At 42.2% G+C, this 59,917-nt stretch overlaps 2 protein-coding genes and 1 long non-coding RNA gene across 3 annotated transcripts; 1 reads left to right on the top strand and 2 right to left on the bottom strand.

Annotated features, from left to right (window-relative positions):
• Positions 1-38,355: 38,355 nt before the first annotated feature.
• On the top strand, positions 38,356-45,376 carry LOC124658016 (probable calcium-transporting ATPase 9, plasma membrane-type). The gene is made up of 7 exons (XM_047196468.1): positions 38,356-38,869; positions 41,378-41,432; positions 41,524-43,463; positions 43,537-43,695; positions 43,951-44,122; positions 44,214-44,512; positions 44,643-45,376. The coding sequence occupies exons 1-7, from the start codon at positions 38,693-38,695 to the stop codon at positions 44,946-44,948; spliced, it is 3,108 nt and encodes a 1,035-aa protein (XP_047052424.1). The 5' UTR covers positions 38,356-38,692; the 3' UTR covers positions 44,949-45,376.
• Positions 45,377-45,711: 335 nt separating this feature from the next.
• Positions 45,712-49,169, bottom strand: LOC124658015 (calcium-binding protein CBP-like). The gene is made up of 5 exons (XM_047196467.1): positions 48,429-49,169; positions 46,778-46,824; positions 46,501-46,676; positions 46,059-46,077; positions 45,712-45,980 (listed from the first exon to the last, which is right to left on the bottom strand). Exons 1-5 carry the CDS (start codon positions 49,075-49,077, stop codon positions 45,876-45,878), a joined length of 996 nt encoding a protein of 331 aa, XP_047052423.1. The 5' UTR covers positions 49,078-49,169; the 3' UTR covers positions 45,712-45,875.
• Positions 49,170-57,147: 7,978 nt separating this feature from the next.
• LOC124654217 lies at positions 57,148-57,656 on the bottom strand. The gene is made up of 3 exons (XR_006988259.1): positions 57,586-57,656; positions 57,352-57,395; positions 57,148-57,257 (listed from the first exon to the last, which is right to left on the bottom strand). It is a non-coding gene; the product is annotated as an uncharacterized LOC124654217 (long non-coding RNA).
• Between the last annotated feature and the right edge of the window lie 2,261 nt (positions 57,657-59,917).

Raw genomic sequence — 59,917 nt, 5'->3', positions numbered from 1 at the left:
ATGATCTTGATCATGTTAGGCAGCTCACAAGATCCAACAATGAAGCACAATGAGGAGAAGACCACCATCTAGATACCGCTATGGACCCATAGTCCAGGGGTGAACTACTCACTCATCACTCCGGAGGCGACCATGGCGGTGTAGAGTCCTCCGGAGATGAATCCCCTCTCCGCAGCAGGTGCCGGAGGAGATCTCCGTAATCCCCGAGATGGGATCGGCGGCGGCGGCGTCTCGCAAGGTTTTCCGTATCGTGGTTTTTCGCATCGTGGGTTTCGCGACGGAGGCTTTAAGTAGGCGGAAGGGCGCAGTCGGGGGGCTGACGAGGGCCCACACCACGTGGCGGCGCGGCCCCCTCGCCGCGCCGCCTTGTGGTTTGGCCACCTCGTGGCCCCGCTTCGTATGCTCTTCGGTCTTCTCGGAAGGTTCGTGGCGAAATAGGCCCCCGGGTCTTTGTTTCGTCCAATTCCGAGAATATTTCGTTACTAGGATTTCTGAAACCAAAAATAGCAGAAAACGTGAACCGGCACTTCGGCATCTTGTTAATAGGTTAGTTCCAGAAAATGCACGAATATGACATAAAGTGTGCATAAAACATGTAGGTATCATCAATAATATGGCATAGAACATAAGAAATTATCGATACGTCGGAGACGTATCACCCACCTAGCAGCGACCCTGGCTCGATGCGTCTTCTCTGGCGTGACAGCGACTGGCTCTGCTGCGTGGCCTCGGCAGTCCGCGCTAAGTTAATGGCGATGCCTCGCATGCCGAGCGGCCGTCGCCCACCTCCGCCAACGCAGTAATGGCGATGCCACGCGTCCCGTGCCCGTCGATGTCGCGGGCCTGGGCGCCCCCAGGGCCGTCGCCTGCGCCGTCCTCGTCTTCGCGGGAGAAGCGCTGCTTTGAGTTCCTTCTCCGCATCGATGACGACCCCCTCGGCATCAAGCGGCTCCCGAATAAGTTCACCGAGTTCGTCAATGGCGTCGAGCCGGCCCAGTTGCAGCCACGGGAGACCAGCTGCAACTTCTACCGGTGGCCTAAATTTGAAGCGGGGAGATCCCGTGGTAGCGAGCTTACTTGCCTCTAGATCTGAGGGGCGCCACTGTCACCCGCATACGGACGACGGCCTGTTTTGTGTCCGCGGGCTGCCACATCCAAACAAAATGGATCGCACCGTTGGAGATTGCCTTAGCGCATAAGAAGTGGAGAAGGGGGCGCATAACGACCCAAGGAGAAGGGGATGCGGCGCTACCAGCCGAGGGAGAGCAATACTCACGATTTGCTGGCTCGACTTGAATCGGAGATGGGAGCTCGATGCAACTATGAGAGCTTCAATGGCAGAGGCGAGTGACAGAGGCGGACCCAAGATTTTCATCAAGCCTGGACGTACTGTAAGCCCGGCTAATTTTTCATCAAAATATTTATCAATGGTAAGGAAATCGGTAATCGTTAACTGCTCGGTCGGCTTGGGAGTAGCAATTAATAGGAATTCAGACAATTAACTGATTTAATCGGTCGGCTATTAATCGGTGTAACCTACACAAATCAGCACGTAAAAAACAATTTATATAAGAAAAATAATAGTATATGAGCCCCTATATGTCTGGCTCTACTTCTCTAGAGCCTAAAATCCCAGAAAACATGTATGTTTCTCCTCCGTGACCTAATCTTCAAGGTCACGAGCGAAACAGGATCCACTAGTCGAAGCCGTGTTTCTTCCTTCCACTTCTTATCCTCTCACCTCTGAAGTTTATCTTCTCCCACCATCTACTTAGCTAGGGTACGACCCATCTTACACCTCAACCACCTAACCTATCGAAGGCACCCTTGAGCTCCTGCACGAGCTACTCAAGGTGGTCGAGCTGCTGTATCTAGACAACTAAGAGTAACTGGTCTGGGAGGGCAATGAACTAGTTGGCGATGGCAGAATTCAAGCAGTTGGAGGCTACAATCAAGCGGGAGTTTTGCAAAACCTACTTTATTGTTGAGGGGTAGCGTCTGTACTAGCTATATGCATTGAAAAGTTTATAACTTTTTTGACCAAGTGCAGTAGTTAATCGGGAACATACCTAGTAATCGGATTTTCGGTACGATTAATCGGCCTAAAGGATTAACACAAGAGATTAATGGTAATCGACACGACCAGGCCCGTAGTAGCGATTAATCGGCCTAGTAATTGCTGAATCGGCCTAGTTTTTTAACAGTGATATTTATCAAATTTTGTCAAAATAGGGTGCGCCGCTGGCTGAAAGCCTGGACGCGTGTCCGGGCTTAGGGATGGTTAGGTCCGCCTATGACGAGTGCCACCTATTACTTCTTACAAAAATATATCAAATCTTGTGTAGTACTTCAGCAGGATTGTTGCAGATTACTTGTTACTGATTTGTAGATCGGCAAGGAATTGATCTTTAAGAAGATGGGGAAGCAACTTGTTTTGTACGAGGATGAGGATGCGTGAAAGGAAGATAGTGGGCAAGGGTTTGGGTTTGATTTGGGCTGGGCCAGGGAGTTTTGGGCACACGTAAGTAATTATGTTGCGTTAGCTTAAAAAAAGTTCTAAAGGAAGTATCGTACAAGAGTCGTACGCAAAATGTCGTGTGTGTGGCAATTCCGTTTATTTTTCTAGTTCTTTAAAAGCAAAATAAATAAATACAGAAACCAACAAAAAAATCAAAAACAAACATTGCCTTCGATTTGAATTAATTGAGTTAACTTTATCTACATACGGATATATCTAGATATGTCTGTTGACTAGATACATCTATATATACACAAAATTGAATCAATTAATATAAATTAGAGAGATTATTGTTAAAAATAGATAAGGATCAACTATGATGTAGATAGAGAGCCTCGCGGAAGTTCGCTAACAAGAGAATCATCCAATAATGCAAATAATCCTAGGCATTAAAGCAAACACACAAAACTTTTTTTTCTAATTCTAGCATTACTTGATTTACCAACGAATAGAGGAAAGCATTGGCGTAGCTACGTGTAGGTGGGGGGGGGGGCACCGCCCACAGGTTTGAAAGATTCACTACTAGGAAAAGGCCTAGCCGTAAGATGGGTATTAGTGGTGCACCAGAAGGGCAGTGCGCCACTAGTACTTAGCAGTGGCGCACCGAAAAGTGGTGGGCCACTATTAAAAATGTAGTAGTGGCGCACCTCTCCTGCTGTGCGCCACCACTAAGTTTGACCATGGGTTTGACCCAGCCTTATACATAGCGATGGCGCACCGTGCAAAGGTGCGCCACATCTATTTTTTGTAGCAGTGGCACACCTCTAAATGGTGCGCCATTACTATGTAAAGGGGAGGATTCACTTAGTAGTGACATTTCCACCCCCCTCTGGATCGCCTTTTCGAGTTTGGAAAAAATAAAAGAAATAGATAGATTCAAAAAATTAAATCCTTTGAAATGTCCATGTAATATGTCATCTAGGTTTAGTGAAAATTGAAAAAAATGAATTTTGATATATTATGCAAAATGGCGTCATCTTTCGGTAAAACGGGATTTCTGGTTGCATACGACCTCGGATGAAAAACTTTTTTATATCAAAATCGATCTACGCGAAATTTCCTATTTGAATTCAACGGCCTACGGCCGTTTGGAGAAAAAATGGATTCGTCAAATTCAAAACAGAAACAGGACTTTTTTCAGGTTTTAGATTTTGGCCAAAAAATAGGAAAAAAATAGCGGTGGCGCACCCATGCCTTGGTGCGCCACTGCTAAGCTTCCCGCCCACGAATTTCAAAATGGGAGGAGCCGGCCACTTACCCCCCTCCTCCCTAGCTCCTCCCTCCTCCTCCACACATTCTCGCTCGCTCTCATTCTCCTCTCCTCCTCCTCGCTCTCCTCCTCTCCTCTCCTCCTTTCACTCCGGTGACCTCCTCCTCTACTCTCCTCCTTTCACTCCGACGACCTCATCCTCTCCTCTCCTCCTTTCACTCCGGCGACCTCCTCCTCTCCTCTCCCTCCTTTCACTCCGGCGACCTCCTCCACTATGTCGAGCTCCGGTGACCTTACTTTCCGGCGAGCTCCTCCACTATGGTGACCTCCGACGACCCTCCGACGAGCTCCTCCACTATGGTGACCTCCGGCGACCCTCCGGCGACCCTCTAGCCTCCATTACCTCTGGCCTTCGTCCTCTTGTTCATCCTCTCCTACATCTCCTCACCTCTCTTCACCTCTCCTACGTCCCTCATCCATCATCACCGGCGGCTAGCCTAAGAAAAATGAGAATGAACATTGCACAAATAATTCTAGCAACAAGAACGAGAAAAAATAACGAGCCAAAAAAATTCGAAACAAAATGTGCCAGATCTAGATCCAGATCTAGAAATTTCAAATTTTAGTACTGGCGCACTTTTTTTCTATCCAGTGGCGCACCTCAGACGTTTAGGAGTGGCGCACCATGAAGCTAGTAGTGGCGCACTATGATACATCTCCGACGTATCGATAATTTCTTATGTTCCATGCCACATTATTGATGATATCTACATGTTATATGCACACTTTATGTCATATTCGTGCATTTTCTGGAACTAACCTATTAACAAGATGCCGAAGAGCCGCTTGTCGTTTTCTGCTGTTTTTGGTTTCAGAAATCCTAGTAACGAAATATTCTCGGAATTGGACGAAATCAACGCCTAGGGTCCTATTTTGCCACGAAGCTTCCAGAAGACCGAAGGAGAGTCGAAGTGGGGCCACGAGGTGGCGTAACACCGTGGCGGCGCGGCCCGGGCCCCGGCCGCGCCGACCTATGGTGTGGGCCCCTCGTGCCGCCTCTTTACCTGCCCTTCCGTCTACAAATAGCCTCCGTCGCGAAACCCCCGCACCGAGAGCCACGATACGGAAAACCTTACCGAGACGCCGCCACCGCCAATCCCATCTCGGGGATTCGGAGATCTCCTCCGGCACCCTGCCGGAGAGGGGATTCATCTCCCGGAGGACTCTTCACCGCCATGGTCGCCTCCGGAGTGATGAGTGAGTAGTTTACCCCTGGACTATGGGTCCATAGCAGTAGCTAGATGGTTGTCTTCTCCTCATTGTGCTTCATTGTTGGATCTTGTGAGCTGCCTAACATGATCAAGATCATCTATCTGTAATGCTATATGTTGTGTTTGTCGGGATCCGATGGATAGAGAATACTATGTCATGTTAATTATCAAGTTATTACATATGTCTTGTTTATGATCTTGCATGCTCTCCGTTATTAGTAGAGGCTCTGGCCAAGTTTTCGCTTTTAACTCCAAGAGGGAGTATTTATGCTCGATAGTGGGTTCATGTCTCCGTGAATCTGGGGGAGTGACAGAAACCCCTAAGGTTATGGATGTACTGTTGCCACTAGGGATAAAACATTGATGCTATGTCTAAGGATGTAGTTATTGATTACATTACGCACAATACTTAATGCAATTGTCTGTTGTTTTGCAACTTAATACTGGAAGGGGTTCGGATGATAACCTGAAGGTGGACTTTTTAGGCATAGATGCATGCTGGATAGCGGTCTATGTACTTTGTCATAATGCCCAATTAAATCTCACTATATTTATCATGTCATGTATGTGCATTGTTATGCTCTCTCTATTTGTCAATTGCCCGACTGTAATTTGTTCACCCAACATGCTTTTATCTTATGGGAGAGACACCTCTAGTGAACTGTGGACCCCGGTCCTATTCTTTACATCTGAAATACAAATCTGCTGCAATACTTGTTTTACTGTTTTCTTGCAAACAATCATCTTCCACACAATACGGTTAATCCTTTGTTACAGCAAGCCGGTGAGATTGACAACCTCACTGTTTCGTTGGGGCAAAGTACTTTGGTTGTGTTGTGCGGGTTCCACGTTGGCACCGGAATCTCCGGTGTTGCGCCGCACTACATCCCGCCGCCATCAACCTTCAACGTGCTTCTTGACTCCTACTCGGTTCGATTAAACCTTGGTTTCTTACCGAGGGAAACTTGCCGCTGTGCGCATCACACCTTCCACTTGGGGTTCCCAACGGACGTGTCAACTACACGCATCAAGCAAATTTCCGGCGCCGTTGCCGGGAGATCAAGACACGCTGCAGGGGAGTCTCCACTTCCCAATCTCTTTACTTTGTTTTTGTCTTGCTTTATTTTATTTACTACTTTGTTTGCTGCATTATATCAAAACACAAAAAAAATAGTTGCTAGCTTTACTTTATTTACTATCTTGTTTGCTATATCAAAACACAAAAAATTAGTTACTTGCATTTATTTTATCTAGTTTGCTTTATTTACTACTGCTAAAATGGCCACCCCTGAAAATACTAAGTTGTGTGACTTCACAACCACAAACAATAATGATTTCTTATGCACACCTATTGCTCCACTCTGCTACTACAGCAGAATTCTTTGAAATTAAATCTGCTTTACTCGAATCTTGTTATGCGAGAGCAATTTTCCGGTGTTAGTTCCGATGATGTCTGCTGCCCATCTCAATAATTTTGTTGAATTATGTGAAATGCAAAAGTATAAAGATGTAGATGGTGACATTATAAAATTGAAATTGTTTCCTTTCTCATTAAGAGGAAGAGCTAAAGATTGGTTGCTATCTCTCGCCTAAGAATAGTATTGATTCCTGGACTAAATGCAAGGATGCTTTTATTGGTAGATATTATCCCCTCGCTAAAATTATATCTTTGAGGAGTAGCATAATGAATTTTAAACAATTGGATAATGAAAATGTTGCTCAAGCTTGTGAAAGAATGAAATCTTTGGTTAAAAATTGCCCAACCCATGGACTGACTACTTGGATGATCATCCAAACCTTTTATGCAGGACTAAATTTTTCTTCACGGAATTTATTGGATTCAGCTGCTGGAGGTACCTTTATGTTCATCACTTTTGGTGAAGCAACAAAGCTCCTTGATAATATGATGATTAATTACTCTGAATGGCACATGGAAAGAGCTCCACAAGGTAAGAAGGTAAATTCTGTTGAAGAATCCTCTTCCTTGAATGATAAGATTGATGCTATTATGTCTATGCTTGTGAATGATAGGACTAATGAGGATCCTAATAATGTTCCGTTAGCTTCATTGGTTGCCCAAGAAGAACATGTTGATGTAAACTTCATTAAAAATAATAATTTCAACAACAATGCTTATCGGAACAATTCTAGTAATAACTATAAGCCATATCCTTATAATAATGGTAACGGTTATGCTAATTCTTATGGGAATTCCTACAACAACAATAGGAACACACCCCCTGGACTTGAAGCTATGCTTAAAGAATTTATTAGTACACAAACTGCCTTTAACAAATCTGTTGAGGAAAAGCTCAATAAAATTGATATTCTTGCTTCTAGAGTTGATAGTCTTGCCTCCGATGTTGATCTTTTGAAATCGAAAGTTATGCCTAATAGGGATATTGAAAATAAAATTGTTACTACAGCAAATGCCATCCAAGTTAGAATTAATGAGAATATAAGATTAATGGCTGAACTGCGTGCTAGGTGGGATAGAGAAGAAAATGAAAAACTAGCTAAAGAGAAGAATGTAGCTAAAGTTTGGACTATTACCACCACTAGAAATGCTAATGATTCACATGTTGCTGCACCTCCTACTATTAATGGTAAAATAATTGGTGTTGGCAATGTTACTACTCCTAGTGCAAAGCGCGCAAAATTACCTGAAACTGCTAAAACTGCTGAAACTGCCTGTGATAAAACTGCTGAAATTTTTTCCAACATTGGGGATGATGATCCCATTGCTTTAGATTGCAATGATTTAGATTTTGATGATTGCCACATCTCTGAAGTTATAAAGTTCTTACAAAAACTTGCTAAGAGTCCCAATGCTAGCGCTGTAAACTTGGCTTTCACAAAACATATTACAAATGCTCTCATAAAAGCTAGAGAAGAGAAACTAAAATTTGAAACTTATATTCCTAGAAAGCTAGAGGATGGTTGGGAGCCCATCATTAAGATGATGGTCAATGATTTTGATTGTAATGCTTTATGTGATCTTGGTGCAAGTATTTCTGTTATGCCTAAGAAAGTCTATGATATGCTTGACTTGCCACCATTGAAAAACTGTTATTTGGATGTTAATCTCGCTGATAATGCTAAAAAGAAACCTTTGGGGAGAGTTGATAATTTTCATATTATGGTTAACAATAACCTTGTCCCCGTTGATTTTGTTGTCTTGGATATTGAATGCAATGCATCTTGCCCCATTATATTGGGAAGACCTTTTCTTTGAACCGTTGGTGCTACTATTGATATGAAGGAAGGTAATATTAAATATCAATTTCCTCTCAAGAAAGGTATGGAACACTTCCCTAGAAAGAGAATGAAGTTACCTTATGATTCTATTATTAGAACAAATTATGATGTTGATACTTCGTCTCTTGACAACACTTGATATACACTTTCTGCGCCTAGCTGAAAGGCGTTAAAGAAAAGCACTTATGGGAGACAACCCATGTTTTTACTACAGTATTTTTATTTTATATTTGAGTCTTGGAAGTTTTTTACTACTGTAGCAACCTCTCCTTATCTTAGTTTTGAGTTTTGTTGTGCCAAGTAAAGTCTTTGATAGTAAAGTTCATACTAGATTTGGATTACTCGCGTAGAAACAGATTTCTTTGTCTGTCACGAATCTGGGCCTAATTCTCTGTAGGTAACTCAGAAAATTATGCCAATTTACGTGAGTGATCCTCAGATATGTACGCAACTTTCATTCAATTTGGGCATTTTGATTTGAGCAAGTCTGGTGCCTCAATAAAATTCATCTTTACGGACTGTTCTGTTTTGACAGATTCTGTCTTTTATTTCGCATTGCCTCTTTTGCTATGTTGGATGAATTTATTTGATCCATTAATGTCCAGTAGCTTTATGCAATGTCCAGAAGTATTAAGAATGATTGTGTCACCTCTGAACATGTTAATTTTTATTGTGCACTAACCCTCTAATGAGTTGTTTCGAGTTTGGTGTGGAGGAAGTTTTCAAGGATCAAGAGAGGAGTATGATGCAATATGATCAAGGAGAGTGAAAGCTCTAAGCTTGGGGATGCCCCGGTGGTTCACCCCTGCATATTCTAAGAAGACTCAAGCGTCTAAGCTTGGGGATGCCCAAGGCATCCCCTTCTTCATCGACAACATTATCAGGTTCCTCCCCTGAAACTATATTTTTATTCCATCACATCTTATGTGCTTTGCTTGAAGCGTCGGTTTGTTTTTGTTTTTGTTTTGTTTGAATAAAATGGATACTAGCATTCGCTGTATGGGAGAGAGACACGCTCCGCTGTTGCATATGGACAAGTATGTCCTTAGGCTTTACTCATAATATTCATGGCGAAGTTTCTTCTTCGTTAAATTGTTATATGGTTGGAATTGGAAAATGCTACATGTAGTAATTCTAAAATGTCTTGGATAATTTGATACTTGGAAATTGTTGTGCTCATGTTTAAGCTCTTGCATCATATACTTTGCACCCATTAATGAAGAAACACCTAGAGCTTGCTAATTTGGTTTGCATATTTGGTTTCTCTAAAGTCTAGATAATATCTAGTATTGAGTTTTGAACAACAAGGAAGACGGTGTAGAGTCTTATAATGTTTACAATATGTCTTTTATGTGAGTTTTGCTGCACCGTTCATCCTTGTGTTTGTTTCAAATAACCTTGCTAGCCTAAACCTTGTATCGAGAGGGAATACTTCTCATGCATCAAAAATCCTTGAGCCAACCACTATGCCATTTGTGTCCACCATACCTACCTACTACATGGTATTTCTCCGCCATTCCAAAGTAAATTGCTTGAGTGCTACCTTTAAAATTCCATCATTCGCCTTTACAATACATAGCTCATGGGACAAATAGCTTAAAAAATATTGTGGTATTCAATATGTACTTATGCACTTTATCTCTTATTAAGTTGCTTGTTGTGCGATAACCATGTTTCTGGGGACGCCATCAACTATTCTTTGTTGAATATCATGTGAGTTGCTATGCATGTCCGTCTTGTCTGAAGTAAGAGAGATCTACCACCTTAATGGTTGGAGCATGCATATTGTTAGAGAAAAACATTGGGCCGCTAACTAAAGCCATGATTCATGGTGGAAGTTTCAGTTTTGGACATATATCCTCAATCTCATATGAGAATAATAATTGTTGCCACATGCTTATGCATTAAATAGGAGTCCATTATCTGTTGTCCATGTTGTCCCGGTATGGATGTCTAAGTTGAGAATAATCAAAAGCGAGAAATCCAAAATGCGAGCTTTCTCCTTAGACCTTTGTACAAGCGGCATGGAGGTACCCCATTGTGACACTTGGTTAAAACATGTGTATTGCGATGATCCGGTAGTCCAAGCTAATTAGGACAAGGTGCGGGCACTATTAGTATACTATGCATGAGGCTTGCAACTTGTAAGATATAATTTACATAACTCATATGCTTTATTACTACCGTTGACAAAATTGTTTCATGTTTTCAAAATAAAAGCTCTAGCACAAATATAGCAATCGATGCTTTCCTCTTCGAAGGACCATTCTTTTTACTTTTATGTTGAGTCAGTTCACCTATTTCTCTCCACCTCAAGAAGCAAACACTTGTGTGAACTGTGTATTGATTCCTACATACTTGCATATTGCACTTGTTATATTACTCTATGTTGACAATTATCCATGAGATATACATGTTATAAGTTGAAAGCAACTGCTGAAACTTAATCCTCCTTTGTGTTGCTTCAATACCCTTACTTTGATTTATTGCTTTATGAGTTAACTCTTATGCAAGACTTATTGATGCTTGTCTTTAAGTACAATTCATGAAAAGTCTTTGCTTTATGATTCAGTTGTTTACTCATGTCATTACCATTGTTTTGATCGCTGCATTCATTACATATGTTTACAAATAGTATGATCAAGGTTATGATGGCATGTCACTTCAAAAATTATCTTTGTTATCGTTTTACCTGCTCGGGACGAGCGTAACTAAGCTTGGGGATGCTGATACGTCTCCGATGTATCGATAATTTCTTATGTTCCATGCCACATTATTGATGATATCTACATGTTATATGCACACTTTATGTCATATTCGTGCATTTTCTGGAACTAACCTATTAACAAGATGCCGAAGAGCCAGTTTCTGTTTTCTGCTGTTTTTGGTTTCAGAAATCCTAGTAACGAAATATTCTCGGAATTGGACGAAATCAACGCCCGTGGTCCTATTTTGCCACGAAGCTTCCGGAAGACCGAAGGAGAGTCGAAGTGGGGCCACGAGGTGGCGTAACACCAGGGCGGCGCGGCCCGTGCCCCGGCCGCGCCGACCTATGGTGTGGGCCCCTCGTGCCGCCTCTTTACCTGCCCTTCCGCCTACAAATAGCCTCCGTCGCGAAACCCCCAGCACCGAGAGCCACGATACGGAAAACCTTACCGAGACGCCGCCGCCGCCAATCCCATCTCGGGGGATTCTGGAGATCTCCTCCGGCACCCTACCGGAGAGGGGATTCATCTCCCGGAGGACTCTTCACCGCCGTGGTCGCCTCCGGAGTGATGAGTGAGTAGTTTACCCCTGGACTATGGGTCCATAGCAGTAGCTAGATGGTTGTCTTCTCCTCATTGTGCTTCATTGTTAGATCTTGTGAGCTGCCTAACATGATCAAGATCATCTATCTGTAATGCTATATGTTGTGTTTGTTGGGATCCGATGGATAGAGAATACTATGTCATGTTAATTATCAAGTTATTACCTATGTGTTGTTTATGATCTTGCATGCTCTCCGTTATTAGTAGAGGCTCTGGCCAAGTTTTCGCTTTTAACTCCAAGAGGGAGTATTTATGCTCGATAGTGGGTTCATGTCTCCGTGAATGCGGGGAGTGACAGAAACCCCTAAGGTTATGGATGTACTGTTGCCACTAGGGATAAAACATTGATGCTATGTCTAAGGATGTAGTTATTGATTACATTACGCACAATACTTAATGCAATTGTCTGTTGTTTTGCAACTTAATACTGGAAGGGGTTCGGATGATAACCTGAAGGTGGACTTTTTAGGCATAGATGCATGCTGGATAGCGGTCTATGTACTTTGTCGTAATGCCCAATTAAATCTCACTATATTTATCATGTCATGTATGTGCATTGTTATGCTCTCTCTATTTGTCATTGCCCGACTGTAATTTGTTCATCCAACATGCTTTTATCTTATGGGAGAGACACCTCTAGTGAACTGTGGACCCCGGTCCTATTCTTTACATCTGAAATACAAATCTGCTGCAATACTTGTTTTACTGTTTTCTTGCAAACAATCATCTTCCACACAATACGGTTAATCCTTTGTTACATCAAGCCGGTGAGATTGACAACCTCACTGTTTCGTTGGGGCAAAGTACTTTGGTTGTGTTGTGCAGGTTCCACGTTGGCGCCGGAATCTCCGGTGTTGCGCCGCACTACATCCCGCCGCCATCAACCTTCAACGTGCTTCTTGACTCCTACTGGTTCGATTAAACCTTGGTTTCTTACTGAGGGAAACTTGCCGCTGTGCGCATCACACCTTCCACTTGGGGTTCCCAATGAACGTGTCAACTACACGCATCACACTACCTGGTGCGCCACTGCTAAGCCAAATAGCAATGGCGCACCACTAGTGCGCCACTACTAAAAGTTAGCAGTGGCGTGATAACAGTGGCGCACCACTAGTGCGCCACTGATGGGTATAAGTGGTGCGCCACTGATTGCCCTTTTCCTAGTAGTGATTCTCTGAAGAAAAAATTACTTTAGGGACTAAGATGAAAAAAACTTGTGTCTTTTGCCCTCCCCCCACCCCACCCAAACATTCTTCAATTGACGCTTCTTCGATTACACGTAGGAAATACATGGTCCCCAATTTTGGCACTAGCCGTTTGAGAATTTGCCTTAACAAGCCCATGTGATGGGCCATTGATTGGACCATATACATCAACCCTAAAACCAAAAATCCATATTAATTGGAAGCGGAAATTCCGTTTCCATGTATGTTTCATCGAAAGAACATTGTTCTGTTTTCGTGTCCATTTTTGATAAAAAAACATTTTCGTTTCTGTTTTGCACAGAAAAGTTGGAAACTTTCCCTATTGTAACATGGATGTCATTGACACTTTTTTTTGCGGCCCCTCACAAATCGGGTAATATGTCCACTGTCTGATTTGCATCAGAAGACGCACACGAAAAAATGGTGGCCTTGCGGGAGCATGATCGCCTCCTTGCCGCCACGCGATTGGACACCCTCGTGAGCAGCGGTTGGCGCAACGCACGACACGGGCGGCTCCTCCCAAAGCATGTCGCCCACTCTTCACAACAATGCTGATGCAGAGAAATTTCGGTATGTATACCATACGGGAGAGAAGGAAAATATTTTATCCTTTGGTCTGGAAGCAACGGATTTACTCCATGAGATGGTAATAATTCATCCGTTCCATCCAGTTCCATATTTTCCAACTTTAAGGCTTTTTTTTTAAAATTCAAAGACTTAAAGTTTGATCAAGTTTTTAGAAAAAAATATTAATATGTACAATCCAAAATCAACAATGTTAGATACATCATGAAATATGTTTTATATGATATCTAACGTTGTAGTTATTGATAGTTTTTTAAAAAATATAGTTAAATTTTACTTGGTTTGACTTTTCCGATAAAAATAAGCTTTTTTTTTACATAAACATGCCTATATAATAGAAGTTACATCACTGATTAAGAGAGGCAAAATAGAACTTGGAGGCTCATCTAACCATACTTGTTGATCAGATTCGTGAGCTAGCCTAGCTAATTCATGAGCTACCGAGTTTGCCTCACGAAAATAATGATTAAATCTAACCTTCGGAAATTCAGAAGCCAGGTGATAGCAGTTATTAGCTGAAGCTCCATTAAAATAAGCTTTATTTATTAGAACGGAGGAGGGAGCAGAAGTTTTCATTCACTCAAAGTTCTAACAAACATTACGGACCTTCATATTCCTATGGAACAGTCATTCTCATTCCTATGCGAAAACCGGAGTAAGTCACAAATGGGGCGTGGGCCTTGCGCCGGATGCATAGCCGAAATGCTCGTTAGCTGCTTTGCCGAACGATCGGAAAAACAATCTCACTCTTCATCACACACTTTATTTTTCCCGCTGCCCACGACTACGAGCCGTATCTGACTTCTCGAGACTGTATTTTACAAATCTTTCAGAACAAGAAAAACAATTAGGCCGGTGATACGCGTCGTGGCACGGGTGGTCAGATCCTGATTGCGATGCTCTACTTACTGGCCGTGCCATACGGCAAGTAATTTGGCGTTCGTGCCACTGTTTCAGCCGTACGCTATGACAGCTAGCTAGGCGGAGGTCCCAACATCACAAATTTGGTCGCAGGGCAAGCACGGGCGAACAAAGGCACTCGCTCGCACGTACGCCATCGTGCAAAGCAAAGTCCATATCCGGCTACACGAGAGATTTTTTTTTTTGGGGTGTTTGGTTAACCCTATTAAATCACCTGTTCTTTCCACCTGGGCTTAAATCGTAGAATTGGCGTAGGGAGTATATAAAACAACGCCAGCCAAGGTCTAATGCTGGCTAGTATTTTTTTATTATTATAAACTAAAATTCAAAAGCCATTAATAAGCAAAGCAAGCACACCCAATGTATCCTACAACTATATCAATTGAGAAATACTCCCTCCATCCCAAAATGTAAGGTGTCTAAGGACTGGTCAAAAGTCAAACTTTACTAACTTTGACTAAATATTTAGAAAAATATATTTACATCTACAATATCTAATGGACATATTAAGACAATATATTTTATGGTGAATCTATTCATGTTGATTCAGTACTGTAAATATTTATATTGTTATGTATAAACTTGGTCAAACTTAAATAAACATTGACTTTTGACTAATCCTTAGACGCTTTACATTTTGGGACGGAGGGAGTACACTTATATATTAAAAAGATCAAGATTTCGACAATGGAATACTAGCTTTTTCGTCTTATGTGTTGTGCATTTGAGCCCTGAAAACATTGGAGCTTTTAAGAAACATCTCCAAATGAAACTCACATATGAAGGCAGCGCGCAGGTGGGCGGCGAGCGAACAACAACCCAGACCGTGGTTGTGCCTGTTCATGCATGGCCTGGAGGTCCGGGACCGTGATTTTTCATCCAAAAGGTGGACAAGCCCTCCACATCTACATTGGCTAATTCACACAATCATACATTGTCTATAATTTAAAACAATGCAAAGCAAAGTAGAACACTGGTGTAGAACATATCAGCTTACAAAAAAAAAGAGCCACGAGGCCATCCATATAGACATGCCTCGGATAGCATCTCCAAAAACCTAGCACAAATAGACCAAACCGCGATGTAGCGGTGGAACTACAAAACGGGGCATAGGAGGCACAAAAGTTGATGACGGAGTGCCGATGCAACAATCATGTAGTGTGCGCTAGGTGTCAATTTGCAAGGATATCGAGCTCAGTGGGCAAGGGTGGTGTAGGAGGCGGCACAATGATGAAGAAATGTGGAAAAACAAATCAGAGCTAACAAGGGGCGTAGTGTTTATGTATTAAGCAAGAGAAACTAAGTACATCGACGCACAATTAGGAATAACCATACCAAATATTAACATATACGGTTGAAAAGTGACCTGCAACAAAAATGGTACTCTGTCCTAGATTAGTATTTTGTGGGCACGACCGAACTATGGTATCCCCTCACATATGATGGAGATCTAGGTCATTTGAACTCATATTTTACCCATGGGGTACAAAAGTATTTCCGTTTACCCATGTGGAACTTCCAGAGAGATTTTTACATCATGAGAAATTTCATAAGGACAAAATTTCACACCACTCAACATTACCCATCTTCATCCAAAAGAACGGTTGCCCCACAACATACTCGCAATTCCGAAACACTCCCTCCAATTCATGTTACTCATCGCTAAAACGAGTGAATAAATACATTAGTAATATTTAGATGTATGTGAGAGATGGCTACATCCATGCACGTTGGGCCGGGCTCGGACCCAAATTCTTGGCCCGACAGTTGGGCCCGCAGAAAACACATTTTACTGAAGATGGGGCTTGGGCCTAGATTTTTAGCTTCAGGCTTTTTTTTGGCCCGGCCCGAAGACTGGCCCAGCCTTAAAAAATGCCCAGGTATACGCCCATTAAAAAATACTACCTCCGTTTTAAAGTAAGTGTCGCAAGTTCAACTTTGCCTAAATATATCTTCACGTATTGTAGAAAGTCACGAGATTTATTTTAAAACGAGGCAAAGAAAGTACACAATAGCTAGTACAGCGGGATATTCACTTCGGCTCATAGGAGTATTTGCTCCCACTATGTGAATCTACATTTTGAAGTGTTAAAAAATTCTAAAGTAAAAATTTTCATGTACATCTACACATTTTATGTTCGTGCACAAGTTCTCAAAAGAAACTAAAAAAATTTGTGGCTCCTGTAAAAAAGACAAATTTTGATGCTATAACACGACTACGTACAGGACATTTTTTTGTCTTTTTTGTACACGCCACATAAAATATTGTTTCTCCATAAAAACTTGTGCACTAACAAAGAATGTCACGATGTACACCAAAAAATTTATGTCAGAATTTTTTGACATTTTTAAAATTATTTTTTAATTATTTTGTATAATGGGAGCATTTGCTCCTATGAGCTAGTACAGCACATAACATTTTGTAGTCGCCTTCCTTTGAATCGTTCTGCTAAACGAGGAGAATGCACGTGACTGATCGAGGCGAAAGCCCGCCCATTGCGGGTGGTCGGTACATGGCGCCATGGCGGCGTGCCTGCGGGGGTGAGATGCGTGCACTGTGGAAAGCTCGCGAGCAATGTGCCAGTTGAGTTTCAATAATGGCGACGGGCCAGCACGCCTCGTGTTCATATGAACTTTAGCGAAAGGAAATCGAGTAAAATTGGCGAGGACTTTGCCACTTACCCAGCCGGCGGCCAACCACCTTTCTGCCGCCTTTGGGTGTTTCCGTAGCAGCCGGCGGCGGGGTGACGCTACCGACGGCAACAACCCTCTTCTCGATGCTCAGCATGCCATACCGTACTACGTCAAAATACGACCTTGAGGTACACAGCCAGCGGGCCTTGAACTAGTCTTGCGCCAAAAGAAAAGGTTTTAAACGAGTCTACGAGGGCGACACGACGGAGCCACTCTTCCTTGCTCCGAGGCACGGACCGGACGCACGAACGCACGCCCAAGTATTTTCTTTTAGTTGAAAAAATTTAAAGAAAAGGCGCGCGCTGAGCGTCCCCCGGGGGATCTAATTTCAGATCCCCCGGTCGGTAGCCGTACGATCGAGCCTGTAACAGCCGTCGGATCGAGCGAACCGTTACCTTCTCCCGCTTTTGCTACCATGCATGCACTTGTAGCAAAAATTTCCCGTTTGTAGCAAACACAGAAATCCGCACGTCCTTCGGGCTAGGGAGAGGTTGGAGCTCCCGCGACGCCGCCGCGCGACGCCGCCGGCGGAGACGGCGCGCGACCGGCCGGCGACAAACAAAGCGAGAAGGTAACGCATCCATGGCGCACCTGCTGAGATCCGTCCTCTACCCAAACGGAGAACCTAGTCGTGCCGCACGGGTTGGATCGAGCTCCTCTTCAAATCCGGATCTCGGCCGTCGTTTTCCGACGGGATCCTCGAGCGGTGGCGCCGGAGTTCGGTCGGCGCAACCAAATCGAAGTACCTACAACAACCCTCCTGTGTATTTCACTCAAGACCCGGAGGTTGAAGAAGCTGCTCCATCGGTGAGTGTATTTCCGCGATTTTTTCGACTTTTATTGCTACTTTTGATTTGATTTCCTACTGCAATTATATGCTCCATCAGTGATTTGATTTGCAGCTCACTAAGGTTCTGCTACTTTTGATTTGATTTCCTACTACACTTTTATTGCTACATATGGTTCTGCTACATGTGCCAACTGGGGTAGCTAACTGATTAATTTGATGTACTATGCAGTGTTATAGTTGGTACATCTGATAGTCTTGCTAGAAGGTAATGCTAGTCTTGCTAGAAGATAGTGCTACATTTGATATTGCTACATCTGATAGTCTTGCTAGAAGACGAGTGCTACATTTGATTTGATAGTGCTACATTTGATAATGATAGTGCTACATATGGTTCTGGTGCTGCTCCTGGATTGTTGATAGATTGTGCAGCAATTGCTAACAGCTACTGAAAAATATGGTGCTACACTTGCTACACATTGAATTAGAATTGCAAAATAAAAAATGTAGCAATATACAAACAAAATTTAAGTGTGCCATGATAAAAAACTTATGCTACATTCTAGTATGCATGAATAATTTGATGCTACATGGTGTAGCAAAACTATTGTTAGCATAATACTGTGTTTCGATTGACACTACATTTTAGACAAATTACTTGAACAAGTGAAGCTCGGGAATATGCATACATGCAGGTTTTTGTTGCTGACAAGCATCTTGAGGGGTTTTGATCTGAACAATGCTGCACCGAAACAAGTTCTGCACCGGAAAGCAGATGCTGCTGGAAAATTTGTACCGAGGACCTCACAGTGGGCAAGCTGGTTCTGCTGCAAGTGTAGCTCGGGATTATGATGAAGAGATATTGTCCCAGCCTATGGTACCATATGTTGGCCTGACTTTTGATGACATAGAAGAAGCAAAAGAGGTGTACAATAATTATGCATACAAACTAGGTTTTGGTACACACATTGGCAATACAAAGTACAGCACAGCGCGACATGCTCCAAAAGGTACAATTCGAGCAGAGTTTTCGAATGTGTTCATGCTCGGCAAACCTTTTGACGGAACAGCTAAAACTGCTAGAAGCAATTCGAAGGTTTTGTAGCAACAGATATGAGCAGCTTCGGTGCGCAGAAATCAAAAGGGAAACAAGCCAAGGAGCGAGATGGATGTAAAAGACACAAGGCAGGCGGAACATAGTGCTGCGACATGACCGCAAAGCGCACATGGTAGTTGGCATGCGTGCGAGGAGTTTGGACGATCCACAGCTTTCAACGCAGAGCACACACACCCAATGGTGTCAATGGTCGGGAGAAGACGGTTCTACCGATCACACCGGAAGGTCCCGGAGGAAGATTTCCGATTGCCTGCAAACACTTCACAACCGAACATATCTACATCAAAAATAATGGGAGCCCTAGCGGATGTCCGTGGTGGTGATGTGAGAGGGCTGCCATACGTCAAGAGGGATGTATCAAACATCCGCACAATGCTGCGAGAAGCTGTGACGCTGCGAGATGTGAGCACTGACAGTTGAGTACTTTGAGAGGAGAAAAGCTGAAAACCCAAATTTCTTCTATGCCACACAACTTGATGAAAATAATGCAGTAAGAGCAACCGTTCGGGTCGACGGAAGGACTAGATCACTGTACCATAAGTATAAGGACTGTGTGTTCTTTGACACAACGTTACGCACAAACCGGTATAATATGCCGTTTGCTCCTATAGTGGGAATCAATAACCACACACAAACAATTGTGTTGGGCTGTGCTCGCTACCAGATGAATCAATTGAAACATTCAGATGGGTTTTTGAGCGTTGGATGATGGCAATGGATAACATGGCACCGGAAAACATAATGACTGACCAAGATAAAGCAATGGCAACTGCGATTAGCAAGGTGTTCCCTAACGCAACTCATAGATGCTGCTTTTATCATGTTTTGAGTCTTGCTAGGAAAAAGCTTGGGCCAAACTTGAGAGAAGGAAATCCATTTGCAGATGCATTCTACTCATGCATATATGGAACGAGATACTCCCGAAGAATTTGAGTTATGTTGGCAGCATATGCTGCAAGTCTATGAAATGAATGACAACACACACTTGGAAAACATGTGGGGGAGCGAGAAAGACATGGGCACCGAGTGTATTTTAGGCACAACTTCTTTCCATTCACAAGTACCACGGGACGCTCTGAAGGACTCGAACTCTTACTTCAAGACCTTGGTGCGACCAGGTGAATCGGTATACAATTTTGTGCAACGAGTACGAATTATGCCGTAACCTCATGCTTGATAGAGAAGACAACTCAGGTTTCATAATGGAAACTACAACCGCTCCACTTTGGGGAAGGTGAGACAATTGCAGCAATTTTTCAAAAATTTGTATTGTAGCATGTTAGTGAAAGATAGCACTACTTGTAGCAATTTATATCTATTGAGACCAATTGCAGCATCTTAGAAAAAATGTAGCAAGTTCTTAGTGTCCAGTAATTCACTGCAGTTTAAAAAAACTATAGAAAATTGTTTAACATTTCCTAATTGTATTTGCTACAAACAAATTAATGCAGACTGGAGCATTGAAAAGCAAGCGAGTCTTGTTCTACACAAGAGAAGTGTTTGACGAGTTCCGGAAGATGCCGCAAATGTCAACTGGATTTTATCCGCTTCGAACGAGCTAGAAGAGTTGTGTTTTGATCTTGTCCCAAACCCCGGACTTGACGTCGGAACATACGAGTACAAGTTGGGTTAGAGGAAGAAACATACACATGTGGCCGCAACCAATTTGAGATGTGTGGACTGATATGCCCTCATATCATAAGGGTGATAGTTCACATGAATGTACGGAGCATTCCGGAAAGGTACATGCTCCATCGCTGGTCAATGGCAAGCAACAACACCGTGCTCGATCCAGGATCAACCGGTGGCAAGTTTGGTGTTCCGGTGAACAACACTTTGAAGTACAACTCCCTTTGCGAAAAACTGAATAGTTTGGCAGCAGATTCTGTATTGCCGATGACACATATGCAATAGTGTTGGACATGGTTGATGAGGCAAAGAAGGTTGTTGCTGCAATGCATAGAGCTAGAGTAGTCTGGGCAGCAAGGTCGGGGAGAAGAACATGGGGCTGCTACGGATCCAAGATCATCAAATGTTCATCATGAACAAGCGACAAAATGGTAGCAACCTAAACCAGCAGCAGCAAGAGCAACCAGTAGCACACGAGACACCTTCAAACAGCAATCTTCGTAACCCAACCAGAGTAAAGCCCAAAGGTCGTCCAAAAGAGAAGGAGCAAAGAAGGAAGCCACTAGTTGAGCTAAGGGATGAAGCTAATAAGAAGAGAAAGAAAAAAGCTGAGGAGCCAAAGGTTATGAAAGAGCCAAAACCAAAAAGACAATATAGAAAGAAGAAATGCCCATTTTGCAATGAAGAAGGACACAACTTGAAGGAATGCGAGTATATGGTACTTGCAAAGCAATTTAAAGATGCAAAATACTCTCAACCGGAGAAGACAGTATAGGAAACTTGAATTCAGGAAACTTGTAACTACTATTTTTTCTATATGTCAACATGAAAAAAGTTCAATTCCAGTTGTACAAATAGTTGACATGTAAAAAAATAAGATATATTTGACTGTCCTATTTGACTGTGTAGCAGATATATTTGTGATACAAGGAAGTTGTTAAGTTTATGAGTAGCAGATACATTTGTGATATATTTATTTATTATTGTGTTACAATTCATGGTAATGCTGATGAGTAGGAGATGGTTGTGGCAATAGTAGCAAACGTTCAAAACTAATGTAGCAAAAAAAAAATAAGAGGTGTAGCAGATGGTTGTGGCAATAGTAGCATAAGTGGGCAATAAAAGTAGCATAGGGAGGTTATTAATGTAGCTAAATGAGAAGATGCAATGGATCATCCAGATTTAACTGAAAAATGGACCAGATTTAATCGAAAAATGGACAAGCATGTTGCCAGGAAAATGGACAGCTTGTTGCGAGGAAGATTATCAAACTGTGGAACAAGTAGCAAAGGAACAATTATGATAGCGCAGAGTAATTGAACACAAAAAAACAATTTTCATAAAACACTTCAGTACAAAAACAGATTCCAATGCAGTAGCTTATATCATTTAATCTCAGTACATTGAAAAGCACCGTCTTGAGCGGTTACAAAAGGTGCGAGACAAACATCGAAACATGTTGTGGCCAACACTTTCAACTACATAGTTTATGAAGCTAGCAGTGCCACAAACGACACAAAATTATAGCCTACTGTGCGAACTAAAACTAAGCGAGGGTATTTCTTCCTTTTAATCAACTCATCTTCCATCAACTTTTCGACGGCATCCCGCCCATTGTCCCCTGTTCTCAATGAGAGAAGCTGCTACAATTCTCCTATGATCTGGGATAGCATTGTTATCAAACTGAGCCATCACTTTTGAGTCAAAGTTCTCCATGAAAAGTTGTACAAAGAACCCACAATCAAACCTGCATCAAAAAAAGGTGTTGGTGTAAGGATACTGAAGTTTGCACTAAAGTAGCAGCAGATATACAGTAATGTAGCATAGGGAAAACACTATTGTAGCAACATTAAAAGGTATAAAAAGCACACTTACAATGTTGTTTGTCAGTGGGTGCTCAATGTCGACTAGGGTGAAATCATCCAGATTGAATCTTGTTAAATTGCACTCAATGAGAAGCTTGTTGAAGTTTATGAACTACATAAACAAGATACAAAAAAGAAAATTAGGTTTGCTACAGATGTAAGATATTTAAACATGTAATAACCTAAAACTAACCAGATTGGTAGCAAATTGTTCCAGCAAGCTACCATCCTTTGCACTTCTCATTGAATCAAAAATGTGGAACTTCTTTAAACACAAGTTTATGCGAGGCACGGCCCAGTGATTGTTCTTCACAATTGGGAAGTACAACTACAAAAACAAAAAAGTCATTCGAAAAGGTAACACAAGATGAAAATGCAGCAAAATAACAAAATGTATGAATATATACATGAAAACATACAAGATCATCTTTTAATAGCTTGAACTTTGAGTTGAGAGTCTTGAACTCTTTCAAACAACCTTCTATCTCAAATGCTGCTGGATCAACACTCAACTTATCCTACATATGAAGGAAAAAATGGTGATACTAGAAACTAGTTACATGTTTAGGAAGGTAAAAAAATACAGAGGGAGCATGATATGGTTTTGCTCACCACCATAAGCCGGGTAAAGGCAAACTTCTTCTTGGCCCTTGGATTATTGTCGACAATAATTTTTGCTTCACGGTTGAACTTCTCAATCCACACATTCATAACCTCACTGCTTAGGTAATGGCATGGCTTAAGAGAATCCAGGAAACTCTTGTATGAGCAATAGTAGCGTCCAATCCTCACAAACTCAGGACTCGCAAATGCAGAAAAAAAGAAAGTAATTAGGGAAAACAAATTGAAAACACATCGGAAAATAAAAAAAAACGAGCAAAAAGGTATAGAAAAACTCACAGAGCACGGTCCTTTGGCTGCCTCTTAAGCTTACGACCATGACAAATAAACTTATCATAGATTTCACGTGAATCTTGAGAGACCTTAATCTTCTTCATCTTTGGAGGAGTACTCGTCACTGGCCCTTTTGTCGCCTCTTTTATGCCTATTCTTCCCGTCATGTGTTTCGGGACCGGAAGAAGTTGAAATGTTCTTGCCCGAAGATGTCTCAGCGACCGTGGCACCTACACGTAAAAGAAGAAAAAATGTTGTTAAAGAACAAAAACAAAAATGGAAAAAGAAAAGAAGCGTTTTAATTGAATGCTACAAAACCCGTGGACTTTGGATGAACAGGAGTGACGAGCTCGAAGAATGACATCTACTGCAGCGAGCAGGGTATATCGGCAGCGGGAATAACATCGGGAATAGCAGCGGGGATATCAGCAGGGATAGCACCAATGATAGCAACTGGGATAGCGACGGGGATATCGGCAGCGATAGCATCTCCAATGACAGCATCGGGGATAGCAGCGGGGATATCAGCAGGGGTATCAGCATCAGCATGGACAGCGGTGGGGATGTCAGCGGGGATATCAGCAGGTATAGCAGCATGGACAGCGGTGGGGATATTGTAGGATAACGTTGCATAGAAAACAAAAATTTTCCTACCGCGAACACGCAATCCAAGCCAAGATGCAATCTAGAAGACGGTAGCAACGAGGGGGTATCGAGTCTCACCCTTGAAGAGATTCCAAAGCCTACAAGATGAGGCTCTTGTTGCTGCGGTAGACGTTCACTTGCCGCTTGCAAAAGCGCGTAGAAGATCTTGATCACGATCGGTTCCGGCGCCACGAACAGGCAGCACCTCCGTACTCGGTCACACGTTCGGTTGTTGATGAAGACGACGTCCACCTCCCCGTTCCGGCGGGCAGCGGAAGTAGTAGCTCCTCTTGAATCCGACAGGCACGACGGCGTGGTGTCGGTGGCGGTGAAGGATCCCGGCGGAGCTTCGCTAAGCGTGCGGGGAAGAAGGAGGAGTGGGGCGGCTAGGGTTTGGGGAGAGGGGGTGGCCGGCCTCCAAGGGGTGCGGCCAAGGTGGTGGCTTTGGTGTGGCCGGCCCCTCCCCTATGCCCCTCATTATATAGGTGGAACCCAAGTGTTGGTGTCCAAGTCTTCGAATAAGACCCGAAACCAAAACCTTCCATAGGAGGGGGCAATCCTAGCCCAACTAGGACTCCCACCCAAAGGTGGGATTCCCACCTCCCATGTGGGGGTGGCCGGCCCCCTATGGTGGAGTCCACTTGGGACTCCACCCCATCTAGGGCTGGCCGGCCATGGAGGTGGAGTCCCTTGTGGACTCCACCTTCCTTGGTGGTTTCTTCCGGACTTTTCTAGAACCTTCTAGAACCTTCCATAGAACCTTCCGCGACATTTTATTTCACATAAAATGACATCCTATATATGAATCTTATTCTCCGGACCATTCGGAACTCCTCGTGATGTCCGGGATCTCATCCGGGACTCCGAACAAATATTCGAACTCCATTCCATAATTCAAGTACTACCATTTCAACATCCAACTTTAAGTGTGTCACCCTACGGTTCGAGAACTATGCGGACATGGTTGAGTACTCACTCCGACCAATAACCAATAGCGGGATCCGGAGATCCATAATGGCTCCCACATATTCAACGATGACTTTAGTGATCGAATGAACCATTCACATATATTACCAATTCCCTTTGTCTCGCGATATTTTACTTGTCCGAGGTTTGATCTTCGGTATCACTCTATACCTTGTTCAACCTCGTCTCCGACAAGTACTCTTTACTCGTACCGTGGTATGTGGTCTCTTATGAACTTATTCATATGCTTGCAAGACATTAGACGACATTCCACCGAGAGGGCCCGGAGTATATCTATCCGTCATCGGGATGGACAAATCCCATCGTTGATCCATATGCCTCAACTCATACTTTCCGGATACTTAATCCCACCTTTATAGCCACCCATTTACGCGGTGGTGTTTGGTGTAATCAAAGTACCTTTCCGGTATAAGTGATTTATATGATCTCATGGTCATAAGGACTAGGTAACTATGTATCGAAAGCTTATAGCAAATAACTAAATGACGAGATCTTATGCTACGCTTAATTGGGTGTGTCCATTACATCATTCATACAATGATATAACCTTGTTATTAATAACATCCAATGTTCATGATTATGAAACTAATCATCCATTAATCAACAAGCTAGTTTAAGAGGCATACTAGGGACTTCTTGTTTGTCTACATATCACACATGTACTAATGTTTCGGTTAATACAATTATAGCATGATATATAAACATTTATCATAAACATAGAGATATAAATAATAACCACTTTATTATTGCCTCTAGGGCATATCTCCTTCAGTCTCCCACTTGCACTAGAGTCAATAATCTAGTTTATATTTGTAAAGATATAACACCTTGGCCTTTCTGGTGCTTTATCATGTATTGCTCACGGGAGAGGTTTTTAGTCATCGGATCTGACACGCTCAGAAACGTATGTATTTTGTAATTCATTTGCGTCTCAACGCATCACTCATTTCCAAATGAGTTGGCATTAAATATGTTTGATCTTCCGGTGGAACCTTAATTCCGCTGTCCGAAATATGTCACTAATATTGTCACACACAATATAGCTTCAAAGTTCGACTCTGTCGGAACTACACCAAGTTCTCAAAGAACCTCTTGACTTAACATCCTTTGTCATTGTCAAAATAATGACATACTCGCCTTCTTTTGTAGAATCCGTCATAATATTTAGAACTCTTCTAAATCTAGCATAGACAACTTCTAGCTCATTGTGCTACCTTTTAAACAACACTTAGTCTAATTTGAGATTGAAATTATATTTTATATGTGACAAAACCAATATCGGTGTAACATCTTACAGCGATTTGTTTGTCATTTCTTCATACAAAAATATATATATATATATATATATCCTTAGTTCTTCTAAAGTACTCAAGGATATTCTTATCGTCAGTCCAATGATCATCATAAGAATCATTCTGGTATATGCTCATAACACTTTATAGCACATGATATCTGATTGTGTACATATTATTCGTGATCTATAATCACTCATGTGTTTTTACTCATTGAGTGTCGGATACACTCAAGTCTTGTTAAACCTTCACATGACAAGAACATTTTCTTAATATTTCTATATTGAACTACTTCAATATCCATCATATGTACTTTGACTTAAACTTATTTATGTGTTTCAATCTATCTTCATAGATCTTGACACTAAATTTGTTTCAGTCCATATCCTTTCATTGAAGTTAATTCTCAATGAAACCTTTTTAATCAAGTATATAATTACATCATTTATAACCAACTATATGTCACCTACATAAAGTATTATAAATGTGTCTTAGCGCTCCCACTTAATTTTTTGCAAATGCAAGCCTCTTCATCGTCTCTGATGAAATCAAAAACTCTTTGACTATTTCATCTGGTGAAGATTCCAACTCCGTGATACTTACTTCATCCAATTGAAGCTTGTATACCTATCTAGTATTTCACGGACCAGCAAAACTCTTGGTTGTATCTTGTATACATACTTCTGTTAAGTAGTGTATTTTGCCATCCTACTAGCATATCTCATAAAAGAAATATGTAGTGATTACTAGAATAATCCATATAGACTATAAGCATTGCTACGGAAGATCTAATCTTGTCGTAGTCAACTCTTTGAACTTTGTCGTAAACAACTTTTCGACAAGTCAAGCTTCTTCAAAGATATTTCATCCAAGTCCATCAATTTTATAGATCCATTTACTTTCAAAAAGTATTCATCTATCTTGGATTTCATGGCGTATAGCCATTTTAACGGAGTCAGGGCCCATCATAACTTCTTTGTTTGTAGTTGGTTTATCATTTGTTCAAAAAACAATGCTTTGTTCACAAATCATTTATTTGATCACAAAGTAAACCATACCTACAAGATTCAATATGTACTTCGATCTCCATGGCTAAAACATTTTGTAGTCATGGGAGCCATGATCGTTATGGCTGCTTCCGAAACCAATTCCGATGCTGCGCTACTCTGATCATTATGCTCAGGTTCATAAACCTTATCAAATTATATTGTCCTCCCACTCAAATACTTCACTAGAAACAATTTCTTGGAAATAAGAAACATTGACAAACACTTTTGTCTTTGTCTTGTGGGAAGAATTCCCAATAAAATCTCTGGGATAACCAACAAAGACATTCATCCGATTTTGGTTGTAAACTCTTAGACCAAAATTTAAAGAAAAGACAATTAGGATTTATACCCATACCATAACTTGTATGGTGTCATTTCAACGGATCATGATGATGCTCTATTTAGTGTAAAAGCGGTAGTCACTAAAGCATAATCCACAAAAATATAATGGCGTCATAATATTTTATCACATCATTAATCCAACAAGGTTTGGATACATATCTCGGATACTATATCATCATTATGATACTCCAAGAAATGTGAGTTGTAGAACAATTTCATAACTCTCTTTGATGTTCGCTAAAACTCGTAATTCAAATATTTTCACCATGATCCAATCATAGATATTTGATTTCTATTACGATGATTTCCACTTCATGCTGAAATTTATTTGAATCCTATTCAAAAGTTTCAAACTTTTCCTTATTGAATATATCCACATATATACTCAATTCATTGTTTGAAAGTTTTCATGAAGTAGAAGAATCTTCCGCACACAACTATGCCCGAGTGAACCACATATATCATTATGTATGTTTTCACTAAGTTAGTTGCCCGTTCAACTCTTCGGCCTATGAACGGTATTTCAGTCATTACCTTTTAGAAAAGATTTTGCAAGTGCCAAACGATTCAACAAATCGAATGACTCCAAAAATCCATTTGCATGGAGTTCCTTCATGCGATCCTTTCTAACATGACCTAAATTGCGGTTCCACAAATAAGTGGAATTCAAATCATTTGCCTTATGGCATTTTTAGCGTCAGTGTTATGTATGTGTGTTTCACCATTAAGATTTATAATAACTTATCCATCATACATGGAGTAATGTCATAATTTTAACAACTCATTGTTTTCATTTGACCAGAGCAAAATAACAATTATTAAGTTCTTTATTATAAATTCTAAGGGCTAGATAGAATGCCAACGACGAACATAATAACACTTTATTTTGTTCCAGACGTGCATTCCTATCATATTCCTTGTCGAGTCACTTAGGCCATTGTATTCTTGTATTGCGTTGTTATGTATGACACTTCATACCAACCAATATGGTATTAATACCCAAGAATTTCATTGTGTGACTTAACTAGGAATACAACCATAACATGTATATCATTTATATACACCTGAGCTAGACTTTCTAGTCTTTTCTTTTCTTTTGCCAAAATATCTTTTGCAGTTTCTCTTTTAGCTTTCCTCATTATTCAGAAAAACATTTCAACATCAATAACTTCTAGGTTTGTTGGTTAAATACCAATAACCTTGAGGTTCTTACTTTGAAGTTGATCATCATATGACAAGTGTTTCAGATTTCACTATTAGTAAATTTGTAATACGATGAACAATTTCACTCATAATTTTATCCATCAATTCATGATAACTTTCACGAGACCATGTCTGTACATGCTAGGCTCATAAAGTTTAAATCTTAGTATTCGCATATGCAAAACTGGCTTGCACCCGTTGGAAGCACACGTAGAATCTATAACACCCGATCATCACGTGATGCTTCGAAACGACGAGTCTTAGCAACGGTGCATACTAAGGACAATCACTTCATGGATATGCGAATATTGTTAGTGCCCCAATAGTTGGAGGATTGGGACGCCTTGCGTCTTCAACCTTCGTACATTCCCATAAAACTTATGAGTTTATGTAGTCTCACCAAATTTATATTCTATCATCTTGCAATAAGGTCTTACATATCACATATATCTCGTACCTTGATTATTTTCGAAAACTAAATTTTCAGCTCCTTACTTTTCAAACAGATTTGAACTTCAAGTTTCACGGAGACAAGATAACTTTAGGTACTAATTGAAACCATAGCTCTCTGAATCAACAAAGTGAGTTTCACTAAATGTTTGCAATAGGACTTAATCATTTCTTGATTCATTAACAATACGGTACCAATCCGTAAAGTTTCTAGTCAGATTTTAACGAGTATTTCTATCTCAACTATAAGACTAGCGCATAGTAGTAAACGGATGCCAATACTACAAAATTAATTCAAAATACTACTCGGACTATGTTTATGATAATTAGTTCATGTTTTAATCTAATTACTAATGAACTCCCACTTAATACAACATCCCTCATAGTTGTTAAGTGGTACACGATCCGCATCCACTACACCAAAACCGATCATCACGTGAGATGATGTAGCTTCAATGGTGAACATCAACATGTTGATCATATCATCCATATGACTCGTGTTCAACCTTTCGGTTTCCGTTGTCCCGAGGCCATGTCTGTACATGCTAGGCTCGTCAAGCAAACCCAAGTATTCCGCATGTGCAACATGGCTTACACCCGTTGTATGTCGAGTTTATCACACCCGATAATCACGAGATGCTTCAAAACGTCGAACAATGCAACGGTGCATACGAGGGAAGAACACTTTATTATCTTGATATTAATGTGAGGGATCATCTTATAATGCTACCGTCGCGATCTAAGCAAAATAAGATGCATAAAAGGATTAACATCACATGCAGTTCATATGTGATATGATATGGCCCTTTTGTCTTTGCGCCTTCGATCTTCATCTCCAAAGCACGGACATGATCTCTATCATCAACGGGCATGATCTCCATCATCGTCGGCGTAGCGTCAAGGTTCATGGCGCCGTCTTCATGATTGTCCTCCATGTAGCAACTATTACAACTACTTTGAAATACCTCTCAACATGAAATTTAAAGACAACCATAAGGCTCCTGCCGGTTGCCACAATACAATAATGATCATCTCATACATATTCATCATCACATTATGGCCATATCACATCACCAAACCACTGCAAAAACAAGTTAGACGCTCTCTAATTTGGTTTGCATATTTTACGTGGTTTAGGGTTTTCGATATAGATCTAATCTACCTACGAACATGAACCACAACGTTGATACTAATGTTGTCAATAGAAGAGTAAATTGAATCTTTACTATAGTAGGAGAGACAGACACCCGCAAAGCCTCTTATGCAATACAAGTTGCATGTCGAACGAGGAACAAGTCTCATGAACGCGGTCATGTAAAGTTAGTCCGAGCCGCTTCATCCCACTATGCCATAAAGATGCAAAGTACTCAACTAAAGGTAACAAGAGCATCAACACCCACAAACCATTGTGTTCTACTCGTGCAACCATCTATGCATAGACACGGCTCTGATACCACTGTAGGATAACGTTGCATAGAAAACAAAAATTTTCCTACCGCGAACACGCAATCCAAGCCAAGATGCAATCTAGAAGACGGTAGCAACGAGGGGGTATCGAGTCTCACCCTTGAAGAGATTCCAAAGCCTACAAGATGAGGCTCTTGTTGCTGCGGTAGACGTTCACTTGCCGCTTGCAAAAGCGCGTAGAAGATCTTGATCACGATCGGTTCGGCGCCACGAACGGGCGAGCACCTCCGTACTCGGTCACACGTTCGGTTGTTGATGAAGACGACGTCCACCTCCCCGTTCCAGCGGGCAGCGGAAGTAGTAGCTCCTCTTGAATCCGACAGCACGACGGCGTGGTGTCGGTGGCGGTGAAGGATCCCGGCGGAGCTTCGCTAAGCGTGCGGGGAAGAAGGAGGAGTGGGGCGGCTAGGGTTTGGGGAGAGGGGGTGGCCGGCCTCCAAGGGGTGCGGCCAAGGTGGTGGCTTTGGTGTGGCCGGCCCCCTCCCCTATGCCCCTCATTATATAGGTGGAACCCAAGTGTTGGTGTCCAAGTCTTCGAATAAGACCCGAAACCAAAACCTTCCATAGGAGGGGGCAATCCTAGCCCAACTAGGACTCCCACCCAAAGGTGGGATTCCCACCTCCCATGTGGGGGGTGGCCGGCCCCCTATGGTGGAGTCCACTTGGGACTCCACCCCATCTAGGGCTGGCCGGCCATGGAGGTGGAGTCCCTTGTGGACTCCACCTTCCTTGGTGGTTTCTTCCGGACTTTTCTAGAACCTTCTAGAACCTTCCATAGAACCTTCCGCGACATTTTATTTCACATAAAATGACATCCTATATATGAATCTTATTCTCCGGACCATTCGGAACTCCTCGTGATGTCCGGGATCTCATCCGGGACTCCGAACAAATATTCGAACTCCATTCCATAATTCAAGTACTACCATTTCAACATCCAACTTTAAGTGTGTCACCCTACGGTTCGAGAACTATGCGGACATGGTTGAGTACTCACTCCGACCAATAACCAATAGCGGGATCCGGAGATCCATAATGGCTCCCACATATTCAACGATGACTTTAGTGATCGAATGAACCATTCACATATATTACCAATTCCCTTTGTCTCGCGATATTTTACTTGTCCGAGGTTTGATCTTCGGTATCACTCTATACCTTGTTCAACCTCGTCTCCGACAAGTACTCTTTACTCGTACCGTGGTATGTGGTCTCTTATGAACTTATTCATATGCTTGCAAGACATTAGACGACATTCCACCGAGAGGGCCCAGAGTATATCTATCCGTCATCGGGATGGACAAATCCCACTTGTTGATCCATATGCCTCAACTCATACTTTCCGGATACTTAATCCCACCTTTATAGCCACCCATTTACGCAGTGGTGTTTGGTGTAATCAAAGTACCTTTCCGGTATAAGTGATTTATATGATCTCATGGTCATAAGGACTAGGTAACTATGTATCGAAAGCTTATAGCAAATAACTAAATGACGAGATCTTATGCTACGCTTAATTGGGTGTGTCCATTACATCATTCATACAATGATATAACCTTGTTATTAATAACATCCAATGTTCATGATTATGAAACTAATCATCCATTAATCAACAAGCTAGTTTAAGAGGCATACTAGGGACTTCTTGTTTGTCTACATATCACACATGTACTAATGTTTCGGTTAATACAATTATAGCATGATATATAAACATTTATCATAAACATAGAGATATAAATAATAACCACTTTATTATTGCCTCTAGGGCATATCTCCTTCAGATATCAGCTGGTGTAGGAACAACAATCACTGCAAAAGAATAAAGGAAACAAATCAAATGTGAGAAAATAAAGAGCACAGTCTATGTTAAAGGTAGCAAAAAAAAAACAAATGCTCAAAAAACCCCAGGAGTAGCACCATTGATGTACTAAAAGTAGCTACTAAAGTACCATAATGTAGCAAATATAAAAGCACTAGTGTAGCACTATAAAAATGAACCAAAAAAGAAGGAATGAAGCAAGTGTATGTTAAGTAGCGAGCATTGATGTACTAAAGTAGCTACTAAAGTACGAGTAATGTAGCAACTATATAAGCACTAGTGTGGTGCTATAAAAAATGAACAGAAATAAGGGTAAAAGGAAGTCTATGCTAAGTAGCACAAGTGATGTACTAAAGTACCACATGAAGTACCCTAATGTTGCAACTATAAAGCACTAATGCAGCGACACAAAAAAAAGGTCACAAAAAGAATGAAAAAATAAAATAAAGCAAAATGGAAGAAAAACATACTAAGCATATCAGCACTAGGCAACTCACCAGCAGGACTCTCATGAGCAGAGCTCTCTGGAAGAGGCATCTTCGCAACACAACTCTGAGTAGGAGGGCTCTCAGCACTAGGAATCTCTGGAGCAGACATATTTTGAGCAGGCAACTTGGCAGCAAGACCAACATCAACAACCTTCATAGCTAAAGAAGCATCAGCAGCACTGCATGCAGCAGGAATCTCTACAGCAGAGCCACCAACCGCATCAGGTACTAAAACGGTGATGTTATTAAAGTCCTCCCATTCAGGGGTGCCAGGCTCAAAAAGGTCAAAAGGGGGTGCATCAGGGGCCTTGGCAAGTGCAATTTCCCTACAACGCTTAGCAGAATCATCTAGGACTCGGAGATCTCGCAGGGCTATCAACAGATTGATGTTCACAAGCATCCTCAGATGGGAAAGAGGAGTCTCTAATAATAGCTGACTGTGGAACATCCGGTGCAGCGTGGTGTGATGGAACATCAGAATCTCTTGGTGCAAACTCAAAATCACAATCTTCTGAGCAAGCTGTAGGAATATAATCATCATCATATGCAGAACCATCCTCTTCTGGATCATCCACAGCAATATCAGCACCCTTAGACTCCTCCTCATCAACATCCTCATCACTAGAGTCCTCCTTGTCAGACTGCTCATCATCATCTGCAGAAACATCCTCTCCTAGATCAGTGTTTACATCTCCATGCATACCTTGGAATGTAACACTTGGACCTTCTTGTGTCTGCGATGCAGCATCAACATCACAAAGTAGAGCAGCCATCCTTTGAGACTGCATACGCTTGACACCGAGCAACATAATTCTTGTTTGCTATATCAAATTCAGCGACAAACAAGGTCTTGTGTTTCTCATGCAAATGCTTATAACGATGTCGGAACTCGAAAAACATAATCATTTGAATGTAGCAAAAATGATATATGAGCAGTTCATATTAAGTATTGTAGCAGTTCATATAAAGTATTGGAGCATAAAAACAGATAATCTATAATTAGCAAGTACAGATCAGTAGCAACCAAAAGTGCATGAAGGTAGCAAAGATGTAACACTAAAGTAGCAACAAATAAATAAGATTGCAGCATGAACAATACCTCAAGTTCCTGGCTGCTAGGGAAAACAAGCCAATCATTTAGTGAGGTCTGAAGGGTTCACTTCGAGGTTCAACGAGAGCTCCCTCGGCACGTCCAGGTAGTACATTTGCATATGGTGTTTCACTTATATCAAGGAACTACACATAGAACAAGGAAAAACATGATAAGAATCCTAATTGAAGCAAGTAAGAAAATAACAAAAAAAACCATGGAAATGCGAGGTTACTTCCTTACCGGTCTCCTACCAAAAACCTTGGTGTTGTGAAGAAACAACTTGGAAAGGTCACATTGAACTGCAAAAACAAAATCACTGCATTTGACATGACAAACTCTTGGCGGTGAATAGTCTATGACATGACTCGCTGGGAGGAAGCCGAAGATGGTCCAAATAGATTATCCGCAAAGAGAAAAACAGTCAACACTACGTGAGCAACCAAAACTATGCTTGTGGAATTAAGTGCAGGAAGTGAAACAAGTTGTCGGAATGATAACATACACCAAGAGCAAGCAAATGGGCCGGAGATCCAAAACTCAAACTTGGAATTCCCTTTCTTAAGAGAAGGAGTCTTTAACCTTTTCTTCTGCATCTTCTTAACCTCTTGCATCAATCGCTCCAGGATGTACTCATCCCGGGCATATTCATGGGTTCTAGATGGATGAAGCATGCTACCTAAGTAGTCCATACCAACATGATTGCTGCTCTTCGGATCAACAACAGTAGCCATACATAGGAGGTCCCGGGACCTAACTATAGTATCCTCATCGGTGTCTTCACAACCTTTCGGGACCTTGATGGTGGTAGGAATATCAGGTCTAGGATTAGAACCCTCGTAAACATCTCGAAGGGCACTTTGTTCAAACTTTTTGAGTTCAACAACTGGGGTTTGCCCTGAGCGTATACCAAACACCTTGGTAATCATATCTCTGGTGAAAACAATCCGCTTCTTCCCAACTCTGAACTCACGGAGAGACGGTGTGATATGCTGCGCAACATAGTCTATGAGCTCGTTCGGTATGTTGAATGGTGCAACATTTAGTAATGACCTAAAGGCACTCTTCTCCTCAATAACGGCTCTTTTCTCAGGCTTCAACTCATCCGCAGCAACGACGCGGACGCTTCGCAGACAAAATGGTCTTTCGAAGTCCACTTAGCTTGATCCTCTGCACTAGGCATAGGTTGCTTCCCAGCTTTTTTGGAAACCTGAAACAACAAAAAATGAACAAAAAACAAGTTGTATATCAAAAAACAAATGAAGCAAAAAATGGAATAATGTAGCAATACACATACATTTAACAAAAAATGATGCACATGGACATGGACAGATATACATGGACATGGGCATGGAAATGCAAAGGTTTGGTACATGCTACCATAAACAACCAAATCAAATGCTGCAAATGGAACCATGAGCACACTATACATTGCTACATAAACAAAGGCAAACATAACTAACACATGAACATCTGCTGGGTAGAATGAAAGGAACATCTGCAAAGGTTTGGTACAGCATGATATTTCAGTGGAAAAAACTCACATCCATCTGTAGCAAAAGTGGAAGATTCTCACTTCCACGTCTCCCAATAGATCAGGGCGCTCTCTACCTTCAATACTATGTCGGAAATGCCGGAAATAGGAAGGAAATCCCATTAGTGAGGGGCGGGGACATGCTTCAGATCGGGGAGGAGGACATCCGGGAACAAGAGATGAGAGGGAAGCTACTCACCCGAACAGATCGGCAACGAAGAAGAACACGACGCGGGGAGGAGATCGGCGCCGATGAACCTACATAGCTAGGGGTTCAGAAATGGAGCGAATGGCGGGGATCGGGGTCTAGGGTTCCATGAGAGGAGCACGAGAGGAGCACGAGAGGACGACGAACCTCTACTACGAAGCTTGGCGCCGCCGTTCTCCGGTGGGCGGCGGAAATCGTCGCCAGCGGCGGTTGAATCTCCCGGAACCGCTCCCCAGCCGCCGCTCGCTTCCTCCGCCACCTCGCGCGAGAGCGTGATTAAGGGGCGCGGCGAGGCGCAGTAATGAGGTCGGGGCGGCGCGGTCCGGAACGGCGCGGTCCGCGGACGGATAAGGTGGCGACGTGGCGGAAGGAGAACGGTTCGATTGAAAGGATCCAACGAGCGTCGAGTGGGAGGAAAAGAGAGCTGTTCCCCCGGGGGAACGTGAGCGTTTTCCCAAAGAAAATGCAGGTTTCCTAGTCCTAGCAGAAAAGTAGAAACTTTAGAACCGATTCCTAGAGCGCATGGTCCTGCATAATGAAAAGGAACATTCCAAATATCAGAATAATATTCCTTTTTTTGGTGCTAAATACTTGTCACGGATTTAATTAAAATATATGCTAAAATTCGTCTGGATTCATTGAGTATGCGACAAATATTTACGGTGTGTTTGGTAGGTCGGCTCCTCTCAACAAGCGTTTCTCACCTCATCCCTGCTGACCTCAACTGTGTTGAGTTGAGAATTTTGGCTTGTTTGGCAGACTGTATGAGTTGAGAAATTCTGAGTGGAGAAGTTGTTTGGTTCTCATGTATGACCTGAGAGTGCTATACTAAAATAAAAAGCAATCAGGTCCCTAAATACAAAACGAAAAAGCAATCGGGTCCTGTAATGTTGGGCTCAGGCTTGAGGAGCCGCCGGCGGCGAGAGAGCCGCCGCCGGTGAGAGGAGCAGCCGCCGGAAGGTTGAGCCTCTCCTCCTCCGTGCGTGGTGAGGGCAAGCTGGGCCGTCGAGGCCGTCGTCGCGCGAGCACAGCTGCGGTGCGAGATGCAGCCATGGCCGTGGACGCCGTCGTCGCGCTCGGTGCGCAGGGAGGCGGCGCTCGCGTGGGAGAGGAGGCGCTCGGTGGTAGGAGGCGGCGCAGGCGCTCGGTGCGCAGGGAGGCGATGCTGGCGCCCGGTGCGAGGAGGCGGCGCTCGGTGGGAGGAGGCGTCGCTCGCGTGGGAGAGAGGAGGACGAGGGGTGCGAGGGGGGAATGAACGGGTCGGGTGGGGGTCTGGGGGTGCGGTGGGGGCCCGAAACAGTGTTTCGCGGGATGAGGAGAGCCCGGGCGAGGAGGGAAGCTCGATTTGAGCTTCGCTCCTCGGCCGGCTCGAGGCGTTTTCGTATGAGGTCGCCAGTGCTGGGAAGGCCCGACCCGACCTAACAAACATGTTCTCTCTCAAATATCTCGGTTGAGATGGGAAAATCAGTGCTCCCCCGGGCTACCAAACACACCCTTAGTGTCGCGAGAGATACAACCGATTAGGGTTTCCTGCCTTCCGCCGTTGATCTGCCTCGCCTAATGTGGCCTTAGGGCCACATAGGCGTGGTGGATCCCAGTCCTTGTTGGCGGGCGGAATCGTTGTTGTTGTTGTTGTTGTTGTTGTTGTTGTTGTTGTTGTTGTTGTTGTTGTTGTTGTTGTTGTTGTTGTTGTTGTTGTTGTTGTTGTTGTTGTTGTTGTTGTTGTTGTTGACTTAGAAAGGCGTGGCGGTGCCGCCTTTCGGAAGATGGAATAGAATTATCCATGTCTAACCGTTGTTCTTGTGATGCGTTTAGCATCATCGGATGGCGTGTGAAGGTTTGTCTCCGACGAATCTTGCTGGATTTGGTCTATGTTACTTCCGATCTACGTTACTCTTCATCGCCGATGGCTGATGCTCTCGTGCTTGGTCCTTTGAGATCTTAGCACGTCGACTTGCCGTCTGTCTATTATAACAAATTATACTACAACTCCAATAAGGGGGAGAGGTGAAGATGTTGGCATGCCTTTGGCTAGTTTGAGTACTTGTAGTCGTGGCTAGGTGGTATAAAGACCTTTTTGTATTTTTAGTACTCTTGGGTTCCTTGTACTGCTGTGGAGGATTGTGAACATACCAGTTAACTTCTCGGAAAAACACATATTTAGAACTAGACAAAGTACTAAAATTATTACATGACCATATTCATATCCATGCTTACTCATAGTATTTTAGCGGAAAAATAACATTTTATGAGACATGTAAAAATGACAATTTGATGCTCGAAAGACCATTTTTTACATCACTGATTTTAATACTTTTAACTAGAACATATTATATTTGAATATTTTACTGTTTTTTACGAACTTCTGTTCTTTGGGGAGCATATGCTTCCGGAAGAAAAAGAAAAAACACTTCAGAGAAAGTCCACACGGATTCGACGCGGCCAGACGAGCGGGGTCCACCGCTGTGGTGCCGTCCATGAAGCTGAGAAGGAGGCAAGGGATGGAATAAGAAACGGCGATGACCCTTTCATGTTCGTCCAGAAAAATAGTGCGACGAAACCCAAGAAACGGAAAGGGCAGAGCCAAAAGAGGAGAAAAACCCCGGCATATCTGTGCATCTGTGATCCCAGTGGGTGAATAAACAAGAGCGGCTAGCTGCCATGTCCTCCTTTCTTTAGCACTAGTAGTACTCCCTCGAACTCATCGCTAGGGGGAGTGGAGGGAGGCAGGGCCAAGTGGTGCTCATCACGAACCCCTTCCATCCTCCTCGCCGGCCCAAGTAGTGCTGGTGCCGTGGTGGTGCTAGGCTAGGGTGTGCGGCTGCGAGCGGGAGAGGAGGAGCAGGCACAGGCAAGATGGAGAAGTACCTGCAGGAGAACTTCGAGGTTGCGTCCAAGAACCCCTCCGAGGAGGCGCAGCGGCGGTGGCGCTCCGCCGTCGGCACGCTCGTCAAGAACCGGCGCCGTCGCTTCCGCCACGTGCCAGACCTCGACGAGCGCCAGGAGAACCATGCCAAGCGCCGCTCCGTCCAGGTACGCACATGATCTGTTCATCTATCTACGGTCCACGCACGCACTGCCCAAGTTCTAGTTTAGTTCTAGCTCGATCTCATCTCCGCGTCTACCGTTTCAAATCTCGTAACCGATCGTTTATTTTTTCTGAAGAAGATCAGTCGCCGTGCTCTCGATTTCTCCCAACTGGATACGGAGTATTTAGGAGTAAAACTGTAGCATTTTCTATTAGATTGCGGTCTTGCCATCAGATCGCGACAGGGGGAGTAGCAGCCCCTGCTTCCCAGATTAGTTTCCTCTACATGCCCCGCACAGTATAACCCATTGAAATGAGCAGTTGGAAAGAGAACAAAATCAGCATGTTCCTGCTGTAATGGCGAGCCTGTTTGGTAGTGGCCTGGTGGGGGCATCGTGTGCACGTATCATGTTGACTTGACCCGTCCCGTCCGTCCTTGGAGGTTGAGACTTGAGACTGGCTGCCCATGGTCTTTGTTCTTTGGGCGGCCAGGCTGACCAAGGCTGTCTCTCTCACTCCTGTGAGGGGACGAAGCTTCCGCGAAGCAGCAGCCGTGTGAATGAGCAGTGCAAAAGGCACACCTTATCGTCATCTTCTGTCATGTCCATGAGGTCCCCACTCTTGTCAATTGTCACCCTGTGGATGTGGTGCAAATGGCCAAATGCCGAATTTAAGATCGTAATCTCTGGCATTTATTCGCCTTCCTTGTTTCCTTATCTGTTTGATTTGGAGGATCTAGCGTTATGACCCCGAGCTCATAGAGTCATAGATCGGTGCCATGTGATGTCCTCTCTTGGTTGCCTCTTCTTTATGCTCCAAAATCAACCAGGAAATGATTTTTTTTGCCGGGTCGCTAACTACCAGAGTAGATTTGAAGAGTTTCATACTCCCTCCGTCCCCCCCCCCCCCCACCACACACACACCAAAAAAAGCTGCTATACATCCGTATCTAGAAAAAGTTGAGCAGCATTTTTACATTTTGCGGATTTTATAACATAAGTTTTTCACGGAGGTTTAATACGTGACACGAGTCTTGAAGCATGAATCAGATGGTGAAAAGCTACACCGGTAGGGACCGACCCTGGTGAATTTTCCGGGTTAAAAATCAACCCCACCCTAGCTGGTTTACTGACTTACTTCGGTGGCCATGTAAAATAAGGGTACATGAAAATTGAATAAAATATTCAAGAGGATTTTTATTTGGAAACAAAGTACTAGGGAAATGACTTCTTGAAAGTGTGTACTGCAATATTGAAAAAAAGTCAAGACATAACAACACCAACTGACCATTCGAAATTATTCATCGTGATTTAAGGAATGGAGAAACAAAAAATAAATAGATCACCAACTGGACAACCAGGTACATTAGAATGTAGAGGTAATAGGAGCATCATTTTATTTATTTATTCATTTTCTAAATTCTGTAATAAGTGTTTGCATTAACCTTTTGCTTTGTTGTCATTTTAGTCATCTGTTTTCATTTTTTTAATTTTCTTTTCCACAGCAGTTCTTATGTTTTGACAATTCATTATGCACTATGTGGCTGCTAGATAAGACCTATTTGAAATTAGCTGATGTAGCATGACAAAGAAAAATGGGTCTAAATGTTCCAATCCTATCAGCAGTCTCAGTCTTGGGGATTAGAGTAGTACTGGATTGAGACATTTCAATTGAGGGACGATCGATTGATATAATTTTAAAAAGTGCATCCATAAAGGTGGAAGACCAATATGCCATGCACTCCTCTACTCGGTTGCTTTGGACAATAGGCACATGCGTTCAAACCATGTAACTGTAAAGTTGAGAATCTTTGAGTAGGTAGTTAGTTAGTTTCCACTTCCAAGAGTAGAGAATATTTTAGGCAGAGATTACAGAATCTTTTGGCTACTTTGTCTTAGACGACCATGAAGTCTTGAAAGATATTCATTTGTTGTACCAATCAGTCTGCCAACTAGTTTGGTAGGCTGTTACTTGATTCTTCTTCGAGATGCTTGGCGTTCTTTTTCAAATCAAGACAAAGTTAGCTTATCTTCCTTTCAAATGTGTGCCAGTTAATCGTCTTGCCAATAGTTTTGATGTGGATGTAATAATTCCTTTATGACAACATGTTAGCTTATTTTCTTACTTTTTCACAACGATACCGGAAAATTGCAGGCGTCACATTCAAGCAATCAGTTTATTTGCTATTTTACTTTTTTCTAAAATGAACAAAGTTCCATGTTTGAGAAAATTAACATTTATTTGTTTGGCTCGTCTGTGTATATCACTGAAAGTGGTAAATCTCCATGTTTGGCACCTGTATCTTCTTTTCATCCTGCTGATGTTTATTGTTGCCATCCAAGGGCTATAATTTAAAAATGTATTCATTGCAATGGGCTAATGACTAGTATTGACGTTACTTGTTGACTACTGCATTTTAACTTTGTGATTGTATCTTACAATTGCAATAAAATGACCTAAGTCTTGTATGTAACGGGTAACAAAGTTTCTCTTCTTCGTGGTTTCTTTTCCAGGAAAAAATCCGGGTTGCCCTCTATGTGCAGCAGGCTGCAATCACTTTCATTGGTGGTACGAGTCTACATGATAACCTTTTATGTTATTGTTCCTCTTTTCTCATTAGTAACTATATTTTATCTGTGTACCTTTCTATGCTATAAAGGTGCCAAGAAGAAAGAGTACCAGCTAACAGAGGATATAATCAAAGCTGGGTTTTCCATCAATCCCGAAGAACTGGCATCAATAACAAGCAAGCATGACTTGAAAGCTTTAAAGATGCATGGTGGTGTAGATGGTATATCCAAAAAAGTACGTTCAGCATTCGACCGTGGTGTATCTGCCACTGATTTGGATACAAGACAAAGCATATATGGTGTCAATCGCTACGCTGAAAAACCTTCAAGAAGTTTCTGGAGTTTTGTCTGGGATGCATTGCAGGACACGACCCTTATCATTCTGATGGTATGTGCTTTGTTATCTGTTGTAGTTGGATTGGCATCTGAAGGTTGGCCTAAGGGCATGTATGATGGCGTGGGGATAATACTCAGCATTCTCTTGGTTGTGATGGTTACTGCTGCCAGTGACTATAAGCAATCGCTCCAGTTCAAGGAGCTAGATAATGAAAAGAAGAACATATTTATCCATGTAACGAGAGATGGTGGTCGACAGAAGATCTCGATATATGATTTGGTAGTTGGTGATATTGTGCATTTATCTATTGGAGACCAAGTGCCTGCTGACGGACTATTCATACATGGATACTCCCTTTTGATAGATGAATCCAGCTTATCAGGTGAGAGCGAGCCAGTGTATACTTCTACAGATAAACCATTCATCTTGGCAGGAACTAAAGTGCAAGATGGTTCTGCTAAGATGATAGTAACTGCTGTCGGTATGCGCACTGAATGGGGAAAGCTGATGAGCACTTTGAGTGAGGGAGGAGAGGACGAGACACCATTGCAGGTTAAACTAAATGGAGTTGCGACCATTATAGGAAAGATTGGGCTGGTATTTGCCACACTAACATTCGTAGTCCTGATGGCAAGATTCCTTATTGAAAAGGGTACAACAGTTGGTCTGTCCAAATGGTATTCTGCTGATGCCTTGACTATAGTAAACTACTTTGCAACAGCGGTTACTATTATTGTTGTTGCTGTTCCCGAAGGGTTGCCGTTGGCTGTTACTTTGAGCCTTGCATTTGCAATGAAGAAGTTAATGAATGACAAAGCGCTTGTCAGACACCTTGCAGCATGTGAAACAATGGGATCTGCTGGCACCATTTGCACAGACAAAACGGGTACTTTGACTACTAACCATATGGTGGTTGACAAAATTTGGATAGCTGAGCTTTCAAAGTCAGTCACAGGTAACACTAGTATTGAAGATCTGAACTCTTCAATTTCTTCAAGCGCATGGAGCCTACTTTTGCAGGGCATTTTTGAGAACACTAGTGCAGAGATGGTCAAAGGAGATGATGATAAACAAATTGTTTTGGGCACCCCAACTGAAATAGCGATATTCGAATATGGCTTGAGCTTGCAAGGATATAGTGATGCCGAGGACATGAGCTGCACCAAGGTTAAGGTTGAGCCTTTCAATTCAGTCAAGAAGAAGATGGCAGTATTGGTTTCTTTACCTGGTGGCACATACCGTTGGTTCTGCAAAGGTGCATCAGAAATTATTGTTGAGATGTGTGACAAGGTGATTGATCAAGATGGGGATGTTATTCCCTTGTCAGATGATCGTAGAAAGGACATCATGGATACTATCTACTCATTTGCTTCAGATGCTCTAAGGACATTGTGCCTGGCGTTTAAGGATGTGGATGATTTTGATGAGAATGCAGATAGTCCTGCTAGTGGATTTACTCTGATAATCATATTTGGCATCAAGGACCCTGTGCGCCCTGGAGTGAAGGAAGCTGTTCAGAGCTGTATAACTGCTGGTATCATGGTGAGAATGGTGACTGGTGATAATATCAATACAGCTAAAGCTATAGCCAAAGAGTGTGGCATATTGACTGATGATGGAATAGCAATAGAAGGGCCAGATTTCCGTAACAAGAGCCCGGAGGAATTGAGGGACTTGATACCTAAGATTCAGGTAAATACCTGCTTTCTCCATCTATTAAGTGAACTAAGATCTTCAAAAATTAACATTTAGCAACCTTTGGCAGGTCATGGCTCGTTCATTACCATTGGACAAACATATGCTTGTGACAAACTTGAGAGGTATGTTTCAAGAGGTTGTTGCTGTGACAGGTGATGGTACAAATGATGCTCCTGCATTACACGAAGCAGATATTGGGCTTGCTATGGGCATTGCAGGCACAGAGGTACTATTTTCTTATGCAATTTTGATCTTATAGTAGCATTAGTACAATTTGCAGAGGTTAGATGTTCCAACATGCATTAACATCTAACAAATCGATCAAAAAAATTATTTCTCCTCATCTCACTACACTAATCTGTTATTAGACCCTGCAATTGCCAATTGTTGCTTCTGTTAGAACAGTGACTTGAAAAAACTAGCCTTCAAGTAAATCTTGTTGATTCTTAGAAGTTGTTGACAGTATATTGGATTTTCGCAGGTTGCGAAGGAGAGTGCCGATGTCATAGTGCTCGATGACAATTTCACAACAATCATAAATGTTGCAAGGTGGGGTCGTGCGGTTTACATAAACATCCAGAAGTTTGTGCAGTTTCAGTTGACTGTGAACATTGTTGCTTTAGTGATCAACTTTGTCTCAGCATGCATCACAGGTGTGAGAAACATTAATGTATTCATTCAACGCTATGGTTTTATCCATAGAACAATTAATGTGGTATTCATGTTCTCATTCTTGCATCACAGGGAGCGCTCCTCTCACTGCTGTGCAGCTGCTCTGGGTGAACATGATTATGGATACACTAGGAGCTTTAGCTCTGGCAACTGAGCCTCCAAATGATGAAATGATGAAGAGGCCGCCTGTTGGGCGAGGTGAAAGTTTCATTACCAAGGTCATGTGGAGAAACATCATTGGGCAAAGTATATATCAGTTGGTTGTACTTGGCGTTCTCATGTTCGGCGGCGAAAAACTTCTGAACATCAATGGTCCAGATTCCAAGACCATTATCAATACGCTCATATTCAACTCCTTCGTGTTTTGCCAGGTGAGTAGTGCATTGTGGAGACATTTTTTTTCATTGCTAGCATTGTTTTGAAGGACCCCTTGTTTCAACTGGTGAACTTATACTAGGGTGTAATATTAATGACTATGTTCTTTGAACGATGTTGCATCAGGTATTCAACGAAGTAAACAGCAGGGAAATGGAGAAGCTAAACATTTTCCGTGATATCATTGGCAATTGGGTCTTCATCGGGGTCATAACCGCGACGGTGGTGTTCCAAGTGGTGATCATTGAGTTTCTCGGGACCTTTGCCAGCACAGTTCCACTCAGTTGGCAGCACTGGTTAGTAAGCGTAGGTATAGGATCCATCAGCCTGATTATTGCAGTTATCTTGAAGTGCATACCAGTTAAATCCGGTGATGCGTCTGCAAGTCCGAATGGTTACAAGCAACTTGCCAGCGGTCCTGATGACGTGTAGCTGGAGAGGAGTAATTGAATAATTGCAATATTTGCTTCCAGCAGAATTCAGGATGGATCATATTGCATGACATATAGCTGGAGAGGAGTAATTGAATAATTGCAATGTTCGCTACCAACAGAATACAGGATGGGTCATATTGCATTTCCTATTTTAGCTCTATTGCGCCACCAGCCACTGTTTTGGTTGAGATTTGCCAATTTTGTTTACTACTGTATATGCCATTTGTGGTGCAAGTGTGCACCACAGGATCTGACTGCACTGCGTTGTGGTTTTTTCAGTTTTTTTTTTTTGGGTCGCATTTGTTTTGGAGTCTCCTCCATTATCCTAGCTTAAGAACAATATTGCTAGATTTATTTGAACCTTAATGTAATACTCCCTCGGTCCATAAATGAATGTCTTAACTTTATCTAGATACAGTTGTAACACGTTTTTAGTGTGTAAGTGCTGTATCTACAAAAAGTGAAGTCACTTATTTTTTTGACAGAGGGAGTATACTTTTTATTTACATATATAGCAATAATAGTTGTAAATGGTTAACAATTTCCAATCAATTTCACGTGGCATTGCAATTTAGGTTTGTAACTGTGTGTTAGCCCAATTGTGTTCGCATGTTAAACTTGTAATTTTGGTGTAAACTTCACTTGATGTAAATGAAGTTTTGAACTCTGCGTCAACACTCATGAGAAGAATTTTAAGAAATGTACAGTAGGATCAAAATCCAATACCACAGAAAAATGACAGTTTTGAGGGCAGAACGAAATTAAATCAAGCATATGTGAGACTTTCATAGTTCCAAACCAACCACAGGTTCTACCATATACAGTTTCCAATCCCCAAAGAGATATTTTATCAGCAACGCAGCAACATCACTCAAAACATTTCAACAAAACAGTATTTCACTCAAGCCTCATAACTAGGTTGACATCAGGCAATGATGAAAGGAAGCACAGTCAACATGAATGCCTCGTAACTGAAAGTTGCAGACCCGGAGTAAGTCGTGTCTTTCTCCTTGAACTTCTCAGTCAGACCCTGCAAAAGAATTCAAAACAAATTAGCAAGGATATTCACAGAACATTAATTTTTTGTGCAGTATAATGATGTAATTACCTTGACTGTAAGGCAGCACCTACATAGGTAAACAAAGAAAGAGTTAGGACTGTTATATTATGCAAGAATTTTTTCTGTATTAAACATGAGACTATGCATCAGAAAACCAAGCAGAAAACAGAAAGTCCAATTGGTGAACAACCAATTTTCATTTAGAGACTTCAACAGTTGGGTACATTTTCAATTCATAAAATAGAAAAGTGACTCAATAATTTGAGTTCATGACATTATCAGATTGAGCTAAGCTCTAAACAAGAACAAAGCTAGTCCCTGAACAACACAGATTGCACTACGCTTTGAACAGGAGCACTTCACCAGCCGCAAATAAGAAAAAAACTGAGAAACAATACAGTTTTTTAACAATTTGAACACACCAGATATTACGATAGCCTATACTGCTTGTTTGGAAAATTAGCAAAATAAATTGAAGGAGTAATCTTACTCAATAAAGTTATCATATTCGACTGCTTTGCTCATGCCTCCAGTTTTGTCAAATTTAGACACAAGCAAGTCGAGCACAGTTGGAGAAACTGAATAACCCAAACTGAGAAGAGCATCACGCAGCTCTGATGCATCAATTTTACCACTTCGGTCACGGTCAAACCTCTCAAATATAGACTGCACAAGAGCAATAAGGAATGGTCACACGTGGTTAATAAGTGTTGTACTGATGAGTTACCCCAAATAAGTTAAGAAAACTTGAAGCTGTTGCCTCTTACCCTCCAGTTCTGAAGACTGTAGAAAACAGAAGTAAACTCCTTTGGTCCTGGAAGAATCAAAGGCATGAGTTAAAAAAATGAGAGGTCAATTTTAAAAAGCTGAAATAGATATAATGGAAATGGTGAATCCAGAAATTTCACACGCTTAAAAACCAAAATAGGGCCAAATCAAATGCCAAAAAGTTCTACTACCAGTATCTGAAATATGGCATTGATATAAGAATTTAGATCAATCAACTATTCCAGAACTAATTGTTCAAGATCCACAAAGAAAAGGAAAACAGTCAAACAAGGAAATAAAATCACGTACGAGATCAGTTTTCAACTCAAAGGGAATCTAAACCAAACTTACTACCAAAGCAAACAGGCATCAGACCAAAAATTCAAAGCGTGGAGGAGCCAGATTATTTCTCAACCCCATTCGACTTATATTTTAAGCGGAATTATCCTGCAAACGAATCGCCAACACACCATAGTTCCGCAATGGTTACAAAACAGACGAAAACGCCTGACAGGTAGGACAACAAACCTTTGTTCCGTTCTAACTTGAAAGGCATTCGAAGTTAAATAAAACCTCCACTCAGACGCTATACATAATTTCTATCATCCTCAGAGATTCCCACTTTCCCATTTTTGTATATTATCCTGTTTTACCTCTGGAAGGAGAATATGCACTACTCCCTCCGATTCATATTAACTATCTCTAATATAGATGTATCTAGACACATCCATACTAGTGACAAGTAATATGAATCGGAGGGAGTAGCTCATACTGTTCAGAGTGTCCTCAGATAAGTATTACTATCTGGTACTGATGACTGAGTAGTATTTAATTCTTCATCTGCATGGTGGTCAAGTCTAAGCAACATGGCAATGAACAAAATATTTTTCAAATCTAGTCTATAAAATATTTGGATGTATGTATGTCTACAGTGTATGAGTAGAGTTCAAACCACTGACCAGAAACTCATCGGTATTGCAGCTAGAACATTGGCTATTGGGAAAATTACATATTCAACTAGAACATCGGCTATCGAGAAAAATATATCTTCAACTTCTGAGCCCGAAGTGCTTCTATATATTCTATCTTACGTCCAAAACCAACATTTTGGTGCCACCAAATAACAGCAGTAAATAGCATTCCGCTAACGAAACAGGTTAAAGTGGATGTAGATGATTTACCATCTGGAAAAGAATGTACAGAAATCACATTTTACAGAAGTATTATGAAATGCCCCTCTCTTGTTTCTTATGGGAACGAAATGCAGCTCTGAGGAAGCAGCCCATTATTTTGCATCATTGAAACCCGTGCTATGTCAAACTGTGGGGATGGATAGACAAATACTGCAGCCACCTAGTGGCTATTGTCTATTGATTTGCTTTGATCGAGTACACATAGCGGCACAGAAAGCGTGTGGTTCTCCAATCCAACGGAAAAGTCACCCATTGACGTCGTCACTAATGGGTGCAATGATTCCCAGCAGGAACCTCATTATTTGATCGTACTGTGTCTAGCAGCAGGCCGCATGATCGCCATGATGTTCTAATTCTACGGAAACCTTCTCCATAGAAGAAAACTATTATTCTTAATTGCACGATCGCGGCGGCGACAGGTAAAGTAAAGGATTGCGCGTGGGATGTAGGGAGTTACCGATCCTGCGGACGTTTGAGTTGGTGAAGAGGTACATGAGTAGGTGCACGGTGCGGATGCTGAAGCTCTGGTTGTATCCGGAGAGCGCGGACTGCAGCTCCTTGTCGTCGATGGCGCCGCTGCCGTCGCGGTCGGCGGCCTGGAAGCAGGCGACGACGTTGGGGTCGGTGCCCGGCGGGAACGCGGAGGGGACGAGCGCCGCGAACGGGCTCCCGTAGCCGCCGCCGCCGCCGTACGGCGTCGCCGTTGGAGGCGGCGCCCCGTACGGTGAGGAGGAGGGCGGCGGGGCGCCGTAGGACTGGCCCGAGGGCGGGGCCCCGTACCCGCCCCCGCCGTAGGATTGGGGCTGGCTGGAGGGCGCCCCGTATCCACCGCCGTAGGACTGGGGCTGGCTGGAGGGCGGGGCGCCGTATCCGCCGGCGCCGCCGTAGGACTGGGGCTGGGGCGGGGCCCCGTAGCCGCCGCCGCTGGCGCCGTAGGAGTGCTGGGGCGGGGCGCCGTAGTAGGGTGGGGAGGCGGCGGAGGAGGAGGTCTTGCCTTCCTTGGGGGGCTTGTCGCCGTAGGGCGGGGCGGAGGGGGCCGGGGAGGAGCCGTAGGGCGGCGGGGGCCCGTAGCCTCCGGCGGCGCCGCCGTAGGGGTAGCCGGACATGGATGGGGTTGATGGCGCGGTGGTGCCTGCGGTTGGGGAATTGGGAATCGGTCGAATCGAAGGAGGACGGTGTATTCGCTTCTGTATCTGGCTTTCTGTTGTCGACTTCGGAACGGGGAAAAGGTGGGAGCAGGTCGTGCGTGGCTTTATTGGCCTGGATGGATGACGCGGTGGAAATTACGACGCGGCCACGCACGCAGGCAAAGTCCCAATGGCGGCACGGCAGCGCCACGGCCACGGCGGCGCGTTGCGAGAAGGAAGACCGGACACGTCTACCGGCGGCCTCGACGCGCGTAAGCAAGCGACGAGGGCCGCGCCCACGCGCTTCAACGGAGAGCGCCGTGAGCTATCCGTTGCTTTTTTTTTTTTTGCCCCCTCTGAGAACTGGACGAAGGTTGCCGCGTTGCTTTCACGTGATCCAGGCCAACCGTTGGCGCAAACATACCCACGAAAGATCGAAAGGGACTTCACGTTTTGATATACTAATTTCCGCGCCGAATCTATTTTTGAATCCGTTTAAAATATACGATAGTTTCGTATATCCGGATTCGAATCCACCAACCAATGATTATTCGATCCGTTCCAAATTCGCCGGCAAAATATGGTAACAACAAAATTCGATCCGATCCTATCCGCTTACATTCCTAGTGTTAAGCATCCCCATCAGTCAGCCATGTCTGTAGTAGGACCCATGGTGAAAAATCCGACAACGCAGCATGCGACGCATGCATTAGCAGCAAAACACAAACATGTTTGTAGCACACGCCTCAGATTAATCGCAGCATGTGAGTCACACATTATCAACAAAACACAAACACATTTGCAGCGTCGAAAATCCGCAAAATTCTAACATTTATGTAGGGCGAGCCTGCCTCACCACCATACCTCACCGGTGACGAATACAACTAGTCGGCGCCGGACCCGGCAGGTCTAGACCAATTCACCTTAGGCCCGCCTTTCCTTTTTCCTGTGGAACAACTGGAGTGTTTTAGCCTTGGGTTAAATTTTAGCCACAATCGAGGATCACAATTTCGATGGGAGATGCTCGGAATCCAAGTTGCGTGCCAACAAACAATTGTGTCGGTTTGACAATGCCATGTATGAGGGTTATGGCTCAAGAGTTTGCCTTCTCAACCCGAGCTACTTGAGCTAGATGGTGGCTATAGGTAAGTGGGACATGCCAACAATCAGTATACCGTACAAGGTGTTAGTGTTAGCTACCTCGATCATCCAATGAAGAGCAATGGGAAACTATGACCAGAGAGCAAATAGTCGCTAGAAGAGTGCCGAGTTTAACCAAATTTATAGAATAATATATCAATAAGTAAAACACTAGTTTCAATAAATTCATCATAACTATACTTTTGTAGTACTATGTTGATTTGATGTTACAGACATTATCATTCTCTATAGACTTGGTTAAGTTTCCTTTCATTCTTTTTTGGTGATAACCAGCCCTCAAATCTATCTTACTTCACTCCTCATCCAAAAGTGCCACTCTTCTGGGGTATTTAAAAAACTCAAAGTGCAGAGTTACCTTCTCACAGAAGAAAAATGGCATGGCTTCTAGTGCTCAAGTTCTGCATGTGAACTTGCATCAGGGAAGGTGAAGAAATTTTGGCACCTTGGGGTTACCAATCTCTTCTGGAATGCTTCCACTAAAACCATTATGTCTCTAAATTACCAATTCCTGAATTCAATTGACCAATCTCCCTAGATATTGACCCTACCAAACCGTTTGATGAGAGATCAAGTGTCAACTGGTTTAGAGATGTTTGCAAGTCTATAGTTTAAATAAAGGGATCAGAGCATATGCCCCCCTTTTCTTTCTCTCTCATTGATACGTCTCCGACGTATCGATAATTTCTTATGTTCCATGCCACATTATTGATGATATCTACATGTTTTATGCATACTTTATATCATATTTATGCATTTTTCGGCACTAACCTATTAACGAGATGCCGAAGAGCCGATTCTTTGTTTCTGCTTGTTTTTGGTTTCGAAATCCTAGTAAGGAAATATTCTCGGAATTGGACGAAATCAACGCCCAGGGGCCTATTTTGCCATGAAGCTTCCAGAAGACCGAAGAGAAGACGAAGTGGGGCCACAAGGCGCCGCCACACTAGGGCGGCGCGGCCAGCATAGGGCCCGCGCGGCCCTGTTGTGTGGGGCCCCCGTGACCCCTCCGAGGCTGCCCTTCCGCCTACTTAAAACCTTCGTCGCGAAACCCCCAGTACCGAGAGCCACGATACGGAAAACCTTCCAGAGACGCCGCCGCCGCCAATCCCATCTCGGGGGATTCAGGAGATCGCCTCCGGCACCCTGCCGGAGAGGGGAATCATCTCCTGGAGGACTCTTCACCGCCATGGTCGCCTCCGGAGTGATGAGTGAGTAGTTCACCCCTGGACTATGGGTCCATAGCGGTAGCTAGATGGTCGTCTTCTCCTTATGTGCTTCATTGTCGGATCTTGTGAGCTGCCTAACATGATCAAGATTATCTATACGTAATGCTATATGTTGTGTTTGTCGGGATCCGATGGATAGAGAATACTATGTTATGTTGATTATCAATCTATTACCTATGTGTTGTTTATGATCTTGCATGCTCTCCATTATTAGTAGAGGCTCCGGCCAAGTTTTTACTCTTAACTCCAAGAGGGAGTATTTATGCTCGATAGTGGGTTCATGCCTCCATTAAATGCGGGACGAGTGACGAGAAAGTTCTAAGGTTGTGGATGTGCTGTTGCCACTAGGGATAAAACATTGATGCTATGTCCGAGGATGTAGTTATTGATTACATTACGCACCATACTTAATGCAATTGTCACGTTGTTTGCAACTTAATACTTGGAAGGGGTTCGGATGATAACCTGAAGGTGGACTTTTTAGGCATAGATGCATGTTGGATAGCGGTCTATGTACTTTGTCGTAATGCCCAATTAAATCTCACTATACTCATCATATCATGTATGTGCATGGTCATGCCCTCTCTATTTGTCAATTGCCCGACTGTAATTTGTTCACCCAACATGCTATTTATCTTATGGGAGAGACACCTCTAGTGAACTGTGGATTCCGGTCCTATTCTTTACATCGAATACAATCTACTGCAATACTTGTTCTACTGTTTTCTGCAAACAATCATCATCCACACTATACATCTAATCCTTTGTTACAGCAAGCCGGTGAGATTTACAACCTCACTGTTACGTTGGGGCAAAGTACTTTGGTTGTGTTGTGCAGGTTCCACGTTGCCGCCGGAATCCCTGGTGTTGCGCCGCACTACATCCCGCCGCCATCAACCTTCAACGTGCTTCTTAGCTCCTCCTGGTTCGATAAACCTTGGTTTCTTTCTGAGGGAAAACTTGCTACTGTACGCATCACACCTTCCTCTTGGGGTTCCCAACGGACGTGTCGATTGCACGCATCAAGCACATTTTCTGGCGCCGTTGCCGGGGATCTGAAGAAAAGCTACACCACAAAGATTTCTAACTCCCACTTCAACTACACGCCAGCAAACATTTTCTGGCGCCGTTGCCGGGGAGATCAAGACACGCTGCAAGGGGAGTCTCCACAATCCAATCTCTTTACTTTGTTTTTGTCTTGCTTTATTTTATTTACTACTTTGTTTGCTGCATTATATCAAAACACAAAAAAATTAGTTGCTACTTTTACTTTATTTACTGTCCTGAACTCTATATCAAAAACACACAAAAAATTAGTTACTTGCATTTATTTTATCTAGTTTGCTTTATTTACTACGGCTAAAATGGGTACTCCTGAAAATACTAAGTTGTGTGACTTCACAACCACAAATAATAATGATTTCTTATGCACACCTATTGCTCCACCTGCTACTACAGCAGAATTCTTTGAAATTAAACCTGCTTTACTTGAATCTTGTTATGAGAGAGCAATTTTACGGTGTTAGTTACGATGATCTTGCTGCCCATCTCAATAATTTTGTTGAATTGTGTGAAATGCAAAAGTATAAAGATGTAGATGGTGACATTATAAAATTAAAATTGTTTCCTTTCTCCTTAAGAGGAAGAGCTAAAGATTGGTTGCTATCTCTGCCTAGAAATAGTATTGATTCTTGGACTAAATGCAAGGATGCTTTTATTGGTAGATATTATCCTCCCGCTAAAATTATATCTTTGAGGAGTAGCATAATGAATTTTAAACAATTGGATAATGAGAATGTTGCACAAGCTTGGGAAAGAATGAAATCTTTGGTTAAAAATTGCCCAACCCATGGATGACTACTTGGATGATCATCCAAACCTTTTATGCGGGATCGAACTTTTCTTCGCGAAACCTATTGGATTCAGCTGCTGGAGGTACCTTTATGTCCATCACTCTTGGTGAAGCAACAAAGCTTCTTGATAATATGATGATTAATTACTACTGAATGGCACACGGAAAGAGCTCCACAAGGTAAGAAGGTAAATTACGTCGAAGAAACCTCTTCCTTGAGTGATAAGATTGATGCTATTATGTCTATGCTTGCGAATGATAGGACTAATGTTGATCCTAATAATGTTCCGTTAGCTTCATTGGTTGCTCAAGAAGAACATGTTGATGTAAACTTCATTAAAAATAATAATTTCAACAATAATGCTTATCGGAACAATTCTAGTAACAACTATAGGCCATATCCTTATAATAATGGTAACGGTTATGGTAATTTTTATGGGAATTCTTACAACAATAATGGGAACACACCCCCTGGACTTGAAGCTATGCTTAAAGAGTTTATTAGTACACAAACTGCTTTTAACAAATCTGTTGAGGAAAAGCTCAATAAAATTGATATTCTCGCTTCAAAGGTTGATAGTCTTGCCTCTCATGTTGATCTTTTGAAATCGAAAGTTATGCCTAATAAGGATATTGAAAATAAAATTGTTACTACAACAAATGCCATCCAAGTTCGAATTAATGAGAATATTAGATTGATGGCTGAATTGCATGCTAGGTGGGAAAGAGAAGAAAATGAAAAACTAGCTAAAGAAGATAATGTAGCTAAAGTTTGGACTATTACCACCACTAGCAATGCTAATGCTCCACATGTTGCTGCACCTCCTACTAATAATGGTAAAAGAATTGGTGTTGGCAATGTTTCCACTTCTAATGCAAAGCTGCAAAGCTGCATGAAATTGCTAAAGCTATTGAAACTGTCATGATAAAGCTATTGAAATTTTTTCCAACATTGGGGATGATGATCCCATTGCTTTAGATTATAATGATTTGGATTTTGATGATTTCCACATCTCTGAAGTTATAAAGTTCTTACAAAAACTTGCTAAGAGTCCCAATGCTAGTGCTATAAACTTGGCTTTCACAAAACATATTACAAATGCTCTCATAAAAGCTAGAGAAGAGAAACTAGAACGTGAAGCTTCTATTCCTAGGAAGCTAGAGGATGGTTGGGAGCCCATCATTAAGATGAAGGTAAATGACTTTGATTGTAATGCTTTATGTGATCTTGGTGCAAGTATTTCCGTTATGCCTAAGAAAATTTATGATATGCTTGACTTGCCACCATTGAAGAATTGTTATTTGGATGTTAATCTTGTTGATAATGCTACAAAGAAACCTTTGGGGAGAGTTGATAATGTTTGCATTACCGTTAACAATAACCTTGTCCCCGTTGATTTTGTTGTCTTGGATATTGAATGCAATGCATCTTGCCCCATTATATTGGGAAGACCTTTTCTTGAGCTTGTTGGAGCTATCATTGATATGAAGGAAGGTAATATTAAATATCAATTTCCTCTCAAAAAAGGTATGGAACACTTACCTGGAAAGAGAATGAAGTTACCTTTTGATTCTATTATTATAACAAATTATGATGTTGATACTTCGTCTCTTGATAACACTTGATATACACTTTCTGCGCCTAGCTGAAAGGCGTTAAAGAAAAGCGCTTATGGGAGACAACCCATGTTTTTATTACAGCATTTTTATTTTATATTTGAGTCTTGGAAGTTGTTTACTACTGTAGCAACCTCTCCTTATCTTAGTTTTGTGCATTGTTGTGCCAAGTAAAGTCTTTGATAGTAAGGTTCATACTAGATTTGGATTACTGCGCAGAAACAGATTTCTTTGCTGTCACGAATTTCGACCTGCCTCTCTGTAGGTAGCTCAGAAAAATATGCCAATTTACGTGCGTGATCCTCAGATATGTACGCAACTTTCATCCAATTTGGGCATTTTCATTTGAGCAAGTCTGGTGCCTCAATAAAATCCGTCTTTACGGACTGTTAAGTTTTGACAGATTCTGCCTTTTATTTCGCATTGCCTCTTTTGCTATGATGGATGAATTTCTTTGTTCCATTAATGTCCAGTAGCTTTGTGCAATGTCCAGAAGTGTTAAGAATGATTATGTCACCTCTGAACATGTAAATTTTTATTATGCACTAACCCTTTAATGAGTTGTTTTGAGTTTGGTGTGGAGGAAGTTTTCAAGGATCAAGAGAGGGAGATGATACAATATGATCAAGGAGAGTGAAAGCTCTAATCTTGGGGATGCCCCGGTGGTTCACCCCTGCATATTTTAAGAAGACTCAAGCGTCTAAGCTTGGGGATGCCCAAGGCATCCCCTTCTTCATCGACAACATTATCAGGTTCCTCCCCTGAAATTATATTTTTATTCCATCACATCTTATGTACTTTGCTTGGAGCGTCGGTTTGTTTTTTGTTTTTTGTTTTTTGTTTTTGTTTGAATAAAATGGATCCTAGCATTCATTGTGTGGGAGAGAGACACGCTCCGCTGTTGCATATGGACAAATATGTCCTTAGGCTTTACTCATAGTATTCATGGCGAAGGTTGAATCTTCTTCGTTAAATTGTTATATGGTTGGAATCGGGAAATGCTACATGTAGTAATTCTAAAATGTCTTGAATAATTTGATACTTGGCAATTGTTGTGCTCATGTTTAAGCTCTTGCATCATATACTTTGCACCCATTAATGAAGAAATACATAGAGCTTGCTAAAATTTGGTTTGCATAATTGGTCTCTCTAAGGTCTAGATAATTTCTAGTATTGGTTTGAACAACAAGGAAGACGGTGTAGAGTCTTATAATGTTTACAACATGTCTTTTGTGTGAGTTTTGCTGCACCGGTTCATCCTTGTGTTTGTTTCAAATAACCTTGCTAGCCTAAGCCTTGTATCGAGAGGGAATACTTCTCATGCATCCAAAATCCTTGAGCCAACCACTATGCCATTTGTGTCCACCATACCTACCTACTACATGGTATTTCTCCGCCATTCCAAAGTAAATTGCTTGAGTGCTACCTTTAAAATCTCCATTCTTTACCTTTGCAATATATAGCTCATGGGACAAATAGCCTAAAAACTATTGTGGTATTGAATATGTACTTATGCACTTTATCTCTTATTAAGTTGCTTGTTGTGCGATAACCATGTTCCTGTGGACGCCATCAACTACTCTTTGTTGAATATCATGTGAGTTGCTATGCATGTCCGTCTTGTCTGAAGTAAGGGAGATTTACCACTAATTTAATGGTTAGAGCATGCATAATGTTAGAGAAGAACATTGGGCCGCTAACTAAAGCCACGATCCATGCACTACAACAGACACCCACCTACTGCAACGCATGGATATGTATCTAAATGCTAATATAGGCGTTGCTAGCGCATTTACCAACGGATTTTGTATGCGTTGCGTTTTTGGGTGTTGCAAGGATGTAGCGCAACGCATATATGTGCGTTGGTAAGTAGTAGTTAAAGCGTTGCAATATAGCAACATAGACCAAGTAATGCTTGTATTCGTTGCTGCAAACATGAACGGAATGAATAATTTTATTTAAAAATGAATAATATTTTCTGGATCGGGTTGTTTGATCGCTTCAAATATGCTACGGATTAATGTTTATCTCCTCAGTGAGAGAATATGTACTTTGTAAGATACGGTGTACATCACACACAAATCACAAAAATATGAAGATGGCATGAAGAAACAATTCAATATTATATTGATTATTGGAATCAACATCACGTACATAAAAATTGTCTCACGTGCCCACACATCTTACAATACAGCTTCAAAATACGATATTCTACTTAATCTACATTTATCCTTTCTAATGTTTTGCCTTCTAATGTACATCGCTGATATCAAAATATAACAGTACTTGCTGATCATGTAGCCCTGCAGAAATAAAATTTCAATTTCAGAAAGATGTGGCAAAAAATTATCAGCTGGAAGGGTATAAGGAATTCTACTTGATTTCTCAGCTACCCACCATGTCAACATGGGATATCTTCAGTCCTTGCTGATCATGTAGCCCTATAGAAATAAAATTTCAATTTCAGAATCGATGTTCATAGGCATTTCACGATAAACTGAATAGAGTAAGAGACCATAATTTTAACAATCAAGACCCTGTTCATAGGCATTTCACCATTACGTACATGTAGAGTAAAGTCTACTGAACAATGAAAGCAAAATGCATAATTTGGCTCTCGATTAATCATACCTTTATATCACATATATATGGACGCTGCTTGAATTTTCTTCAAACACCTCAGTAGCATGCCTACGCTATGCATGCATGCATGATAATGTGCGCTATCATGTACACATCGCACCTATACATACTTGATACTTTTCACCGATCGAAGTACAAAAAGAAATACAGAAAAATAACTAAACTTGATAAAGATATGAACTATCCATATTACAACAGATGAGAACCTTTCTACTAGAGAAACACAATGACAGTATCATGAAGCACGAGTGATTGACTCGCATTTACCTCTGGGTAAAGAGTCCTTTTCAGTGGCCTCCGACAAGATATGATTGGAGATCCACTCCCTTTGTTAACCAGCAAAGCTTCCAGGTAGTCAGCATGAGACACAACTATGATGTTTGCAGGTGCTTTTCATTGTGTATTTTCTAAACAGATAGATCAGTAAGAAAATAAGAACAAGGGGCAATGGACCTAGATAATCTGGCTGCTCATGTACTTGTTGCACAATTTAACAGTTATATGGCATCAACATAATGGCACGATGCAAATATTGGTACATCTCAGGAAAAAAAAATGTACATGGTACTTTGATTGCTAACATGGTCTAGTTAAAAATATTCACAAATTTCGTGGGGTACCAAAAGTTTCAGATGGAGCCCCGAACTTACACAGCCACAATGTTCCTTACCTGCCAAATACATGGGTTCGCAACAATTAGAAGTTCACATAAAAATTACTTCTGATGTGATAAACTAATACCCAGTTACTAATCCCTTTGAACATTCAGCAATAAATATCCGGTTTCTAAGAACTGCAAGACCAACTAGTTCATTCCCCTGCAAAAAAAAAGACCAACTAGTACATTAACCCAAATATGTAGTGATTGCCTGTTGCAAATAACAATACTAATCTTTTTTAGGTGCGTCCTCATCACTTGATTAATTGAGATAAGCACACTCCACATGACAAATGGAATATTATTCTACACTCCCGTGAGTAGTGAAGTGAGAACCTAATAGAAGGGTGCAGACAGTTACACACCTGCCACCATGACCTTGATATGGTTGGCGCTGACACCGGAGGCACTCATATTAGAGCCAAAGCTCTAGGCCCAGATCCCCATCCGTCATCCCCATCCTCTGTTCGATCTAGAACACATGGAAGGATATAGAGGCTAGTGATTGCGTATCAGTTTGCCAACCAAGCAGGAAAATATTAGGAAGGTGATGCGGCAAGGATGCACAAATCCATATAGATTGAGAATGGGTAAGTATAGGGAAAATGAGTCAGGAATCAGAAACGGGAAAAGAGAAATCGCACCTGGATCTTGGTCTGCCGTGCCCATGTGATTCGCCTGCTGCAGCGCCTTTCTTGCACCCGCCGGATTCTGTTGGGTCGCCGCCTTGTATGGACTTCGAGCAGTAGCAACAACGGATGGGAGGTGGGTGGAGATTCGATAGCTAAATCTGTGGCGGCGATTTCCGTCGCAGTGCTCTACTTCTAGGGTTAAGATGTACTCGTGGAGAAAGGGGAAGGGGAGTTGGAGACTTAGGGTGGGGTTGTGAAGGTGGGGTTGGATTAAAAAAAACTTAAGAGTGGCCGCGTGGGGACGTGCAGAGGTGGATCGGTGGACAGTAGATACGCATGTGAGCACCGTTGCAAGCTATGCGTTGGTTTAGGGCTAGTCTTCTTGTAGTGATGGTGGAAGTTTCAGTTTTGGACATATATCCTCAATCTCATATGAGAACATTAATTGTTGCTACATGCTTATGCATTAAAGAGGAGTCCATTATCTGTTGTCTATGTTGTCCCGGTATGGATGTCTAAGTTGAGAATAATCAAAAGCGAGAAATCCAAATGCGAGCTTTCTCCTTAGACCTTTGTACAGGCGGCATAGTGGTACCCCTTTGTGACACTTGGTTAAAACATGTGTATTGCGATGACAATCCCGGTAATCCGAGCTAATTAGGACAAGGTGCGGGCACTATTAGTATACTATGCATGAGGCTTGCAACTTGTAAGATATAATTTACATGATACATATGCTTTATTACTACCGTTGACAAAATTGTTTCATGTTTTCAAAATAAAAGCTCTAGCACAAATATAGCAATCGATGCTTTCCTCTTTGAAGGACCTTTCTTTTACTTTTATGTTGAGTCAGTTCACCTATTTCTCTCCACCTCAAGAAGCAAACACTTGTGTGAACTGTGCATTGATTCCTACATACTTGCATATTGCACTTGTTATATTACTTTACATTGACACTATCCATGAGATATACATGTTATAAGTTGAAAGCAACCGCTGAAACTTAATCTTCCTTTGTGTTGCTTCA

Source organism: Lolium rigidum, chromosome 5 (genome assembly GCF_022539505.1).
Source record: "Lolium rigidum isolate FL_2022 chromosome 5, APGP_CSIRO_Lrig_0.1, whole genome shotgun sequence".
NCBI lineage: Eukaryota > Viridiplantae > Streptophyta > Magnoliopsida > Poales > Poaceae > Lolium > Lolium rigidum.
Note: the sequence above shows the minus strand (reverse complement) of the source record. Positions and strands in the feature narration are given on the sequence as shown.

Bases quoted from the DNA above. Each gene is read 5' to 3' on its own strand.
- LOC124658016 (XM_047196468.1), top strand. From the start codon at position 38,693: ATGGAGAAGTACCTGCAGGAGAACTTCGAGGTTGCGTCCAAGAACCCC. The intron at 38,870-41,377 runs GTACGCACATGA...TTTCTTTTCCAG, and splicing joins CCAAGCGCCGCTCCGTCCAG to GAAAAAATCCGGGTTGCCCT. The intron at 43,696-43,950 runs GTACTATTTTCT...GGATTTTCGCAG, and splicing joins TGGGCATTGCAGGCACAGAG to GTTGCGAAGGAGAGTGCCGA.
- LOC124658015 (XM_047196467.1), bottom strand. From the start codon at position 49,077: ATGTCCGGCTACCCCTACGGCGGCGCCGCCGGAGGCTACGGGCCCCCG. The intron at 46,825-48,428 runs GTAACTCCCTAC...TGATTCTTCCAG, and splicing joins CTCAAACGTCCGCAGGATCG to GACCAAAGGAGTTTACTTCT. The intron at 46,677-46,777 runs GTAAGAGGCAAC...GCTCTTGTGCAG, and splicing joins ACAGTCTTCAGAACTGGAGG to TCTATATTTGAGAGGTTTGA.